Source organism: Podarcis raffonei, chromosome 5 (assembly GCF_027172205.1).
Source record: "Podarcis raffonei isolate rPodRaf1 chromosome 5, rPodRaf1.pri, whole genome shotgun sequence".
NCBI lineage: Eukaryota > Metazoa > Chordata > Lepidosauria > Squamata > Lacertidae > Podarcis > Podarcis raffonei.
The window spans coordinates 95,637,811-95,709,899 of record NC_070606.1 but is presented as its reverse complement, the minus strand read 5'-3'; the positions used below and the strand labels follow the sequence as shown (position 1 = coordinate 95,709,899).

The window sequence follows — 72,089 nt, the reverse complement described above, 5'->3', positions numbered from 1 at the left end:
TACTTTTATTGTTGTTAGCTGCTCTGAGCCCGGCTTCAGCTGGGTAGGGCGGGACATAAATAAAATTCTATTTATTTATTATTTATTTATTTTACTCTCTGCCGTCTATGTTGCCTTGGCCTAGGATCAGAGCAGCAGAGGCACTTCATAGTGATTAGCCTTCCTGTACCAGAATAGGGGTGGGACGCGGGTGGCGCTGTGGGTAAAAGCCTCAGCGCCTAGGGCTTGCCGATCGAAAGGTCGGCAGTTCGAATCCCCGCGGCGGGGTGCGCTCCCGTTGCTCGGTCCCAGCGCCTGCCAACCTAGCAGTTCGAAAGCACCCCCGGGTGCAAGTAGATAAATAGGGACCGCTTACTGGCGGGAAGGTAAACGGCATTTCCGTGTGCTGCGCTGGCTCGCCAGATGCAGCTTTGTCACGCTGGCCACGTGACCCGGAAGTGTCTCCGGACAGCGCTGGCCCCTGGCCTCTTAAGTGAGATGGGCGCACAACCCTAGAGTCTGTCAAGACTGGCCCGTATGGGCAGGGGTACCTTTACCTTTACCTTTTTACCAGAATAGGACCTTGTCACAATTATTTTGTGTGCAGGGATGTGGAAACTGTAGCCCACCAGATGCTTTTGAACTGCGACTCATCATTGTTGACTCTTGGCCATGGTCGTTCGGGCAGATGGGCATCATAGTTGAAAATATCTGGTGGGTACGAGGTTGCCATAGGCTGGGCTAGAGCACTGGGTCTGGTTTCAGGCAAAATGTCAGGTAGCACCCGGATGTATAGCAACACAATGGAAAAAGCTCAACAATTTTTGTGGTTTCCTAAAATATGGAAACCCTAGTTTACTGTGGAGAAACGTTAAGTATTTGGTATTTACGGTAAATTGTTTTTTTATAAGTGCTTCTAGTTGGAGTAAACAAGATGCAAATGTCCCCAGGCTTCAGAAATTGAATAGTAAATGCAGGTTAGTACCTGTTAAGAGGCTGCCATGAATGAATGCTGAGGACCTATGTTGTCAGTCTTTTTTTTTTGTAATAATATTTTATTCTTTTTTTCCATATAGAAAGTTACATTTGTTACTCAACAATAATATTCCAATTCAACAATACAAGTGACTTCCCACTCACCCAACATCATTGTTTATAACTTGAATTACATACAATTGCATTTTAAAGTTCCATCTTATCTAATTTCATCCTCTCTAACATGTTTCTTAATAGATTCTGCTGTTTTCTTACACTTCAAACCCCGCTGTGGTCTTTGCATATGGGAAATAACTTTTTATATAGGCTGCAAATGTTTTCCAATCTTCTTTAAAAGATTCTAAATTTGTATGTTTTATCAATTTTTGCCATCTTTGCATATTCCAAGATTTTTATAAACCATTCTTCCTTTGAGGGTGTTCTCTCCTTTCAACTTTTATATGATTTTGTGCTTTTCAGTATTAATAATAATATCCTTTATATTATTACCATTATTTGTATTGCTTACAGTTTCTGATAACAGAGGCTTATGGCATTTATCATTTTAACCCATGCTATTATTTAAGTTTAAATATCACAATTGTTGAGGGAAATAGATAATTGCTGACATCAGATTGAGTTATTACTAAACAGTAAGTACCTGAACGAGAGTATTTTCATGAATCTTCAGTCCAAACCTCCATATGGCTCCAACGAGAGGAAGCTGGAGAGGACCTGGAGGATAATGCCTGTTTGACCAGAGCAGTTTCAGGTAGTGCAGAATCAGAAGAGCCACCAGCAGAGCAATCAAAAGTGTCCGTATCTCCATCCTTCTCTTGTTGTCTCTTTCTACTTAATTCTTTCTAGGTTGCCTGGTCAGGTTCAACTCTCTTTCTCTAAGGGCTTTTTGCTTTCCTCAGAGACATCAGCAGTACTCTCTGTTTTTATATGCTCAGTTATTGAAAACAAATAAGCAAAAAGGGGTGTGACACCATTTGCAAGTAGCCTTGGAACGTGACTGCAAGTCATGTAATACAACTGAACACTATAATCAGTCTTATATGGGTCACACAAATGAGAGGGTGTTTGATCAATATAAATTGTCATTAGAATCCAAGCTATCTTAAGACTGATTTTGTGACACAAATATTTGGGAAAGAATTTTGTACCAAATGTTCATTAAATAAAAAATGAATATGAAACCCAGACCCTTAGGAAAAGCAAAGTGTGCATGTGGACATTCTCTCTTTCTGATTCCTTTTTGCTTCTCTCTCTCTCTCTTTCTCTCTCCCTCGGAGGGGGCTCATCTGGGAGAGTGGGGACCAACTCCAATGCATGGTCCTCACCACACTAAATTAACTAATTCATATATCCCCTCCTTATTCAAAATATTCAAAATATTAAAAAAAATAGAAGAGTATCTAAAAGAGAAAGGGGTGCAGAAGATTCTGACAAAAGAAAAATGTAAACTAAATAAGTTGATAGAATTAGAGGAACTAAGAACGGCAATTAAAGAATTAAAAAGTGGAAAGACACCAGGACCGGATGGATTTAGTGCAAGATTTTATAAAGAAATGAAGGTCATCCTACTTATACCATTGAAAGAAGTTATGAATAACATTTTGACAAAGAAAGAAATACCAGAAACTTGGAAAGAAGCATATATTACTTTGATACCCAAGCAGGATTCTGATTTAATGCAAGTTAAAAAAAATTAGGCCGATCTCGCTTTCGAACAATTATTATAAGTTATTTACAAATATATTAGCAAACAGGTTGAAAAAAGTTTTGAAGGAGATGTTACATAAAGATCAGGCGGGTTTTCTTCCAGGCAGACAAATGAAAGATAATATTAGGAATGTAACTGATGTTATGGAATAATATTTGACTGCCAGGAATGATAAACAAGCTATGTTAATATTTGTGGATGCAGAGAAGGCCTTTGATAATATCTCTTGGGATTTTATGTTAAAAATTTTTGAAATGATGGAGATGGGACAAATGTTTTTAAATGGTATTAAGGCAATATATATGGATCAAAAAGCTAAATTAATAGTTAATAATGTGACGACAGAAAACATAAAAATAACTAAGGGTACAAGACAAGGTTGTCCTCTATCACCATTCTTATTTATTGTGGTCCTGGAAGTCTTTTTAAGGGCAATTAGAAGTAATGATCAGATAAAAGGGGTAACGGTGGGTCGAAAAGAATATAAGGTTAAAGCTTTTGCGGATGATTTAGTATTAACCTTGGAAGACCCCATGAATATGGTAACAGAGGTGTTGAAGGAAATTGATCAGTTTGGTCAGTTGGCAGGATTTATTTTGAACAAGAAAAAAACTAAAGCAATCACCAAAAATATAGATCAGGAGGCAATTAATAGATTACAGCAACAAACAGAGATAGAAGTGGTTAAAAAGGTTAAATACTTAGGTGTATGGTTAACCCCCAGGAGTATTGATTTGTTTCAGAATAATTATGTTCCAACTTGGAATAAGATTAAAAGGGACCTAGAGGTGTGGGAAAGAATGAAATTGTCATTTTGGGGAAGGATTGCAACGATTAAAATGAATGTGCTACCGAAGATGTTATTCTTATTTCAAACGGTTCCAGTAATCAAGGGGGCAGCAATTTTTAAAAATTGGCAAAGAGAAATTTCAAAGTATATCTGGCAGGGTAAGAAGCCGAGGATAAAATTTAAGATATTGACAGATGTGAAAGCACGAGGAGGCTTCGCCCTGCCAGATTTGAAACTGTACTATGAAGCATCCTGCCTCTGTTGGTTGAAGGAATGGATGAAACTAGAAGATACTGATTTGTTAGAAGGTTTTGATAATAGATTTCATTTCCTAATAATAGATTTGGGTGGCATGTGTATTTGTGGTATGACAAGAAACGTGTACATAAAGGATTTGAAAACCACATCATAAGAAGGTCTCTGATTGAAGTGTGGGAAAGATATAAAAACCTGTTGGAACAAAAAACTCCATATTGGTTTTCATCATTGGAGGCCATGAGTGTGAAGAAAGTCAATATGACTGGGGGATGGGTGACATATGAGAAGCTAATAAGTAAAAGAGAAGGTAAATAGAAAATCAGACCATTTGAAGAAGTTAAGGAATATGTTAATGATTGGTTGCATTTTTTTCAAATTAATGAAATGTTTAAAAAAGATTTGAACAAGTTGAGGGAAGTCGAAGAAAGAGAAATAAGATGTAACTAAGATGTATGGAGTGTATAATGTTGTTTTGTATTTGAATATATATATATATATATATATATATATATATATATATATATGATAAAAGAGTGGAAGAAGGGAGAACTTTAGATAATCCCGAGGAAGTTAAAAAGTGCTTTATAAAATATTATAACAAGCTATATAAAGTAGGAACTGAGACGGAGGATGAAATAAAAGAGTATTTGGGACTTCCGGTGGAGCGTGAGCCCGTCGCAAGCGAGGGATTTCTCCGCGAGAGGAACCCTGGCTATTTCAGCCAGAAAGGGGGGGGGGTTAGGGCAAAATAACCCCCTACTAAACCTCTGGAGGGTGTCCAGAGGGTCAGGTTCCCGGCAGTGCCTAAAGCTACCCGTCCGGCTGTCAGGTAACCCCGGAAAAAGGGTGAAGAGTACGGCGGAACGGGATAGCGGGCTATCGGGAAGCCATTGCTACGGCTGAATAGCGAAGCCCCATGCTTGCAAGGAGCAGCACTCCGCTCTGAAATTTAAGAAATCCGGACCTATTACAACTATAATTTGGTCGATGTGGCATTGTGGAAGGTTCCGTGAATAGAAAGGAGAAATTATAGATTCAACTCATCTGGAATCAGTGTAGATGCAGCACTACAAGCAGAACTGGAAAATGAAAGTGAGTTGCTGCTAGCGGCTATTGTTTCCGTTTCTCCCTAAACTTTTAGAAACAAAGTTAAAAAGCATAAAAGTAACTTTAACAGAGGATTCAAAGAAACAGGAGAAGCAAAAAGGGGGAACAGAAAGTTATTATAGTGGCAAACAGAAGTCTTAGATGTAACGGAGGACGTATGATGATCAAAGTGTTTTCCCACTTTCACTTTTAAAGAAAAAGAACTGTGCCAGAGGGAGAGCTTCTGACTCCATTACTAATTGTTAACAGAAGGCTGCAGCAGCAGAGAAGAAAGAGCTAATACACTTTGCCACTTTCTTTCTTTCTTTGGTTGATATTGACTTTTAAGAGTCTTAAAAAATAAAAATTAATTAAATCTGGCATAATTTGAAATTGGGGGATTTTAAATTAAAAGTGGATTTTGGTTCCCTAGTGGATGGAATGAGATATTACAACTTTTTAAAATGATTTTTCCTTGTTAGAGGTGTATTTTGGAAGTGGAAGGAATATTTGACTTTTTGCTCCTTATATTATTGTGGAACGTTCTTTCTGGAATTATATAAGTTTATCCTCTCAGATACTTAATATCCTTTGGAATATCAAACTGACAATCTAGAACCAATTTTGGATTTGAAACTTGAGGATACAAATTGAAGTTATTTGAACTATAACTAGAAATTTTTGGGGGAAATTATTTTTGGAAAGTTATTTTTAGAAAATAATTACATTCAGACACTTTATTTGGATTACAACTCAAACTATTTGGATTACAATTTTATTTGGTTTATGAAGGGTGTAAGAGGATATTTAGAAAAAGAGTCTAACTGAGGATTAGCCCGATTGGGGGCAAGAAGATTGGTTTCTACTTTGGCTTTGGTTCAAGATTTGGTTTTCTTTTTATTTCCTGAAGTTACCATAGGGGGAAAATTGACAACCTCCCATAAAAGATACGGCCCTCTCCTTCCCTTTCTTCACTATCGTATTAATATTATTCAACAGTACTTTGCATTTTCGTCTTCTGGAAAGTGATAAACCAAAAACTGAACTGTGAAAATTATTTGAATAACTGTGAAAATTGTTTAAATTATACTAACTAAATTTGATACATAACAAATTGAATATCGGTTAAATTGTGAAAATTGTTTCTGTATTGGGTTGTATTTTTGTGAAGGAAAATGGCACACCAACAGAAGAAAGGGGCAGGGGGGGGGACGCCGACAGATAGGAGAGCATCAAAGCAAGAAGCAGATTTCAAAACAGAAATATTGAAAATGTTTGCAGAAATAAAACAAAGTGAAAAGAATTTGGAAACAAAACTAGAACAAGTAGACAGTAAAATTGAGAAAATGGACAAAAAAATTGATGAGACAGTTAATGAACTGAAAGGGCAAATAAAAGAGGTATCTAAAAGAACTCATTCATTGGAGGAGGGGATGAAGAGGACAAAATTGGAAATGAGGGAGGTGAAATGAGAGGAAGAGAGGATTAAGGTGGAGATGGTGGAAATAAATAAATCAAAGGAAGAAATTAAAGATGTGATTGCTATGAATGAGCTGAGACAGAGGGAAGTGAACCTGAGGCTGAGATCTGTGCCGGAAATACAGAATGAAAATATTAAAGAGAGATTCATAATGGAAATTGCGCAGTGGCTGGAGTTACCAGTAGAGGAAGTTGCAAAAACAGTACAAAATGCATTTAGAATGAGAGTAAGAACAAGTAAGGCAAGGAAATTTCCAGGAGACTGTTTAATTACCTTCAAGGATAGAGAGATGAGAAATTTGATATTACAGAAGAATAGGGAGAAAAGATTATGCATAGATGGAAATTATATAATCATCTTTAAAGATATACCAATAAGACTGTTGAAACGAAGAGACCCATACAAGCCACTAGTGCAGATTCTTAAGAAAAACAAGATTGATTTCAAATGGGAATTCCCAGAGGGAATTTCATTCTTTTATAAAAGCAAGAAGCGCAGACTGACAAGCCCAGAAGAAATAGGGAAATTCACGAGAAGGTACAAGGAACTAAAAGAGGAAGAAGAAGAAATCAAAGGTGCAGAAGGAGGAGCAGGATATAAGGAAGAATCAGAATCGGGGGAAGAAGAAGAAGAGAACAGAAAGAAGTCTGAAGAAGAAGAAGGAGAAGAGGTAGATAGGTTATAAGGAAACTAAACTAAATTTATTTAATTGGATTTAATTGGTCCATCCAGCTCAGTAGTGTCTACACCAGGGGTGCCCAAACTTTTTTCAAAGAGGGCCAGATTTGACAAAGTGAAAATGCATGAGGGGCGACCAAAGACGTTTAGGGGTTGCAGTTACTGAGCTTTTTTTAAAATTTTACCCCAAAGTTGTTGAGTTTTTTTTTTTTTTAGGATTGAATAACTCGAAACCTAAACTGCCCCGGGGGCTGGATAAAACCGGCCGGATTAGACTTTGGACATGCCTGGTCTACAGTGATCGGCAGCAGTTCTCCAAGGTTTTGAGTTAGAGCCCTTCCTAGCCATACTGGGAGATGTGGAAGACTGAATCTGGGACCTTCTGCATGCAAAGTTTGAGCTACAGCTCTTCCCCAAAGCTTGACCCCCTCACTCTTCCACAACACCAGGAGATGTTTTCTATCTAGTACATTTAGGTTTTTGTTTTTTGTTTTAAGTTATAGGGTGATTTAAATACAATCACAGCGAAGTAAGGTAAAATGCAGGCATCTTGTGAAGACAAATTGCTACAAAGTGCTAAGCATATAACAGACAATCATCCTGCCATTTTTTAATACGAGGATGTTAAGTTTAACTTCTTTCTAACTCCCACTCTTTCATTCGCGGCCCACACACCTCCCTTAAGGGCCCAGTACTGTTTTCTGCTGAATTGCCTGATTGTTCCAGGGAAGGAGCATCCTCCGAGCCACTAGGAAGTCAGAACAAATTAATTTCACTCGAACCTTGCGTGCCGCAATTGAAGCCAAGTTTGCAAAGGTGCAAATCAAGAGTGCACATCAGCCTTTTTTCGGCAACAAAGGACTTGTGCCTTCAAATTTGTGTTCCCATTAATTTTCATTATATTCTAAATACATTGATTTTTCTAAAATGCATGACAGAAAAGCAAGCAGGAGGGGGGAACAAAACAAGGCAGGGGAAGTAACAAGCTGTTATCAAGCTGGCAAGCATTCAGGTCTCCCAAGATATTTTCATGCTCACTGAAGGAAAAGCAGTAGGCACTGAAAGTGGATTTCTGCTCTTTTTACAGCAAATGTAACATGACTTGTATATCCAAAGGGCTACTGAACCAACGGGGGCAAAGAAATCTCATTCTCCTCTCTCTAAACACATGCACACCAGATTTCCTTCAGTAATTTTTTGCAGTAGCTCAGGGTGAAGCCTTATTCTTTTAAAAGTTGTTTACGACATTTAAGCTAGCTCACGGCAACTTGTTCTCTTGACATTTTTGTGCAAAAGCTTGATGCATAAACAGAGAAAGGGGATTGTTTGCACCCAGATGCAGATGTTTTAAGTTACAGCTTGTGCCTTCCAACACTCTACTCTCACTCGTAACTAATTTCAGAATTATTTTTTTGAATTTTTGCATCGGAAATACAGTTAGGCCTTCAAAAGGTCAAAGGCAGCACTTTGAATGGTGCCTGGAAATGAACTGGGAGCCAACCAAGAACTCTTCATTATCTAAATACAAATTTCTAATTCTAAGCAGGCATCGGCCAACAACCCAGCTGCCGTATATAGAATGGGTAATCAAGTCTAGGTGTTACCAAAGCATGAGAAAGAATGGCAGAGGAGAAGATTCAGATCCCACAATCTCCACCATGCACCTAAAGCACTTTGATGCTCCTGTAAACAGCCATGGCTTCTCATGAAAATCTTTGTTTAGGGTATTGTTCCCTATTCCCTTTGAAGCTATGACTCCCAGAGTGGTTTAGTAATCAATCCCTCTTCTTAGGGAACTCTGGGAATTGTAGCTCTTTGAGGGTCTCCTAATAGCTCTCAGCACCCTTATCATGCTGCAGCTCCCAGGATTCTTTGGGGGGAAGCCATGACTGTTTAAAGTGGCATGAAACTGCTTTAAATGTACAGTGAAGAGGTGGGCAAAAGGTGATTCAAGCTGTAGGTGGCACTTAAGCATCCAATGCTGGATCCAAGGGTACCTCCAAGCTGCAAACTTGTTATTTAAGAGGGAGTGTAACCCAACTCTACCACTGGTTAAATACTGCCTCCACAGTCAGGACAACAGTACCTCCACCTTAACTGTTTCAGCTTTGATTTATAACTTTCCCCCCATCCCATTACTGACACCACACATCTGTTCTGAGCACCATAAATATTTGCATAGTTGGCTGCTGCCCAATCCCTGTTACTTATTGCAGAATAAAGTCTGCTAAGGGGCTGGCTGAATGCAGAGGAATCAGGTCAGAGCCAAAGGTCACTTTCCCTAAAAAGGTAAAGGTAAAGGACCCCTGGCAGTTAAGTCCAGTCGCAGACGACTCTGGGGTTGCGGCACTCATCTCGCTTTACATGCCGAGGGAGCCGGCGTTTGTCCGCAGTTTTTCCGGGTCATGTGGCCAGCATGACCAAGCCGCTTCTGGCGCAACAGAACATCGAAACCAGAGCAGCGCACGGAAACGCCGTTTACCTTCCCGCCGGAGCAGTATCTATTTATCTACTTACACTTTTTTGGCATGCTTTCGAACTGCTAGGTTGGCAGGAGCTGGTACCAAGAAACGGGAGCTCACACCATCGCGGGATTTGAACCACCAATCTTCTGATTGGCAAGCCCAAGAGGCTCAGTGGACAGCACCACCCGCGTCCCCTCACTTTCTCTAGGGGTGCTTAAATCATTTTTTTGAAACTTTCCTAGCACCTCTCTAACATTGCACATCTCGTATTCTGCATGTTCACAGCCTGCCCATCTGGTTTCTTTTTTTAAAAAAAAAAAGATATGGAAGGTCACAGCTCCAGGAGGAGATTAGGTGCTCAATCAACAGATCAATGCACAGCCTTATTTAAGTCAATCTGTGTTTGCCTCCAGACCCTGTGAACATCCTGCTTACTCCTGTTTCAAATTTCTCCTTTCTCACTCTCCTCTAAACTTTTGGAAGGCTGGAATCAGGGCAGGGTTCAAATATAGCACCATGAGTCAGGCTAGGTAGATCTGGTGCATGGTAGAAACGAAGAAATTAGATTGTGTTGTGTGGCTAGATAAATTTAGAAATTTTACAACTGGCTCATGCTTTCCAACATTTTGGGAAGGCAAGTTCCAAATCACTAACTTTTAATTTTGAAATCTAATGGGTTTGTCATACTCTAGGTAAAATTCAGAAAAAACAGTAGGAAACCAAGCACGTAGTGATATGAAGTGTATTACAAACCAATCTAGGTGGCCAAAAGCAAAGACACAGATGCAGGGACATCCCTGTTTAGGGAACTCCTGACTCCAATCACTAAGGATAGGCAAAACACATGAGCCCCTACACACATGTGATCCTAAATTAAATTTGAAATTATATGCCAGGGTATAAAGATTAATGCCACTCATCAAATGCTCTAAGCGTACCTTTATGTACAATCTCTGTAAGTCTGGCTAGCAAATATTGCATGTCAACATTTACGGCATGCATCACTCTATAACAAGACACATAAATTACATGCAATGAATAAGGGCTTTCTGGCAGCTCTTTCTCTTGTTCCGTTTAATCTCCTTCATTAACTTCAGCCCTCTTATTCTCCCGACAGTGTTCTGCAGTCATGCCTTTCAGGATGCAAACTTCGATTGTGGCTGCAAATATTCCAAATTGTAGCTGACTGGAAATTAAACTGGAAGGGTTGCATCCTCAGAGAGTGCTCTCTAATGAAAATGAGGGTGGTCACTGATACCGCTGTGGACAGGATGCATTCTGAAGGAGCGCTAAAGGCCAAGGACCTGGGAGTCATCTGTGCCTGCCAACCTTTCAGTACAATTCTTTTTTCTTCTGGCTCACAAAAACTATCCGAACGTCTTGCACTCAAGCTTGAATACCAAACATGCAAGAGCACAGATCAAAGGGGCTGTAAGTGCTGCTGAAGATGAGCTCCCTCAACATTCGGTGGTGAGACAACAGGAGCAGGAAGGGGTACTAGGGAAATTCAGGGGGCAACCATTTTAAAGGTAAAGGTAAAGGGATCCCTGACCATTAGGTCCAGTCGTGACCGACTCTGGGGTTGCGGCGCTCATCTTGCTTTATTGGCCAAGGGAGCTGGTGTACAGCTTCCAGGTCTTGGGGCCAGCATGACTAAGCCGCTTCTGGCAAACCAGAGCATTGCATGGAAACGCCGTTTACCTTCCCTCTGGAGCGGTACCTATTTATCTACTTGCACTTTGTGCTTTCAAACTGCTAGGTTGGCAGGAGCAGGGACCGAGCAACGGGAGCTCACCCCGTCGTGGGGATTCGAACCGCTGACCTTCTGATGGGCAAGTCCTAGGCTCTGTGGTTTAACGCACAGTGCCACCCGTGTCCCTAGGGCAACCATTTTAGGTACATCCAATTGATGCACAACCACCAATGCACAGGTCATTTTGGATGTGGGAGAGGGAGGAATGGGGGCAGAATTGGGGGCGGAACTCTGCCATGGCATGCTTTGACCTGGAACACAACCCCCAAGGAAACAGGAAGTTGCCTGTACTATAGTTCTGTGTGGATTTCTGGTCACCTCATCTCAAAAGAGGATACTGTTGAGTTAGAAAAGTTTCAGAAAAGAGCAACCAAAATGATTAATAGGGTGGAGCAACCCTCCTATGAAGATAGGTTGCAGTGTTTAAGACTTTTCACTTTAGAGAAAAGGTGAGGAAGAGGCAACATGAGAGAAGTGTGTAAAATTATGCAAGGTCCCGCTGCCCACTCCTTTTATATGCGGACGACGCGGTAATTCTATCTTATACACGTGTTGGACTAAACAGAGCTCTGAAGATCTTTGCCACGTATTGTCAACTCAATCAATTAACCATCAACCATGCCAAGTCCAAGATCCTGATCTTCTCCAGAAGCCGGAGATTATACAAATGGAAGCTTGGTGGGGCAAAAATAGAGCAAGTCCTAAAATTTCAATACCTAGGAGTTATTTTTCAATACAATTTGGGGTGGAAAGCTCACATTCAACACCTACTTAATAAGGCCAAAACCTTGTCATATGCGCTCCTCCGATTCTTCTTTTCGGACGGAGCTTTGCATGTTCCCTCGGCCCTAAAGGTGTTCAAGGCAAAAGTGGTTGCCGTGGTTGCTTATGCTGCCCCGCTCTGGGCCGTGATGACAGATCTTGCTCCCCTTGAGACTCTGCAAAGCCAATTCCTACGTCGGCTCCTAATGCTCCCCCTGTGCGTAAGCAACGCAGCCATGCGACTAGAATTGAAGGTCGCATCCTTAGAAACTTGCCTGTGGAAGCAAGTCTTCAATTACTGGTTATCATTGTGGCATAGATTACCAAACCATTACCTTGCCCAATGCTTATGGTGAGATGAATTCTCTAGCCTTTGGACTAGTAGAATTCATGCCAAACTCCTGAGTTATGGAATCTCTCCCTCAGATTCCCTAAAACTAGACCAAATCACTGCTCAGAGACTGATCCGCCAAAGACTGGATGACATCGATTTACAGCGAAATTATACGCTGGGGGGAGGTGTTTGCTCGCCCCAGAACATTGGTATCACTTTAACTTACTGCGTTCCATCATACCTCTCCTCCCTTTCGACTGTTGCACATAGACTGGCCTTCACCAAAGCGAGGTTTAACGTTTTTCCCTCTAATGTCCTGAGACATAGGTTCTCAAAGGGCCAAGCCCCCGCCGTGTGCGAATGTGATAAGGTGACGCCGGAGTCGCTCCAGCACATTATGTTCACTTGCCCCTTGTTTAATGTGCCACGGGCAAATTTGTTGGGATCAATCATACAGAAACTAGAGGGTACCCCACCAAAATTCCACCTTGCCCAAATCTTGCAGGACAAGGATACCCACACGACCCTGAAGGTGGCTAGGTTCCTAGTTGCTGTCCTTTCCCAAAAGCGACGCCAAGGAGCTCTACAAGCTAATTAAGGCGTAGCATGCCTTTCCATTTTATAGCATTTTATTGTTATAGTGGTGTTTTAGCGATTGTTTTTTTTTCTCCTTACGGCACAAGCTGTTATTTATGTGTTGTTTTTACCTGTATGGGCCTATGGCCGTAATAAATGATATATATATTATGCAAGGTGAATAAAGTTTCCCTCCCTTTCTCGTAACATGAGAACTTGGCATCAAAATGAAGCTGAATGTTGGAACATTCAGGACAGACAAAAGAAAGCTCTTCACATGTTGTGTGCTCCCAAACTACACTCCCAAACTCCCAAACAACATACAATGTTGTTTTTGTTGTTTAGTTGTTTAGTCATGTCCGACTCTTCGTGACCCCATGGACCAGAGCATGCCAGGCACTCCTGTCTTCCACTGCCTCCCAAAGTTTGGTCAAACTCATTTTAGTAGCTTCGAGAACACTTTCCAGCCATCTCGTCCACTGTTGTCCCCTTCTCCTTGTGCCCTCAATCTTTCCCAACATCAGGGTCTTTTCCAGGGAGTCTTCTCTTCTCATGATGTGACCAAGCTGTCTCCAACATACCTAAAAGACCACCTTCTGCCACGGTCACTTGGAAGCCAAGGAATGCCCCCTGTCGTTTGCTACCTATGGATCATCAAGACTGCAGGAGTGTAAAGAGGCATTCTGGGTGGCAGACACCCCTCCCTGCCTCTCGGCAACATGCAAAATCCCAAAAATTTGAATTGTTTTTACCCATGTTGGTTTTGGGTTGCCACAAATAGGAAGAGATGAAGTTGGGTGACTATGTAATTGAGATTTTGTTTAGTTTACCAGGCTAGAACCCTTGGGATGGAGCAGGCTATAAATTAGCTATTTTCCGCAGTTCCCAGAATCCCTAGATGATGGGGCAAACATGCGTAGCAGTGCCTAGGGCCAAGCTCCTGCTGAAGCTCCTGTGTGTGTATGTGCATGGATGAGTAAGAGAGGCAGAATAAGTCACATGCTCTTTAGAATTAAAAACCAAGGTCGAGAGAGTGTTCCTCTTACAAAAAAAGCATCTGTGAAAACAAGAATAATTGCATGCCCTTTATACAGAAGCTTACAAAATGGGCATCACCATTCTACAAAAGAATGTCGATGAGAGGGAAAAATTCCTGAATGGAACAATTGCCTTCTAGAATGGAAGCCTTGCTAAGTGGGTTGATTTAAATTTTTCTGTTGCTGGACTGTACACAAAATCCATCATTGTTGCTTTAGGGTTCTCTTCTCTCCCGCTACCCACAACTCTTGTCTCCAGAGTTTAGAAAAGCAGAAGGAGGCTAGTCCTGCTTTTGGGAACAGTGATGCAGTTGTTCAATTATCTACATACCTACAACCTCTTCATCAAATTAGCAGATCTCTATTTATAGCTGATTATACTGTAGGGGTGATCTAATGAGAAACCCACAGAGTGATAAAGCACTGTCAGGGTCTTTCTACTTTCTTCCCTCTGAGGATTTGCTGCGCATTAAGCAGCTATGCACCTGGTACAAGGGGTGCATGCACAAAGCAGAAGTGTTCAGTTTAACAGGCTGTAAACAAGGAATTTTTAAGAAAGGCAAGCCATTCAGCATTGCAGCTGACAAATTTAACTACACTTCCCCTTCCAAGGGCTGTGTTGCGCATTTGCTTAAGTGATGAAGCAATACTGTAAATCTAATTAGGCACTGAGTAATTACTCCAGCGGAAAAGAAATAAATCAGGAGTTGATAAGCAGTGTCATGTAAAGGGCGTTGCTATAGTTGTGTGTTGATTTTATGCAAATGTAGGCAAAGAATTCAGGGTGCTTGGAAATATTTTTTGATGTAGGTTGGGAGGGTTTTTGTTTTTTAAAAGCACCTGCCAGGAACTGGCTTCATCTATCCTGGTTTTGCAATTGATGAACTGAGCGGCTTATAACGGCAAAATTCTGCTTCTCTGTGGCACCATAACCTCCCCCACAGTTCTGTAGGTTTGAATAATGCACACTTCCTTTCAAAGGCAGCTGCACGATAGCCATATTAAAGAGTTCTCATGAACATGTGCTTAGAAAAATATGCAATGTCGTTTAATACCCTTCCTGTTTTCAGTGCAAAGAAATAATAATTTACTAAGCAAAGTACATACTCCTGCCCCTGAAACTATTTACTTCAGTCCAGCCCGGCCCCTCATTTCCCCGAACAGCTACTGCAAGGAGGGAAATGCATCTTCAAGTAAGGAGGTTAAGGGGTGATATGATAGCCATGTTCAAATATATAAAAGGATGTCACATAGAGGAGGGAGAAAGGTTGTTTTCTGCTGCTCCAGAGAAGCGGACACGGAGCAATGGATCCAAACTGCAGGAAAGAAGATTCCACCTAAAGATTAGGAAGAACTTCCTGACAGTAAGAGCTGTTCGACAGTGGAATTTGCTGCCAAGGAGTGTGGTGGAGTCTCCTTCTTTGGAGGTCTTTAAGCAGAGGCTTGACAACCATATGTCAGGAGTGCTCTGATGCTGTTTCCTGCTTGGCAGGGGGTTGGACTCGATGGCCCTTGTGGTCTCTTCCAACTCTATGATTCTATGATTCTATGATAAGCCAAGATTCAGGTAATGAAAGATGAGAATGATTTGCCTAGGGGCTGGTTTAGGCAATTAACAGAGCATTCCTAAGCACATTCCTATTCCACACTCAGTTCAAGGAGCTGGGCTGGCAGAGAGCAAACAAGCCTTTAAAGTAGAGTTTGAGTTACTGCACCCTTTTTTGCTGACGTTCTATGACGGGGTTGCCAGGTCACATAACTGAGCTGCAAGAGGTTTTGGACTAGGTCCCCACAAACAATTTCCTCCAGAATGACTCTCTTATCAAGTGACTTTTCTAAATTTGAATGGCGAGGACACGAAACCTCATAGGTAAAGGTAAAGGGACCCCTGACCATTAGGTCCAGTCGTGACCGACTCTGGGGTTGCGGCGCTCATCTTGCTTTATTGGCCGAGGGAGCTGGCATTTGTCCGCAGACAGCTTCCGGGTCATGAGTCCAGCATGAATAAGCCGCTTCTGGCGAACCAGAGCAGCGCATGGAAACGCCATTTACCTTCCCGCCAGAGCGGTACCTACTTTATCTACTTGCACTTTGACGTGCTTTCAAACTGCTAGGTTGGCAGGAGCTGGGACCAAACAACAGGAGCTCACCCCATCGCGGGGATTTGAACTGCCGACCTTCTGATCGGCAAGTCCTAGGCTCTGTGGTTTAACCCACAGCGCCACCCACGTCCCCACGAAACCTCATACGAAGGTGTTAAACTAGCAGTGGCAGGTTTAGATGCCAGCAGAAGATCTCTGTGTTCCACTGGAGATCACGTGGAAAAGTCCCTCTTTTCAAAGAGTTGGAAGCCATTAACAGATCCTGGGGATATGTACCCAAATGCAGGTGTCACAGAGATGAGCAACACAGTGCCCTCCTGATGTCATTGGGCTTGAACTCCCATCACCCCTGACCTGACCATTAGCCAAACTGACCAGAGCTGATGGGAGTTGGGACCCCGAATAACATCTGGAGGCACCATGTTGACTTCTGCCATATTGCTTTCAATACAGCAAGCATTCAGAAGCCCAGCCCGGCTCAAGTAGGGCTGGATCAGGGCCAACACATGAAGTATGGCATTAAAAAATATTTTATTTTCTGGCAAACTTAATATACTTTGCTCTTCTGGAATTGGAATGTAGCCTAAAGCAACCATTTTTACCGGCACAACAGTGCGTCATATTGCATTTTTACTGATGGTGCTTTTCAGTTAAACTGTTCAAATAGTTTGGAACTTCTTATAAAGGCAGACAAGGCTTGCTGCAACATAGACTCTATTTAAGCATCCATTAAAAATAGATGATGTAAAAGGGCAGATTAGTTTTCCAGCAATCACAGTTAACACAGGAAACAGTCATCGGCTATGAAAAAGGAAAGCCCAGTCTTAACATCAAAACTGTTTCATGACTTAAAAGATGGAAATATTTTATCAGCTAATAGATTTTTTAAAAAAGAAAAAACAGGCCCCACGGGGAAGGGAAGCATTTATGAAATTAGCATGTCATTATCTCACTGGTTATACCATCTATATAATTTTATATGCATACTGAGAAAAGAGCTGACCCACATAAAACTATAACTAACAGCATATTTATCTGAAAAAGCTATCTTTTTAAGAGTGTTTTAACATTTCAAAACGCGGGTGGCGCTGTGGGTTAAACCACAGGGCCTAGGACTTGTGGATCAGAAGGTTGATGGTTCGAATCCCCGCGACGGGGGTGAGCTCCCGTTGCTCGGTCCCTGCTCCTGCCAACCTAGCAGTTTGAAAGCCCGTCAAAGTGCAAATAGATAAATTGGTACCGCTTCCGCGGGAAGGTAAACAGTGTTTCATTGAGCTGCTCTGGTTCACCAGAAGCGGCTTAGTTATGCTGGCCACATGACCCGGAAGCTGTACGCCGGCTCCCTTGGCCAATAAAGCAAGATGAGCACCGCAACCCCAGAGTCAGTCACGACTGGACCTAATGGTCAGGGGTCCCTTTACCCTTTACCTAACATTCCAAAACAGTTTTCTGTTCGTGAAAGACACCTATCTGTGTTCCCAAGCTAACAAGCGAAGCTCATCTAGGAACTTCTCAATTTGTTATGTGAGGGGTAGCCAATGTGATCTCTCCAAATGTTGTTGGCTTGCAGCTCTCACCACCCCTCATCATTGCCCAAGCAATGTTGCAGACTGGCTGAGAGGAACATAGACATTACAGTGGTACCTCGGGTTAAGAACTTAATTCATTCTGGAGGCCTGTTCTTAACCTGAAACTGTTCTTAACCTGAAGCACCACTTTAGCTAATGGGGCCTCCTGCTGCCGCTGTGCCACCGCCGCACGATTTCTGTTCTCATCCTGAAGCAAAGTTCTTAACCCGAGGTAATATTTCTGGGTTAGCGGAGTCTGTAACCTGAAGCGTATGTGTCAGGGCTGCCCTAGGTCCCAGCTCACAAAGGACCAACGCTGCTTCGTTGTTAAGTATAAAAGTCTTTATTGAAGTTCAGTTTCACTTCCAGAGCCGCAGCGCGCAGCCCCACGTCTAAAGTGTCAGACCACTGATGCTCCGTCTGAGTCTCCTCCCCCCTGACACCAATTTAAGATCCTAGCCTTGCTCCACCTTCTCCGCTGCTCCTTCCTCCTCTGGGCCCGCCTGCCCGCCGGGGTTCCGCCCTTTCTAGCCTCATCTCCCGCTGATTCCCCTGAGCCTTCTCCCTCCCTCCGGCGGGCTTTAGGAGCTGGTTCCCCATCCGGGTCTCCTGCTGTTCCGCGCGCCTGCACATTTGAACTTGGCGCGCGCGCCCAGCCAGCAGCTTTCCTCCTGACCGTTTCACTGCTGCTGCCACTGCTTCCCCCTTCGGGGGGGCTAGCTGCAACTGACCTCCCTTCCGTTCCCCCACTCTCCGATGGAGGCGTGGTCAGCCCTGACTCCCTCTCTGGAGGAGACGCTGGCCCTGACACATGTGACTCCTCCCCCCCACTATGCTCTGGTGGGGAAACTGGTCCCGATCCTCCACTGCTGCTTTGGGGTTCCCCTCTGGCTCCTTGTTTCTGGTGCGTCCCCCCTGGGACCCCCCTTGCCCTGACCATCGGCGCCCCCTTCTGGGAATCTTCTGATTCGCTGGAGAAGCTCATGGAATCTCTCGGGCCACTGTCATACTCCCCTACGCTGCCCTCAGATTCTTCCCCTTCGCTCTCCCAATCCTCTCTCCCCAGTGCTCCTGCTCCTGATTCCCTGACATCCATCCCCCCCTCGAAGCCCCCCCTTCCCCCCTCCCCCTCTTCGGGTGTGGGTTCCGGGTGCTCCAGTCCTGTGGGTGTGAGTGCGGGATACCATTCTTCCCCCCTGGTGTGTAGCCGGTCCACTGGATCCGGCCCAACCGCAACGGGCTCGTCGACGTCGATTTCCTCTGCTTCCATCTCTCTGCTGATGTGCTCGAATCCAGGATCCTCCCCCAACACGTCCATGTCCTCCCCTCCCCCGGGTACCTCTGGTGAGACTGCTTGCAAAGGTCCCCGCAGCAGCTCCCTGTGCCACCCCACCTCCGGTTGAGTGTCCCACCAATAGGAGCGGTCTGTGGCAAACCCCGAGAGAGACCCCTCCGAGGAGCTAGTGTCCGGCGTCATCTCTTCAGCTGATGAAAAACCCTGGAACGTACTGGCTGACAGTGTGGGTGTGAAGAGCCAGTCGTCGAAAAACTCTGCCGGCATAGGTCTGTGTGGGAAGAGTGCATGGAACTCGTCTTTAAGATAGTGCTCCTCCACGGCATAGCACGGTACCCACCTGTTGGCACTGGCTGGGGTACCTTCCCTGGCGAGGAGGTATTCCACCCCCTCTTCCCCCCACCTCGAGTCCAAAATCTCCGTGACCTCGTTGAGTGGCGTCGCCCTCCGTGACCCCTCCCTCTTCGGAGATTCACTAAGTGTGTCTGGCGCGTTCCCTGTCGCCTGAAACCTGTGGGGTTCCCTGTAGGGTGTGAGCACTGACCTATGAAAGACTGGGTGCATTCTGGAGCCCTCCGGGAGTGTCAACCGGAAGGCCACTGGATTGATTTGTGCCGCGACCTGGTAAGGTCCCAGCTGCTTGTGCTTGAGCTTCCTCTTAGCTAGCGTCCTGGCCGGCACTGCCTGGGCTGCTAACCAGACCCAGTCCCCCACCTGGATGTCCTCCCCGACCCTCCTGTGCTTGTCTGCCTGCATTTTGTAGGCGTGTTTCGCCAGTTCCAATTGCCTTCGGAGTTGCTCGTGGACCTCCTGTAACTCTGCTGCTAAGTGCTCTGCTCCCCTTGGCTCCCCCTCCCCCTTCGTCTCTAACCCCGGGAAAGTTCTGGGATGCCGCCCATTATTGGCGAAGAACGGTGTCACTCCCGTAGACCCGTGCTTCGTGTTGTTGTAGGCAAACTCGGCCAGCGGTAGGTAGTCCACCCAGGTCGAGGGTTGTTGATTGGCGTAGCATCGCAGGTACTGCTGCATGATGGCGTTGACCCTCTCCGCTTGTCCGTTGGTCTGCGGGTGTCGTGCCGACGCTAAGTTGATCTTGACGTTCAGGATGCCCAGCAGCTTCTGCCAGAAGCTCGAGACGAATTGGCGACCCCGGTCAGACAGGATGGACCGCGGCAAGCCGTGAGCTTTGAACACGTGGTCTATGAACAGCTTGGCGGTCTGTTCCGCTGTGGCCACCTTCGCGCACGGAATAAAGTGCGCCATCTTGGTGAACATGTCTACGACCACGAGCACCTCTGTTTTGCCTCGCGAGCTGGGCAGATCTGTGACAAAGTCCAGGGCCACTCTCTCCCACGGTTCGAGCGGCGTCTGTAGGGGTTCTAGTAGACCCGCCGGCTTCCTGTGTACTGGCTTGGCCCTTTGGCAGGTGTCACACCTGGAGACGTAATCCGCGACTTCCCCCCTCACCTTGGGCCACCAAAAGTCTCTGGTTACTAATTCCGCCGTTTTGTCCTTGCCGAAGTGCCCAGCGCTGGGCGCGTCGTGTAGCTTCTGCAAGACTTTCGCGCGGAGGTCGTCTCCGGGCACGTAGAGAGCCCCTTTGCGGATGAGCAGTCCGTCTCGTATCTGGAACTCGTCGTCCTTCGCTGTGCCTTTTCGCACCTCCTCCATCTTGGATTGTGCGAACGAATCCGTCTGCAGCGCTCGACGCACCGCGTCCAGGTCCACGGCAGCTGAAGCGCACGCCCACGCTTTCGGTGCGAAAATGTGCTTGGCCGCCACCGGCGCCGCTTCCTCGAGATACTGCGGCTTCCTGGATAGTGCATCCGCCATGACGTTGTTGTCTCCCGGGATGTATTCTATCCGGAAATCGAAATCCGCAAAGAACTCCGCCCAGCGGATGTGTCTCTGGTTCAGGAACCGCGCCGTGCGCCAGTACTCCAGGTTCTTATGGTCCGTGCGGACTTGCACTGTGTGTCTGGCTCCAACGAGGAAGTGCCGCCACGCCTTGAAAGCTGCATGAATGGCCAGCAACTCCCTGTCCCAGATGGTGTAGTTCTGTTCCGCCTTGCTGAGTTTCCTGGAGTAGAATGCGCACGGCCTCCATTCCCCTTGCGGATCTGGCTGCAACAGGACGGCCCCCACCGCTCTGTCTGAGGCGTCCGTCTCAACCCTCATTGGTCTGCTGGGGTTTACATGTAGCAGCTGTTCTTCGGACGCGAAGAGACGCTTGAGTCTCCGAAAGGACTGCTCCGCCTGGTCCGTCCAGGTGAACTTCTTCTTCTTGGAGCTGAGGGTGTCCGTGATGGCCGCCGTCTCCTTCGCGAACCCTTTGATGAACTTGCGATAAAAGTTGGCGAAGCCGACGAACTTCTGGACCTCCTTCCGATTGCGCGGGCTCTTCCAGTCCAACACCGCGCGGACCTTGGCGCTGTCCATGGCGAGTCCCTTGTCGGACAGCTTGTAGCCCAGAAAATCCACCTCCGTCATGTCGAACTGGCACTTCTCTAATTTGGCGTAAAGTCTGTGCTCCCGTAGCCTCTGCAGGACCTCCTTGACGTCCCTCTCGTGAGCCTCCTGCGATTCCGAGAAGATCAGGATGTCGTCCAGGAAGCAGACGCACTTCTTGTAGAGGAGTCCCGCTAACACGTGATGCATGAAAGCTTGGAAGGTATGGGAGCCATTTTGCAGACCAAAAGGCATTACGCGATATTCATAGGTGCCTAAAGGTGTAAACATGGCTGTCTTCCACTCATCGCCCTCCCGCATGCGTATAAGGTTGTACGCCCCTCGTAGATCCAACTTGGTGAAGATCCGTCCCTTCCTCACCGTCGCGAGCAGGTCGTCGATCTTGGGCATGGGGAATGCTGCGGGCTTTGTTTTGGAATTTATGGTCCTATAATCAACTATGAGTCTCCGTTGGGGCGTGTCCTTCTTCTTCACGAAAAACACGGGACTGCCCCCCACTGCTTTAGATTCTTGGATGAACCCCCGCTTCAAGTTGTGATCTATGAACTCCCTGAGTTCTTGCAGTTCATCTTCAGACATGGAATACAGTTTCCCAGTCGGCAGCATCGCTCCCGGCAGGAGGTCAATCTTGCAGTCGTAAGGCCTGTGGGGAGGCAGCTTATCCGCTTCCCTCTCGCAGAAGACCTCCAAAAACTCCTTGTACTTGTTGGGTACCGCTTGCACCATGCCTAGGTGTAGCTGCGGTTCATCCTCTTGCCCCTCCTCCTCCTGGCGGGTCTGGATGCAGTGTTCTGCGCAGTAGGAGGAGCAGAAGGTCAACTGCCGCTGGTACCATGCTAATGCCGGGCTGTGCCTATCCAGCCAACTCATACCCAACACTATGGGCGTGTCCGACAGGTGGGTGACGTTGAAGCTGATGACTTCGCGGTGGTTTCCAATTTGCATCACCATTGGTGGTGTTTGCTGTACCACCTCTCCTCCCAGTAGCTTCCTGCCATCGACCGTGACGACGTTTAGGGGCATCGTGGCTGGCATGAGTGCTATGCGATGTTGCTTGATAAAGTCCACTCCAATAAAGTCTGCGTTGCTCCCAGAGTCAATGGTTATTGGTACTTGCATGGTGTGCCCATTGGGCAACTGGAGCGATGCGGTGAGTTGCACCACTGGTTTGGGTGGGAGGGGGTCTGTGGGCTGTAAAATCTCTGGGGACTGCTTCACTGACTTGCCTGGTTGGGCCCCAGTGGCTCTGTTTCCAACCAGGCTTCTTCTTCCCCCTGCAGCTGTTTCGGCTGCTCACCTGTTCCCTTTACTGTTGCTGAGGCTGCAGTGTGCTTCTGGAGCCTCTGGGGACACTCTTTGGCCATGTGCTGTGCACTGTCGCAGATGTAACACTTCCTGGTCCCTCTAGGAGCCTTCCCCTTGACTGCTCCCGGTGTTTGGGCTCTGCTGGCAGTCTGAGCCCTGGCACCACCAATCTCCATCGGCTCTTCTCCCCTTCCCAAAGGAGGCATGGACAGCGCCCGCCCCGCCTCTCTGGGAAAGAAAGGGGTTGTCCTGGCTGGGGTGCTTGCCTTACGTCCTTCCTCCCTGCTCCCAGGGCGTCCTTCCAGGCGCACACCAATTGCCAACGCTCTTTGGGCAACTTCTTGGGTACTTTGGGGTCGTTCCCCTCTTGCCAGCTCATCTTTCACCTCTCCACTTAGCCCCTCCCAGAACAGGTCTCTGACAGCAATAGAGTCCTTCTCCCAGCCCAGCACGTTCAGTAAGGCAAAAAAGCGCGAGTGATATTGCCTCACCGTCGCTTTCCCTTGCTGTAGTCCATGCATTTCCCTCCGAGCAATATCTACATCTACCGTAGATTTAAAGCAAGCGTCCATAGCTTTGATAAATGCATCGGAATCTTTGAGGGCGGGGTCTTTTTCGCGCCACAAATTCCGCAGCCACGCTTTTGCTTCCCCATGCAAATGAGTGATTATGAAGCCCACCTTCTCTTCCTCATCTCTAAAGTCTTTCCGAAGCAAATTGAGCGCGTAAACCACGTCAGCTCTGAAGTTAGGGTATTGCTGCAGGTTCCCATCAAAGTGGGCTACTAGGCTGCCCCCCCTCTTCCCGAGGCCAACTCCCTCCGGTTTGGGTCCTGGCAGCCCCTCTTTCCCCCAACGGTCCCACCTGGCCTGCAGATCCCGGCAGAGCGCTACTGCTTCTTCTTCTCTTTTCCTGGATGCTGCTACTTCTGCGTAAAGCGTCGTGACTGCTTCTTGCAGTTCTTTCACCTGGCTCTCTGTAGTCATCTTTGCCTATCTTCGTGAGCTCGCAAAACACCAAGTCTTGCCCCTCGCTGCACCAACTCACGCTGCGAGGTTTTTATTGGAGACGGAGCATACTGTCAGGGCTGCCCTAGGTCCCAGCTCACAAAGGACCAACGCTGCTTCGTTGTTAAGTATAAAAGTCTTTATTGAAGTTCAGTTTCACTTCCAGAGCCGCAGCGCGCAGCCCCACGTCTAAAGTGTCAGACCACTGATGCTCCGTCTGAGTCTCCTCCCCCCTGACACCAATTTAAGATCCTAGCCTTGCTCCACCTTCTCCGCTGCTCCTTCCTCCTCTGGGCCCGCCTGCCCGCCGGGGTTCCGCCCTTTCTAGCCTCATCTCCCGCTGATTCCCCTGAGCCTTCTCCCTCCCTCCGGCGGGCTTTAGGAGCTGGTTCCCCATCCGGGTCTCCTGCTGTTCCGCGCGCCTGCACATTTGAACTTGGCGCGCGCGCCCAGCCAGCAGCTTTCCTCCTGACCGTTTCACTGCTGCTGCCACTGCTTCCCCCTTCGGGGGGGCTAGCTGCAACTGACCTCCCTTCCGTTCCCCCACTCTCCGATGGAGGCGTGGTCAGCCCTGACTCCCTCTCTGGAGGAGACGCTGGCCCTGACACATGTGACTCCTCCCCCCCACTATGCTCTGGTGGGGAAACTGGTCCCGATCCTCCACTGCTGCTTTGGGGTTCCCCTCTGGCTCCTTGTTTCTGGTGCGTCCCCCCTGGGACCCCCCTTGCCCTGACCATCGGCGCCCCCTTCTGGGAATCTTCTGATTCGCTGGAGAAGCTCATGGAATCTCTCGGGCCACTGTCATACTCCCCTACGCTGCCCTCAGATTCTTCCCCTTCGCTCTCCCAATCCTCTCTCCCCAGTGCTCCTGCTCCTGATTCCCTGACAGTATGTAACCTGAAGCATATGAAACCCTAGGTACCACTGTATAGATGTAAAATTTGGGTCTCTGGACAAAATAAAAGGCAAGTAGCTGCAGCCTCACTGACACTGTATTGCCTCTCAATGGCAGTAGCAGGGATTCACAAGTGGGAAGTGTAGTCTGCAGTCTGCAGGCTTCCCATGAGCATCTGATTGGCCACTGTGAGAACAGAAAGCTGGGCTTTGGCCAATCCAGCATTGTTTTTCTAAGTTTTTATGCAGCATGACTGAAGTTTTGCAAATGGGGGAAAAGGAGCAGATCTGATATTGAGAGAGCATATCAGGGGTTCAGACACCCTTAACAACATCCCTGGCCCAATTTATGCATCTTTAAACTCAATGGAAAGACATTCTTTTCTCCACCCAAAATGTTGCAGTCCATTGACCCAAGACTCACTGGCAACTGTTCATGCCCAGTGAAGGACAAATATTTATTTTCTCTTGCTTAAATTAATCATTGATTTGCTAGGAGTGGCTGCAACCTTATTGAATCTGGAAGTCTGCTGCCTGACCATAGCAGCTTGCCGATTCAGTATACAAACTGCATGGTAACATTTTAATTTTATTTTAAAAAGGTTTTTAAAGACACCACTAGGCAACAAAATGTTATGTGGTCCTCCCAGGCTGTGTGTTCCAAGGAGGAAGCTGAAAGCAGCATATTAATTATGCCATCTGTTCATTCACTTAGAAGATTCTTAACTTGTCAAGATTACGTCTCAGAGCTATTTAAACGGCCTTCAAGCCTTAACTCCCTCTCTCTCTCTTAAAAGTGCAGCACCATTTTAAAGCTGAAACGAATTTGTTTCCAATCCATAAGTTTTTAAAATTAAATTGTCAGGTTCGATGACATGACTTTGCTTATCTCCCTGCCTAGATTTCTGTGAGGGTAGGCTCGACTCATCCATGCATTTAATATAAAATGAACCCTGCTTGACTGGACCAAAAAAAATACCCCAGGTACATCTAGTAGGGAACTTTTTTCAGCCTGAGAGGCCAGAGGCTGACATGGATGGGATACTATGCTTGCCTCTTGCCCTTGTACAGCGAAAGTCAGAGGTTTCTACACACAGCACAATCCTCTTGCCACACATCTCTTGATTCTGGATAGCTCAGATGGTTAGAGCAAGGTGCTGACAATGCCACGGTTGCAGGTTTGATACCCATATGGGACAACTGCAAATTCCTGCATTTCAAGGGGTTGGACCAGATGATCCTCAGGGTCCCTTCCAAATCTACAGTTCTACGATCTCCATCCAGGGCAAGCAAGAGGCCTTATTGCAGTTCAAGGACACATTCCAGCCAGGCAAAAAATTCCTGGAGAAGGTGCAGAGGAGGGTCATTGAAGGGTAAAGCCTGGGAAAGAGGGTGTGAATTGCAAAGTCCAAAGGGCCATGTTGGCAGCGGTCCCTGGCCTGAGATTTCCCAGTATGATATTCTGTTTCCCTCCCCCCAGTAGCCAAGCAGGTATCTCAAAGAAGACCCCAAGCAGGGATTTAATCATGACTTGGAATAAGCGCTGTAGCAAATGTGCACTGCCACTGTCCTACTTTATCTCCTATTTAGGTATCATCACACATAATGCAGGAGAGGGGCCTCTGAGATGCTGAGCCATATTGCTCTGCATCAGCATTTGAACCCAGTCCCATGATTTCACCTCCATGGCGTTTTGTCAGTTTTGATTTACTGGGTACCAATTAAATGGATGGACCAATTAAATCTACCATGGTGCTAAAATTATGGAATTGAAATATTAATGGGATGAACGACAAGAAAAAATGAAATAAAATTGAACAATTTTTGAAAAAGAAAAACTTGGACATTATATGCTTACAAGAAACACACGTGGCAAGGAAACATAGAAAATTTTTGATTAATAAAAGATTAGGAAATGAATTTGTATCTTCGGATAAAGATAAAAAAGAGGGGTAGTTCTATACATAAAAAAATAAAATTGAATCTCAACAATTTTTTAAAGATAAAGAAGGAAGAATCATAGCAGTCCAGATCAAATGGCAAGGTGAAAATTTGATAATTGTCGGGATCTATGCACCTAATGGAAACAAAACTGATTTTTATAAAACTTTGGAAGAAAAACTTTTTGACTACATGGATCAGAAAATTATAATAATGGGAGACATGAATGGAGTGGTTTCATTGGAAATGGACAGATTAAGAAATGGAATAAATAAAGAAGAAAAACTACCTAAGACCTTTTTTACAATGACTAGGAATTGCGGTTTGATTGATATTTGGAGACTTAGACACCCATTGGAGAAGCAATTTACTTATTATTCAGAACCAAATCTGTCAATGTCAAGAATAGACCAAATATGGGTTTCGAACGAACTGATGCCAAGAATCCAGCAAATTGAAATACAACCTAAAGTTATTTCAGATCATAACCCGATAAAAATGGAATTAAAAGGTTTTGAGGAAAGGACTTTCAGATGGAGAATTAATGACTATTTGCTAGATGACCAGAAGATTGTAGAAAAAGCACAAAAGAAATTAACTGAATATTTTATGGACAACATCAATAAAGGTACAAAGATGAACACTGTTTGGGACGCAAGCAAAGCAGTTATGAGAGGCTTCTTTATTCAGCAGAATTCATTGAGGAACAAAAATCGAGAAAAAGGGAAAAAAGAAATCCTAAAGCAGATTATGGACAATGAGCAAAAATTAATTAAAAAACCAAATAATTTAAAAATCAAACAAGAAATTAAGGTTTTACAAACTCAATTTGCAATGATAATAAACAAAGAAGTGGAATGGAATATTAAAAGGTTAAGACAGAAAAACTTTGAATTCGCTAACAAATCAGGCAAATGGCTTGCGTGGCAAATTAAAAAGAGAAAGGAGCAGAACACAATTAATAAAATTATTGTGAATGATGAAGAGACAGCTAATCCAAAAGAAATTAGAAAAGGGTTCTTGGACTTTTATAGACAACTATATAAAAACAGAGAGGAACAATATGAAGAAAATAGAAAGATTCTTAAAAGGGAAAAAGGTGCAGAAGATCCTGACAGAACAAAAAGACCAGCTGAATGCCCCAATAGAAGTGGAGGAAGTAAAAGAGGTCATAAAAGAATTGAAGAGAGGAAAGGCCCCGGGACCAGGCGGATTTACATCTTGCTATTATAAAGAAATGAGAAATGTTTTGATGACACCATTGAAAAAAGTGATGAATAATATTTTAAAAGAAAGAGACATCCCAGAAACGTGGAAAGAAGCATATATTACTTTGATTCCAAAACAACACTCGGATTTAACACAAGTCAAAAACTACAGGCCTATTTCATTATTGAATACGGATTATAAGATATTTGTGGGGATTCTAGCGAAGAGAATGAAAAAGATATTGATAAGAATTATCCATAAAGATCAAGCAGATATATATTATCGTCAGTATTTCCTCTTGTTTCCATTTCTGGGCCAGTAAAATTCTTGCTGCCGTAACTGCATATTGGAAAAGTTTACAATCCTTTCTTCTTATTTCCTTTCCTGTAATCCCTAAAAGAAAGGCTTCTGGTTTCTTTACAAAAGTATATTTTAACATTTTTTTCAGTTCATTATAAATCATTTCCCAGAAACTTTTCAGTTTTTTACATTCCCACCACACATGATAAAACGTTCCTTCTTTTTCTTTACATTTCCAACACTTATTACACATCTTATACATCTTTGGCCCATTGTATCATTACCGATTTAACCTCTTCACCTTTTGTATTCCATTCCAACAGTATTTTATACATTTTTGGCAAAATTTTATATTCGTGATTTATTATATCTGTTTGAAACTTTGAATCTTTTTCACCATAACCACTTTCTTTTAAATCTTTTTTAAACATTTCATTAACCTGGAAATAGTGCAGCCAGTCATATACATATTCTTTAACTTGTTCATATGGTTTTAACTTCCATTTTCCCCCTTCTTTGATTACCAATTCAACATATGTAATCCAATTACCTCTCATATTGATTTTCTTCACACTCATCACTTCCAACGGAGATAGCCAATGTGGAACTCTTGGTTCCAATAGATTTTTATACCTGTCCCATATTTCTATTAACAAATTCCTGAAGATGTGGTTCCCAAAACCTTTATGAATTTTCTTCTTATCACACCATAAGTATGCGTGCCATCCAAATCTGTTATCAAAACCTTCAAGATCTAATAATTCCTTATTTTCTAATTTTATCCATTCCTTTAACCAACATAGGCATGCTGCTTCGTAGTATAATTTCATATCTGGCAGGGCGAAGCATCCTCTTTCTTTCGCATCCGTTAATAGTTTGTATTTTATTCTTGGCTTCTTACCCTGCCAAATATACCTTGAAATCACTCTTTGCCACTCTTTAAAAATCTCTACCCCCTTTACAACGGGGATAGTTTGAAATAAAAATAACATCTTTGGAAGCACGCTCATCTTTATCATAGATATTCTGCCCCAAAAGGACAATTTCATTCTACCCCACACCTCCAGATCATTCCTTATTTCCTTCCAAACCGGTATATAATTATTCTGAAACAAATCAATATTTTTAGGAGTTAACCAAATTCCCAGATATTTTACCTTTTTCACCACCTCTAACTCTGTCTGTTGCTGCATTATTTCAATCCTACTTTGCTCCATGTTTTTAGCAATTATTTTAGTCTTTTTCTTATTCAATCTAAATCCAGCCACCATTCCAAATTGTTCAATCTCCTCCAATACTTCTTTTACACTTTCTATTGGTTCTTCAATTGTTATTACCAGATCATCAGCAAAGGCTTTAACTTTGTACTCATTCTGACCTACTGTCACCCCTTTTATTAGTTTATTTTGTCTAATCGCATTTTAAAAAACCTCCAGAACCGTTATAAATAACAAGTGAAAGCGGACAACCCTGTCTTGTTCCTTTAGATATTTTTATATCTTCTGTAATTACATTGTTGACTATCAGTTTTGCTCTCTATTCTGTATATATTGCCTTGATTCCGTTGAAAAACTCTTTCCCCACATCCATGTATTCTAAATTTTTCAACATAAAATCCCATACTATATTATCAAAGGCCTTTTCTGCATCAACAAACATTAATATCGCTTGTTTCTCATTCCTGGCAGTCAGATATTCCAGAATATTAATTATATTTCTTATATTATCTTTCATTTGACTGCCTGGCAGGAAACCTGCTTGATCTTTATGGATAATTCTTATCAATATCTTTTTCATTCTCTTCTCTAGAATCCCCACAAACATCTTATAATCCGTATTCAATAATGAAATAGGCCTGTAGTTTTTGACTTGTGTTAAATCCGAGTCTTGTTTTGGAATCAAAGTAATATATGCTTCTTTCCACATTTCTGGGATGTCTCTTTCTTTTCTCCACTTCTATTGGGGCATTCAGCTGGTCTTTTTGTTCTGTCAGGATCTTCTGCACCTTTTTCCCTTTTAAGAATCTTTCTATTTTCTTCATATTGTTCCTCTCTGTTTTTATATAGTTGTCTATAAAAGTCCAAGAACCCTTTTCTAATTTCTTTTGGATTAGCTGTCTCTTCATCATTCACAATAATTTTATTAATTGTGTTCTGCTCCTTTCTCTTTTTAATTTGCCACGCAAGCCATTTGCCTGATTTGTTAGCGAATTCAAAGTTTTTCTGTCTTAACCTTTTAATATTCCATTCCACTTCTTTGTTTATTATCATTGCAAATTGAGTTTGTAAAACCTTAATTTCTTGTTTGATTTTTAAATTATTTGGTTTTTTAATTAATTTTTGCTCATTGTCCATAATCTGCTTTAGGATTTCTTTTTTCCCTTTTTCTCGATTTTTGTTCCTCAATGAATTCTGCTGAATAAAGAAGCCTCTCATAACTGCTTTGCTTGCGTCCCAAACAGTGTTCATCTTTGTACCTTTATTGATGTTGTCCATAAAGTATTCAGTTAATTTCTTTTGTGCTTTTTCTACAATCTTCTGGTCATCTAGCAAATAGTCATTAATTCTCCATCTGAAAGTCCTTTCCTCAAAACCTTTTAATTCCATTTTTATCGGGTTATGATCTGAAATAACTTTAGGTTGTATTTCAATTTGCTGGATTCTTGGCATCAGAAATATCAACAACCTCAGATATGCAGATGACACAACCTTGATGGCAGAAAGTAAAGCTCAACATCAAAAAAATGAAGATCATGGCCACTGCACCCATCACCTCCTCGCAAATAGTGGGGGAAGAAATGGAGGCAGCGAGAGATTTTACATTCTTGGGCTCCATGATCACTGCAGATGGTGACAGCAGTCACAAAATTAAAAGACGCCTGCTTCTTGGGAGAAAAGCAATGACAAACCTAGACAGCATCTTAAAAAGCAATGACATCACCTTGTCAACAAAGGCAGTATACTTAAAGCTATGTGTAATGGGAATTGGGGTTGCTTATGCGTAAAACTCCAAACTGCTCCAAGCGGGTTGTATAGCTAAAACCTTTCCCTGGTTTGACAGCCCCTTACAACGCGACTGTCTCAATCACTGGCAGAATCCGTCAGTGGGCGTTTCCTGAACTTCTTCCAACATAAAATTTCCTTGACAGCCAGTCTCCGCCTAGCTTCTCTGCGCGGAAGCCTTCTGCGCAGAGTAGGCGTGCCAAGCGGAGGTCCTGCGCTCTCCCCACTGATCTCACTGGAAGAGTCTTGGAGCCTTCCCTCCGAAGTACTCTCAGCCTCCCCTTTCTTCCTGGTGTCACCTTGGTTCCCTTCCCCAGCGGAAGCTCTCTCTCTCTCCTTGCTAGTTCCCTCCCCTGCATCATTGGAGCGACTTCCCTCTCCGCTAATCTCTGATGTCAGTTCCCTGACATCAACCTCCCTCCCAGGCCCCTCCCCCTCCCCCGTCCGTCCCGGGGACGGTGAAGCGGGAAAACCCCGGAAGGAGCTATCCTCCTCCTCAGATGATTCCAACACCGCTCTCCACCTGCTGTTCTCTCTTTCCTCTGCCCAATCTCCCCAGTCGGATTCCTCTTCCTCGGATCTCTCCCCTTCCTCCTCTTCGGAGGCGGGAAATCCCACAAACTCTTCTTCATCCTCCATGTTGCCAAATTGCTCCTCCCAGAACCTCCCTAATGGCTTGGGCTTCCTTGGGAACCTGCGATGAAACTCCTCCTGCAGATACTCATCCCTGATCTCTTCTGCAGGAGCCCAAGTGTTTTCCGATTCGGGCTCCCCCTCCCACGCCACCAAATATTCCACCCTCCTCCCTCTCCACCTTGAATCGAGAATTTCAGCTGCATGACCACTGAGTTCCCTTTCCTCCACCCGGGGATGCCTGGGTGTTTATCTTTCTTGTCCCAGAAATCCCCCCCCTTCCCTGTATGGTGAGAGTAAGGACCGGTGGAACACCGGGTGCAGTTTCATGTTGGTGGGCAATTTGAGTCTAAAGGTCACAGGATTAACCTGTTGTGTTACCTCGAAAGGTCCCAATCGCCTTGGCCGTAGTTTCTTACACCCCCCTTTGAACGGTAACCCTTGGGTAGACAACCACACCTGGTCCCCCACTCTTATAGTTTCCCCTTCTCTGCGGTGCTTGTCTGCCTGCCTCTTGTACGCTTCCTTCGCCCTCTCCAGGTTAACCTTAAGTTGTTGGTGTAAAGCCTCCATTTCTTCCACAAATTGTTCGGCTGCCGGTACACTCCACCTCCCCCCCTCCTCCCCTGGGAAGGCCCTGGGATGACACCCGTAATTGGCCATGAATGGACTCATCCCCGTGGACACATGTTCCGCGTTATTGTATGCAAATTCAGCCAGCGCTAGTTTGTCCACCCAATCGTTCTCCCTTTCGTTGACATAGCAGCGTAGATACTGTTGAAGTATGCTATTAGCTCTTTCTGCTTGTCCGTTGGTCTCTGGGTGTCTGGCCGTCGAGAAGCTAACTTCAACTTCCAGCAGTCTCATGAGCTTCCTCCAGAATCTGGAAGTAAATTGCTGGCCTCTGTCGGATAAAACCCTCAAGGGGGCGCCATGCAACCTGAAGACATGGTCTACAAACAGCCTAGCTGTTTCCTCTGCAGTCACTGCATGCGAGCAAGCAATAAAATGGCACATTTTAGTCATCAAGTCAACTACCACCATGACTGCTGTTTTCCCCCTGGACTTGGGTAAATCAGGCATAAAATCAATTGATACCCCTTCCCATGGTCTTTCTGGTGTGGGTAAAGGTTCCAGTAACCCCGCGGGTGCTGCCCTCTCTCCTTTAGCTCGCTGGCAGCACTCGCACCCCCGCAAGTATTCCCGCACATCCTCCCTCACCCTTGGCCACCAGAACTGCCTGGTGACAAGCAACATGGTCTTGTGTTGACCGAAATGTCCCGCCGTGGGGTTGTCATGCAGTTGTTTGAGTATTCTTCTCCTCAAGTCCCCTTCCGGTATGTACAACGCACCCTTATAGTACAAAGCCCCCTCCTTAACCTCAAAACCCCCCTGATTTTCGGCATCTCGAATCTCCCTGATTTTGGTTTGGGCGTACTGGTCATCCCTCGTTAAACCGGCTAGTTCTTGTCTCCCTACCAACACTCCCACACACACCCATCGGTCCTCGGGTATGACATGACGTATTTCTGATACTTCCTCTCCTTCCAAGTACTCCGGTTTGCGAGAGAGAGCATCTGCTCTGACGTTTTCCTTCCCCGGCACGTACCTAATCTCAAAAAAAAACTTGGAGAACTCCTGTGCCCATCGCACCTGTCTTTGGTCCAGGACTCGCGCAGTCCTCCAATATTCCAGGTTCTTATGGTCCGTGCACACCTGGATCTTGTGCTGTGCCCCTATTAGAAAATGTCTCCAGTGGCGAAAAGCCTCATGAATTGCCAGCAGTTCCCTGTCATTCACCGTGTAGTTTTGTTCTGACTTGTTCAGCTTCCTTGAGAAAAAGGCGCACGGCTTCCACTCTCCCCGATTTCCCGGCTGGAGCAATACGGCTCCCACCGCTCTGTCTGACGCGTCTGTCTCCAGCCTCATCGGCTTCTGCAGATCCACGTGTAAGAGTTGCTCTTCCGAAGCGAACGCCCTCTTTAGCTTTTCAAAGGACTGCTGAGCCTCTTCCGTCCATTCAAACTTCTTCTTGCTGCTGAGGCAATCGGTTATGGGTGCCGTTAAGTGGGCGAAGTTTTTGATGAACTTCCTATAGAAGTTCCCAAACCCCAGGAACCTCTGCACGTCCTTCCGGTTCTTGGGAGTCCTCCATTCTAGCACCGCTTGTACCTTGCCTGGGTCCATGGCTAAGCCTTTGTCCGACAACCTGTAACCCAGGAACTCCACCTCTCGGGCGTGGAATTGGCATTTCTCCAGTTTGACCCACAGCTGGTGCTCCTGCAGCCTTTTCAGCACTTCCCTGATGTCCTTTACATGCTGCTTTTCGTTCTCCGAGTAGATTAGCACGTCGTCCAAGAAAGCCACGCAATTCTTGTACAGCAGGGACCCCAGCACATGGTGCATGAAGGCTTGAAATGTGCTTGAGCCTGATTGTAATCCGAAGGGCATAACTAAGTACTCAAAGGCCCCCAGAGGGGTGAACATGGTGGTTTTCCATTCATCCCCCTACCTCATCCTTATCAAATTGTACACCCCCCGAAGGTCCAACTTGGTAAAGACCTTCCCTTTCCTTACCCTGGCCAAAATGTCGTCAATTCTGGGCATTGGAAATGTCACTGGTTCCGACACCAGGTTCAAAGTCCGGTAATCTACGACCAATCTGGGCTCTTTAGAGTCTTTCTTGTCCACAAAGAACACTGGACTGCCCCCCACCGCCCTTGATTCTCGTATGAAACCCCTCTTCAGGTTCTTGTCAATAAACTTCCGCAACTCCTGCATCTCCCTGTCTGACATGGCGTACAGCTTACCCACGGGCAGCTGAGCCCCTGGGAGTAGGTTGATCTGACAGTCAAAGGGCCTGTGAGGGGGTAGTCTATCAGCCTCCTTCTCACTGAAGACTTCTTCCAGGTCTGCGTACTGAGATGGTATTCTCCCCTTTTCTCCTACCGCCATCCCTGCCACCCTTGCTACTGCCATCCTCTGGGTCTCCCCTCCATGGCAGTGCTCTACGCAGTGAGCAGACCCAAAGGTGACTGTCCGCTGGTGCCATCCCACCACTGGATCGTGCAGTGCCAGCCAACTCATTCCCAGTATGATTGGTGGTCCTGCTAGTGTAGCTACGTGAAAGGCAATAGTCTCAGTGTGTCTGGCGACCCTCATTTTCATGGGGGGGGGGTCTGGTGGGTAACTTCCCCCGCCCAGGAGTTCTCTCCCATCAATGGTCGTTACTTGCAAGGGGTGTTCTAGAGGCACTACTTGGAGCTGGTGCTCTAGTGCAAAATCCCTGCTAAAAAAGTTACAAGAGCTGCCTGAATCCAGCAACACCTTCACCTTAATTGGGTGTCCGTTAGGGAGTTCTAGTATCACCTCTATGGCTATGGCCGCTCGGGGAGGGTCTGGTTTGGGCACCTTTACTGGTTGCTCGCCTGGCTGCTGTGCCCACTCTCCGGCAGCCAAGCATTCCCGTTTCCCTGCTCTTTATTTCTTTCCTCCTCCCCCCCAACTGCCCCCACCATTCCTTGCCACGCCTTTTTCTGAGGGCAGACTCTGGCAAAATGTCCCGGCTGCTGGCAGAGAAAGCACTTCTTAGTCGTTTTCCCCTCCTTCTTGCGAACCTCGCTGGAGTTTGAAACCCAGCGCGCGCGCGCTCCTCCAATCTCCATTGGTTCCGCGGGCGGCGCGGGTTGCTCAGGCACGTCCGGAATGCGGTTGTCATACCAACGCTCTGCTCTCCCTTCCCGCCTTTCTAGAGCACGCGCCTCTTGGCGTATTCCCACAGCCAGCGCCATTTTGGTCAGCTGGTCCATCGATTCCAGACGGGGCGCGCGGGAGAGTTCATCTTTTACCCAAGGGGATAAGCCTTCCTCAAATAACATTTGCACTGGTGCAGAACCCAGTTCCCACCCAAGTCTATGGATCAGCATCGCAAATCGCGACCAGTACTCTCTCACTGATTGGTTCCCTTGTTTGCACCCCATCAGTTCTTTGCGGGTCACGCTCTGCTCCACATCACTCGAGAACATATGGTCCATGGCGCTAAAAAATTTTCTCAAATCCTTCAAGGCAGCATTCTCCGACGCCATCAAGGGTCGGATCCAATCTCTGGCGCGCCCTTCCAGATGCCCTACCACGAAGGCTACCCTCCCTGCATCGTCTACAAAGTCCTCGTACTGCAGGTCCAGCACATACTGCACTTCTGTCTTAAATGCATTATAGTCTCTGGGATTGCCCCCAAACTTCTGCACTAGTCCCGGTACCTTCCTTGCGATGGGGGTGGGCTTCCCCTGGGCATCCTGAGTCCGCCTTTCATCCAGCCGCGCCGCTAGAAGGGCCAGTTGGTGCTCCAACTCTCTGTTTCTCTCCTCCAGAGTAGGTCCTCCTCTGCCCCCCTCTCCGGTGCCGGCTCCTCCAGTTTGACTCATGATGCTGCCCCTGTTTCTCTGCGCACAAGCAACTTAGAAGACTGACGGATTGCTGTAATGGGAATTGGGGTTGCTTATGCGTAAAACTCCAAACTGCTCCAAGCGGGTTGTATAGCTAAAACCTTTCCCTGGTTTGACAGCCCCTTACAACGCGACTGTCTCAATCACTGGCAGAATCTGTCAGTGGGCGTTTCCTGAACTTCTTCCAACATAAAAATTCCTTGACAGCCAGTCTCCGCCTAGCTTCTCTGCGCGGAAGCCTTCTGCGCAGAGTAGGCGTGCCAAGCGGAGGTCCTGCGCTCTCCCCACTGATCTCACTGGAAGAGTCTCGGAGCCTTCCCTCCGAAGTACTCTCAGCCTCCCCTTTCTTCCTGGTGTCACCTTGGTTCCCTTCCCCAGCGGAAGCTCTCTCTCTCTCTCTCCTTGCTAGTTCCCTCCCCTGCATCATTGGAGCGACTTCCCTCTCCGCTAATCTCTGATGTCAGTTCCCTGACACTATGGTTTTCCCAGTAGTGATGTATGGAAGTGAGAGCTGCACCATCAAGAAAGCTGATCGCTGAAGAATTGATGCTTTTGAATTATGGTGCTGGAGGAGGCTCTTGAGAGTCCCATGGACTGCAAGAAGATCGAATCGATCCATTCTTAAGGAAATCAGGCCTGAATGCTCACTGGAAGGACAGATCCTGAAGCTGAGGCTTAAATACTTTGGCCACCTCCTGAGAAGAAAAGACTCCCTGGAAAAGACCCTGATGTTGGGAAAGACGGAGGGCACAAGGAGGGGGGGCTGACAGAGGGCAAGATGGTTGGACAGTGTTCTCAAAGGTACCAGCATGAGTTTGTCCAAACTGCGGGAGGCAGTGGAAGACAGGAGTGCCTGGCGTGCTCTAGTCCATGAGGTCACGAAGAGTTGGACACGACCAAACGACTAAACAACAACAAGAAGAAGATAACTCTTATTACAATAATTAGAATATTAGAAGAGAGCAAGGCCTGCTCACAGGTGCCAGGCCACAGCAACTCTTTTCAGTAAGTCTTGCCCCCATGAGGCAGTTGTGGAGGGTGAACATCCCCTCCTTCCCACAGCTGTTTACCTCTCCTCCTTCCACAGGTCCTTTCCATGCTATCTAAGACTCCACTGATGCACCCTTCTCTGCTCCTCCCTTTTCATCCCTCTTCTGGTCCTGGGAGACACCGGGAGAGGGGAGCTTGTTGTAGTAGGAGGGGGAGACACCCTGGCTCCTTCACTAGCCTGACTCATCTCTACCTCTTGGCCTGTCCTATCTCCTACTTCTGCCTCTGCTTCTGGACTTTTCTCTGCCACACACTGTCCCTGTCTGATCATCAATTCCCGGGCTCTCAGTCTTCATCCCTTGGGAATTCCCCAGGTCGTACCTCCCACCATTCCTTGGTATTCAGCCAGTGCATGCCATCATGCCTCAAAACCCTCAATGATCCCTGGCATATGGACTTGTGGCCATAACATATGTGCTTGACTCATGGTTCATTAGGTTCCAATGAGAAACAGAGATTGTACTAATTACAACTATGGTTACTACTTCATTGTGGGGCGGGACATCCGCGTTTGAAAGATATTTTGATTATTATTATTGCACCTTCTCCATTTTGGCCTTGCATCTTATAGATCAGATTCTACTGTAATTTGCCATGTTGATTTGGTAGTGTGAGCCAGCTACAGGCCTTCTTGAATGGCACAGGTCTTCTTAATCCTTGTAAATCTGGTTCTTGGGATGGGTTGTGGGTGGAAAGTGCCTCTGACTCCACGTTAGAATACCATCAGTGGAGAAGGACAAGGACAGTGCTTCTTACAAACCGACTTAGAGCAGAAATATTAGTACTGTAATCACTCTCTGAAAGCAATGCATGATCCGAATTGCCTACATGCTGTGCTTACCCCAGTGGGTGTCTACATTTGGTTCTAGGTCATGGCATTCCCCCGGGTCCCAGTGAATTGTAGTGTGGGAAGGGACTCTGAGGGCCATCTAGTCCAACTCCCTCCAATGCTGGAATCTCAGCTAAAGACATCCACGACACATGGCCATCCAACTTCTGCTTAAATACCTCCAAGGAGGAGAGTCCACAATCTCCCAAGGGAGACCATTCCACTGTCAAACAGCTCTTACTGTCAGTAATTTTTTCCATATGTTTATTTCTGAATCTTCTTTTTTGTAACATGACACCATTGATTTGAGTCCTACCCTCCACAGCAGGGCTGGATCAATACATATCACAGAAGCGATTCAGTTAAACACATTGTATTTTTAAAATTAGTGTTCAATTTTACAACATTCACATTCAAATAAAAGTCATAATCATAAACATATACGATTCTCTGAATCCTTGGACTTCCCTGAGCTGAGATTCCATGGATTCCATTCAACTGCATCATATAATGTTCTCCATTTTTCCCTAAAATTCCATTCTTACCAAAGTTCTTGTTACATTACAAGTGTTGTTACAATGCTGCCACTGTTTTTAATTGTGTACAGTGTTCTCCAAGGGAACTTACAAATTTCACCCATTCCTTATTAAAGTTATTCGTCTTGGTTTCTAATCTTTCCAGTCATTTTTGCCATTTTGGCGTAGTCCATCATTTTTATCAACCATTCCTCTCTGGTAAGGACTTTATCTTTTTTCCTTCTCAGAGCCAAAAGTATCGGCACTGCTGTCGTCGCATACATAGTCGTTTCTGCTCCTTTGGTATTTCTGCACCTTAGATTCCTAGTAAAAATGCTTCTGGGTTTTTTCACAGAGGTTATTTAAAAAAAAAATTCAACTCATTATATATCATTTCCCAAAATGCTTTTGTTATCTTGCAGGTCATCATGTATGGTGGAGGGTGCCTTCTTTATCTTTACATATCCAACTAATATTTGTAGCAGTTCTATACATTTTTGCTAATTTAGTAGGTGTTAGATACCACGATGGGGAGAAGGGTGGCACTGTGGGTAAAACCTCAGCGCCTAGGACTTGCTGATCGCATGGTCGGCGGTTCAAATCCCTGCGGCGGGGTGCGCTCCTGTCGTTCGGTCCCAGCGCCTGCCAACCTAGCAGTTCGAAAGCACCCCCGGGTGCAAGTAGATAAATAGGGACCGCTTACCAGCGGGAAGGTAAACGGCGTTCCGTGTGCTGCGCTGGCTCGCCCGATGCAGCTTGTCACGCTGGCCACGTGACCCGGAAGTGTCTGCGGACAGCGCTGGCTCCTGGCCTATAGAGTGAGATGAGCGCACAACCCTAGAGTCTGGCAAGACTGGCCCGTACGGACAGGGGTACCTTTACCTTTACCTAGATACCACGATACATCATTCTCACAAAGTTTTCCATGCACAGCATGCTGTGAATTTTAAATCTTCCCTCCATAACTTTTCCCAAGATGAGAATGGTATATTATGCCCAATATCTCCTGTCTATTGTATCATCACTGATTTAACCTATTCATCTTTAGCATACCATTCTAGCAACAGTTTATACATTCTGGAAAGCAACTTCACATTCATTTTTATTACTGATATCCTTCCCCACTTAAATGCATTGTAAACTTCATACAGGGAAGTTCCTTTGGCAAAAAATGGGACTCCACTGCGCCATCTGGTGTCATAGTGTTATAATGCATAGAAAGAGCTTTATCTTTACAAATGTAGCCTAGTCCCAGGAGAAAACTATTACTTCCCTTAATCTGGACACTATATATCTGCTGATGCAGCCTAGAACAGCATTAGCTTTTTTGTAATTGCATCACACTGCTGACTCATATTAAGCTTGTTGTCCACAGAAGACCTCAAGTGAAGGAGACAGTGTTGTTGCAGAGAGTTTCAGAAAAGCAAACTGTTTTACACCTTTATATTTTTTCCCCAGCCCCAAAATTGTGAAACAGGAGACATGACAATGTCTTGCCAGCTTTCTGTACATGATAATGTGTTCAGGAGGAAGTTGCTTTGCAAATGTGCTTTGCAAACTGCAAGCAGCAAGTTTCAATCAGCCCAGGGCAAATTCATTTGCTCCATATCTTCACCGTTCCCTGGTCAAGAATCCAAGGAGTTTTCTTGGAACACCCCCAACCTTGAAATTTCTATCCCAGAGATTGAACAGGTAGTAATCACCAGTGATATGAGCTGAAAGAATAGCATTCTGGTAAAAGTTAAATGATCCACTTTTGCTGGAACACTTATCCAGATTGTGGACTCTTGTTTATTGAAGGCTTTCAGCTGAGATTGTTTGAGGAAGAAATGGGAATTTGCCTTCAATTATTATACTACTACCATTATACTGCTACTACTATGCTTTGGTTGGCATTCCCTGCATTACAGAGGGATGGCTTGGGCGACCCTTGGGTCTCTTTCTGCTCTGCAGTTTTTTTTTAATTGTAGGGTGACAAGCAGAAGAAAGAAATTTGTCTGGATAAAAATCCAGTGTGAAAACAGTTGTGTGAGGTTTTTTGGAAGCATCAAAGTGGTGGAGGGAGGGGGGTAGGTTTCTGAGCCCAGAAACTTGTTTAGAAAAGCTCATAAGATGCCCTAAGCAAGCAGTCAGAACTCCCCGTCCCCGGGAGACATTTGAACTGTAACCGTGTATGTGCAAACAGAAGGGGAAACGACAGGCCGCCAGAGTTCCGGAGTACTGACCCAGAAACTGAATAGCTAGAGGAGGCCAACAACCTACCTCTTGAAAGACTGACTCCTGTGACTAAAGGATTAAAAGAGCAGCAGTTACTGCTCTCCTTGCGAAAAGCACTGAGACACCACTTAGTGTGCTTTGGCATGCAGTTTTTTGACTTCACTGTCTTCAAGAGCAGGGAATGTTTGGCTTACTAACAAAAGGCTTATCAAGTGAAGGTGTTGTAAGTGAAAATTCACAGGTGTAAAGTGGAAACAAGCCACATATTCAGAATTTTGAATTGGAAAATATCACCAATGAAAGTCCTTTGGGGGGGTGGAGTAAACATTTAATGAACTGTAAAAAAAAAAAAGAGTAAAATTTAATGAACTAAACTTTGAGACTAAGTTGTGCCAGGAAGTTCAACAGACATGGATCAAGGGGTAACTCTGCAAAAAATATCCTTTACTGTGCTGAGTTGCTGGTTTCTGGGATTGACTTCAAAATCTTCTTGCCATTCTCTATCACCACCTGCTGGCAATGACTGAGCCCATAACCCTTTTTTGCTATTTGTGATTTTAAAAAATGTCTTACACAAATAGGTGAAGATAAATCTTTACTTGTCAGGCTGGCAACAGTTAAACAACAAGCATTATTTACATATAAATTCATGAGTGTAATATGTTTCTCTCCCTTGAGCCCAAGAGAGGGTTCTGACATGACAGTTTATACTCTAAATTCACTCTTCCCTCCCACCCACCCAACTGAATACCTTCAAAATGATAGACTGATTCTGAGCAGGGCATGAAGAAAGATGCAAAGAGTCTTTGCATGCTTAAAATTCCAGGGTCGATTTCTAGCATTTTTGCTTAAAGGGTTGCAGGCCAAGATAGAAATATCTGCCCATCCTTATCCTGGAGAAGAGGAGACTGAGAGGAGATATGAGAGCCATCTTCAAATATCTCCAGGGCTGTCACTTGGAAGAGGGAGCAAGCTTGATTTCTCCTGCTCTGAAGGACACAACCTAAACCCGTTGTGTTTGCTGTGAATTTCCATCTTGGTTGTGAAAAAAATAGCCCTTCCATTTGCACTTGTTCCATTCTTTTTCCAAGAAAAATTCCAGAGGTTTGATAGCTTTCCTCTCTAAATTCACTCCAAGTTGTGTGCAGACTCCTTTCTCTCCCAACTCTAACTCTGCCAGCTTAGGATAATAATAATAATAATAATAATAATAATAATAATAATAATAAATTTTATTTATATCCTGCCCTCCCCAGCCAAAGCCGGGCTCAGAGCGGCTAACAACAGTAAAATGAAAAACATTCTAAATTCATTTCATTATAAAATTAATTCAAATTAGATTAATGGCAACCATTGGGCTAGAGTTCTGTGAGGATTGCCAAAGGAGGGAGTCAGGCTGTGCCCTGGCCAAAGGCCTGGTGGAACAGCTCTGTCTTGCAGGCCCTGCGGAAAGATGTCAAGTCCCGCAGGGCCCTAGTCTCTTGTGACAGAGCGTTCCACCAGATCGGAGCCACAGCCGAAAAAGCCCTGGCTCTGGTTGAGGCCAGCCTAACCTCTCTGTGGCCTGGGACCTTCAAGATATTTTTGTTTGTAAGTTCTTCTGTGGGACATACCAGGAGAGGCGGTCCCGTAGGTACAAGGGTCCTAGGCCGTATAGGGCTTTGAAGGTTAAAACCAGCACCTTAAACCTAATCCTGTACTCCGCTGGGAGCCAGTGCAGCTGGTATAGCACCGGGTGAATGTGATCTCGCAGCGAGGATCCTGTAAGGAGTCTCGCCGCTGCATTCTGCACTCACTGGAGTTTCTGGGTCAGTCTCAAGGGCAGCTCCACATAGAGTGAGTTACAATAATCCAGTCTGGAGGTGACCGTCGTGTGGATCACAGTGGCTAGGTCAGGGCGAGAGAGGTAAGGAGCCAACTGCTTAGCTTGGCGGAGATGAAAAACTGCTGCCTTTGTTATAGCTGCAATCTGCACCTCCATGGAAAGGGAGGTGTCGAAGATTACACCCAAACTCTTAACGGACGGTGCTGGCACTAATTGCGTCCCTGCAAGAGATGGTAGTTGCCCCCCAATCCCATATCGTCCCGACCCAGCCAAAGGACCTCTGTCTTTGAAGGATTGTGTCCCCGCAAGAGAGTTATTCTGTTTATAGTATCAACCACTCAATAACTCTAATTAGTCAAGTAGAACAAACCAGCTAAACATCAGCTACCTCTCTGATTGTATGAAACTATTATATTCTTTGTCAGCCTACTATTCTAATATTAAAGAAACCAATTAATTAAATTAAAAAATAAACCCCCAAACATTCCACAGCTAAACAGAACTGCCATATAACGTACATTAAGGGAAGAAAAAACACCTAAATAGCAGGAGAACAAAAATCAAACATCTAACAGTAAGCAAGCAAAACTTAAATATTATCATGGAACAATGAACTATAAAAAACTAAAGCAAATGGCAAAGGAAGGGGGGAGGGGGAAAAGGAAAGAAAAAAGGTTCTTGTAGCAGACGAAGTTCTTGTAGCATCACGCGCCAGCTCGAGTCTACTAGAATGACCTCTGAATGATCTCTGAATCTGCCAACCTGAACAACCAGGCGACCTCAGGGGATCGGCAAAGGAAGGCGGGGCAGGCTCAGTAAATGCCCTGTTTGATGTCAATGCCATGCCCGATGGTCTCAGGGGGCCGTCCTCTTGCTGTTGCGCTAGCACTTGTAGTGGCAGAGAAAGTGTTCCTCTTGGCATCAGCTGGTGTTCTCAGGGCCACAGGATGATACCTCTCCTCTGCTACAACCAGCTGCCAGCCCTGTGGCTTAAGAGTCTCTGGCGTCTTGAGGGTGGAACCCCCCTCTCTGGCTTCCCTAGATGCCTTTCAATTGAGTCCTCTGCAGAGTAATATATCTTGACCCAGGCTCCATGTCGAGCACTCAACCAGTCTGTCTCAGTCCAGGAGCACCGCTGGCATGCATTCTTCTGTTTTCTTAGCTTTTGGGTGGTTGCTTCCGTACCCATCTCTGCTGTTTCTCCTTGTTAAAATGTTATATATACAAACACACATACACATACAAACACACCAATTGCTCAGTGTTCCTCCATACCACCATTATTCCTAAAGCCACAGTTATCTCAGTTTTCCACCATCTCCATTTTACTCAAACTTCTGCCATTGAAGGAAAGGCCAGTGGAAGTCAGGGGAACGTCTGTTTCAAACTTCTCCCCCTTCCATTCCTTAACTGTGATAAAGGATGTGAAGCCTTCAAATATTGCATAGTGCCTCCACACAACCTATTTCACTCCTGATACCTTGTGTGGTCCGGGTTCCGGGTTCCGGATTCAATGTAGTGATTTAGAAGAGATATTTTATTAACAAGGACACATGTACAGTATCATCAAAGAAACTTAACATTCTTCAACTGGAGAAGCTGATAGCCTTGCTCTTAGGAGTCTACTCATCTTCAAGATACAATAACATAGCATGGGGGTGTTAGAAGGGGGCTGCAGAAGAGGGAGAGAGGAGGAGGTGTGTGAATGTGTGTGTAAGGGAGATTTGAGGAAAGTAGAGGGGAGGGGGAAAGGGTGTGAGAGTAAGAATGGGGATGCAAAGGAAGTTGTCAAAAAGGAGGGAGTAAGGAGGCATGGGGATAGGGATGAAGATGAGAACAGGGGAATGAAAGGGCCTGAAGAAAAGGAGGAGATGGGGTGAAGGGGAAAACAGATGCAAAGCAGAGCTGCAGAAGATAAGAGAGAAGTGGCTTCAGAAATGGAGCTGTGAAGGTGAAAAGAGACCTCAGTAGTTGCATGGGATGAGATGGGAAGGGAAGGGGAAATGCTAGGGGGTTCATGTGTCAGGAGTGGCCAAGGGGTCACCGAGTGCAGGAAGCAGGGGTGCAGCCCCTAATATTTTCCTATTTTTTTATGTGTTGCAGCAGGGAACTGCACAGAGTTTATACGGATGGGGATGTGCTATAAGCCCTAGTATAGCCTCTTGATTGAGCTCTTTGACTCCTTCTGGCAGCTGAAAACTGAATGCCCTCAGCAGGCTGGTCAGGAAGATGAATATTTCGATCTTTGCCATCTTCATTCCCAAACAAATGCGAGCCCCTGAAGAGGAGACAAGAAGAAGGCAGCAAGTGAGCAATAATTTACTTTCCCATCTTCATTGCTTTGTAGCTATAAGCATTCTGCATAACACTTTGGCAAAATAGACATAGTTAGGATAGGGAAAACATCAAGGCTGCTGTCACTTTCTAGCCTGGTCAGTGCTAACCTTCCTTTCTTCTTGTTATACTTATGTTTTGTTCTGTAATTTGAAGTTCCCTATCTCATATCAAGGAAGATACATTCAGGAAGAGGGTGGATTGAAGATGAAGGGTCCTGTGGGAGGGGCAGGGCAGAGTGCATCTCCCAGGGCTAGAAGCCAGTGTAAGAGGGTCTAGCTCCCAGTGAGAACTGGGAGGGCTCACTTTTCTGTGTGCAGAATAAGGGTGAAGATTTAATTTTGACAGAGGACTCTGTAATTTCCTTTATTTCTTTTCTATTTTTTCTTTCCTAATCTTTTTTCTATTTTCCCTTTTAGATTAGTATGATTTTTATTGTGTCTTATGTATAAAGCTTTTTAATAAAACTTGATTTTAAAAAATGAAAGGAAAACTTTGGTCAACTGCCCAAATCAGCAATGCAGAAAGGGGTTAAGACCATGGAGCAAACTCTCCTGCCAGGTTTACTTCACCTTGGTAGGAACTAGCATTGCTGCCTGAAGAGAAGTTGGGTGCCTTGCAGTGGTGATGTGTGACAGGGAACAGCACTATCCTGGTGCTGGCCGTGCTGCCTCTCTCAGGGACAGGGCAGGGGTGGCAAATGTTGGGAGGTGCAGATGGAGACCACATAAGTGTATGTGCATGTGTGGGTCCCAAGCCACCAACCTAGAGATCCCCTTAACTTGCCTGTGCCTTGCCCCATTCTGCTGACCAGCAGTGCCCCTCCAGCCAGAAGGATGCTGCTTCTGCTCCGGCCCACTCCCTCATGTGCTGCTGCTGCTGATGTCATTTCCTGGAAGCAGACCAGTAAGCACATCTACAGATCACAACGTAGCTTGGTCTTCTGCATTTACCTGCACCAAATGGGAGATATTCTTCTCTGTTCACGAATTGTCCATCCTTGTCCAAAAAATGATTTGGGTTGAACTCTGCAGGTGTCTCCCATCGTGTTGGATCAAGAAGAACAGAGCGTAGATCGGGAACAATAATAGTCCCCTGCACATAAGAAACAAGTGACTTGGAATGCATTCAGATCAATACATTTTTTTTAATTGTCCCATACTATCCCAAGACTAATCGGAATTATTATTATTATTATTATTATTATTATTATTATTATTATTATTATTATTTTGGTGGGTGGCTTTGTATTCATCACTGTAAAAACTTTCTGTACAGGCAGGAACACAAGAGGGCTTTCCGCCACCTCTTTTAAAATGAAAGTTCACAACCCAGGTGAGACCTCTGGATACTTCAGGCTCCTCCCCTGCCTCAATTGCCCCATGGAATGGCACTTGCCAGTGGTGAAACATGTCTGCAGATGGAGCTCCTGCTCTTGCCCTTCAGATTTTTGACTAGACAGGAAGTTCCTGTACGGCTGGCTGCATCTCTCAATATGAAACCTTCTGCTGCTCTTTGCTCTTGGGCTACAGGAGTGCAGCTATATCACACTGTTATACCTTGGGAATGAGAAAACCACGCAGCTTGAAATCCTTTGCACATTGCCTAGGGAACCCCCAAAAACTGGCAAATTTAAAGCGCTGTATTTCATGAATCACAGCATTCGTGTAGGGCAGTTTCTTCTTGTCTTGATAGCAGATTGAGTGAGCAGAACCTATGACATCTTCTATTTCCTTGTGCATTTTATCTGAAGAGAATGATGGAAACAGAAGTTTTATTGTGAATACTGCATTTTATTTCAGATGGACATTTAATTCCCTTGAACATATTCCATAAATCTCTGTGAATGAGTCCCAGTTTCTTGCATTTTTAGGTCACCTGGTCCTCGAAAGAGCTCATCTGTGTACATGATTCTTCCCCACTCTAGATCCCAGGTGTGAAAAGTGAAGCTCATCGCAGTTGTTTCTGGTTGCCAGAGCTGGCTGGATTTGCTGAAGGGCTGGGATCAAAGGCTGTCATATATTCATTCTCCACCCCCAGCCCTCAATATTTCCTACTTAGTTTCACTAATACTCATTTCCTCATCTGATCTTTGGCTAGCATCACTCATATAAAGGTAAAGGTAAAGGACCCCTAGACGGTTAAGTCCAATCAAAGGAGACTATGGGGTGCTTTGCTCATCTCGCTTTCAGGCCTAGGGAGCTGGCGTTTATCCACAGACAGCATTCAGGGTCATGTGGCCAGCATGACTAAACCACTTCTGGCACAACTGGACACCATGATGAGTGCCAGAGCACACAGAAATACTGATTACCTTCCCACCACAGCACTACCTGTTTACTTACACTGGCATGCTTTCGAACTGCTACGTTGGCAGAAGCTGGGACAGAGCAACAGGAGCTGTCCTGTCTTATGGATTCAAACTGCCAACCTTCTAATCAGCAATCCCTAGAGGCTCAGTGCTTTAGACCACAGTGCCACCCGCATCCCTCATGTAATGGAGCACGGAGAGGCAGGAATGAGGCTCAGTCACCTATCTCACAGCAGGGGCATTCTTGTACATTTGCTGCATAAAGAAACTGCTAGCAGATTTGCAAAAGAAAACAGGTTGTGGTATGGTATCAAACTGGAGGGGGGAATGCGTTGATTCCTGCATTGCAGGGGGTTGTATTAGAAGACCCTTGGGGTCCCTTCCAACCCTACTATTGTAGGCTTCCTTATGAAACCTTTAAAGAACTATGCTCCACCCTAGTGGTCAAGAGAAGCCCTGGCTCTCCTCTCTCACCTTGGATATCTGGATGACTTGCCAGGAGGAGAAGTGCCCATTGCAGAGAAGCCGTGGTTGTTTCAAACCCTCCTACAAAGAGGTCAATAATGCACTGGGCCAAGTTTTCTTCATCATAGGTGGACTCTGGGTCATTCCTGCTCTGGTGTTGAAAATGGGGGAAGTGACATGTCATTTACATACATTACATTCTGTCCTTCAGCACTTTATCTTCCTTCCCCCACTTATTACCATACCAGGGTGGCCACACATGCTTCATGAGAGGTGGGGTGTCCTCTTATAGTGCCTAAAGTGAAATGGGAAGCTGCTGCCACCCCCCCCCTTACTGTTGCTGCCCTCACTCGCTGGATCATCACCATTTTTGTGGTGAGTGGGCTTGCACATTCCTATGACCCTTGTGAGTGAAGCCATTGGGAATCTCGTACTCCCAGCAGGGTCACCCAAGGCGGTAAGGTCAAAGGGGAGGAGCTAGACAAAGAATGATCCAAGAAGTCATCAACGGCAGAACAGGTGGGTGATAACAAGCGGTATGTTACAACGGCTGTAAAGGTGGATGAAGGAGCAGGAAAGGGACAACTGAAGGAAGAAAAAGGAGGCTACACGTTCTTGTAAAGCTCCTGTCAGAAGTCCCTACCAGACTTCTGGTAAACTCAGCAAAAACCAACAGGCTACTGTTACCAACACACTCCTCAGTTTAGTTTAAGAATATTTTGTTTTGGATTTTCTGTTTTCTCAGTCCACATTTGAATGTCAGATAAACATCAATCCAAAAAATGCTCCAAAGCAAGACCCCATAATACACTTTTCCTAGACATTTCTATATTTGCTTATGGATGGATGTCAACCCACTTGAGCAACTAAATTGACTATGAGAAATATTTGGAGGGAACTCAATGCGATTTTCAACTGAGATTCAGAAAAAAAGACACAGTGGTACCTCAGTTTTCGAACAACTTACTTCCCGAACAACTTGGAACTTGAATGCTGCAAACCTGGAAGTCAATGTTTCGGTTTACTAACTTTGCTTCGGAAGCTGAATGTGCTCCTGAGCTTCCATTTTCCCTGTTGCGCTGCTAATTTGTGCCCTCATTTGAGCCTTCCATTTCCGATTGAAGTGTCATGAGGTGATATTTGGAGCTTATATTTGGTGCTTTTGTTTTTGCTATTTTTTTACGTTTTTGTTTGTGCGGCTTTTTCATTTTTGTGACTGTAGCTTGTTCTTCATTTTATGATTGACTGACTGATTGATTGATTGGATTGTGTGACTACGGAAATGGAGGTAAGTGCAGGTAAGAAAGAATTTTAATTTTAATTTTAATTTTAATTTTAATCATCCACAATACTGTTTTTTTATTTTATAGTACAGTACAGTGATTACAGCTTTCATTTTATGGATCAATGGCCTCATTAGATAGAAAAATTCACGTTAAATTGCTGTTTTAGAGGTTGTTTATAAAAGTCTGGAATGGATTAATTCGTTTTCCATTACTTTCTATGGGAAAGCATGCCTCAGTTTTGGAACACTTTGATTTTGGAACAGACTTCTGGAACGGATTAAGTTTGAGAACCAAGGTACCACTGTACTGGTTTCCAGGCAAGGGATTAGTATTCACATATACCAGGGAATAGAATGATTCCTTGAATGAGCTGCCTACAGTTTTGAAGCAGATACTCATTTGCATTCACATTTGTACATGAAAATATCTATCCTTTCCTAGCTATTTTAGTAGATGCCTATGGAAGGATGTCAACTCACTTTAGCAATTAAAATGACTATGAGGGAATTGGGGGGGGGCAGAGAGAGATATTGGTGTCCTGGCAAGAGATTAGGTAAAGGTAAAGGTACCCCTGCCCGTACAGGCCAGTCTTGCCAGACTCTAGGGTTGTGCACCCATCTCACTCTATAGGCCGGGGGGCCAGCGCTGTCCGCAGACACTTCCGGGTCACGTGGCCAGCGTGACAAGCTGCATCTGGCGAGCCAGCGCAGCACACGGAACGCCGTTTACCTTCCCGCTAGTAAGCGGTCCCTATTTATCTACTTGCACCCGGGGGTGCTTTCGAACTGCTAGGTTGGCAAGCGCTGGGACCGAGCAACGGGAGCGCACCCCGCCGCGGGGATTCAAACCGCCAACCTTTCGATCGGCAAGTCCTAGGCGCTGAGGCTTTAACCCACAGCGCCACCCGCGCCCCTTGGCAAGAGATTAGTATTCACTTATATATATATATTATTTTTTATTAAAGATTTCAACATAACAATTAATCAAAAACATATCATCCTCATTCCTCCCCTATTTTCCCCTCCCCGAAAAGAAAACCAGCCCTCCCACCCCCCAGACTTCCCTCAGCTCCTCTCTCTCTTCACTCATAACATGGAATATAATGATTCCTTGGATGAGCAGCATTCGGTTTCAAGCAGATACTTACTTTCTTCATCTGAAGTAGATAGAACTCAATGAGATCCTGTGGCTCATGCAGAGACTGATTCTCCTTATGCTTCTCTATCTCCTCCTTTGCAAATGAACGCACCAGATCCATGCAGGAGAAAACCTTCTTGTGGGGCCCTGGGAGATGTTTCATGAGCCATGGGAGCATTTCATAAAGCTAAAGGAAAGATAGCAGAAATGCTGCCATTACCATGAGGAAGCTTGTTCAAACCATTTGTGCTTTGGAATTGCACTTTAAAAACATGATCTGCATTATTCTTCAGGGCTAGCATATTAGTTTGAGTCTCACTAAGAAGAAGGAAGGTGTCTATAGCTTCTCTGGAATCCCACAATGATTGGATTCTGTGAATTATCCCTAGCTGAAAATTGTAGGAATCAAGCCTAGTCAGAGGAATTGGCCACTCCCGGCTTGAGTTCCTTGTTGACCTCCCCGTCTGCGACTCCCGGCAAGATCAGGCGAGATCTCAATCGGCGATCCTCCTCTAACGTGAGAAGAACACACCACTCCTCCCCTGCCATCCCCAGGGAGGGGAAGGAGACAGACAGAAATGTATTTACATGCCTTTATTTCTGTCTTTCCAGCAGTACAGAGAAACGTGTCTGCACTCTCTTAACACCAACAGCAGAGAGATAAAACTCCTCCCCTGTACTTCCAGTACAGGTCAGATGACACTCTGAGCTAACATCCGGTGCTCAGTACAATGAATAGACTGTCCCTTTGTTCCCACGGTACAGTCCCAGGCATCAACATCCTGTTTGGCTTTCCAGCCATCTGGAGCTCGCTGCTGCATTGCTCCTTTTTCGTAACAAAAATGTGAAAGAAAACTATGGCTCAAAATATTTTTCCAGCTCCCCGGCATAATTCCAAAACTGGGCACAATCGCAGGACCTCTCCTGGAACAAGTTAGTGCCCATTTGTGGTAGTTGGAGGTGGGTGGAGAATAGGGATGGGGGGGGATTCAAGTAAGTTTCATGAGTACTTTTTTTTTTTTTTTACAGATTAGGAATGGATGTAGAAATGTGGAGAACTGAACTTAAATTTGAGGAAAGGGTTTAGTTGATCATCCAGAAGGGGGCTGCTTTCCTCAGCAATAGCGATAGTGCTTGAGTTGCTGGTCTCTCTTTCATTAAAAAAAATATCCAGCCAAGTCGTGGCTGCAGGGGCCTCACCATGGACGCCATCATGATTGCCACTGCTAGGTGGGTATAGAGTAGACATATTTAGTTTTCCATGATGGCAACAAAACTATGTAATTCCCTTCTTGAGAAGATTATTTTGTTCACCTCTGTTCCCTTTGGTGGTCTCTAGATGACCTGTTCTCAAGGTCATTTTTCCATTTTTGTCCCATCTTCCCTCTAAAGAGTCTCCTGTGGTGGACAAAGTCTTCCTTTGTTGTTTTTTTATGGGGGGTTTTGGTGTGTTTTTTATCTCAGTGATAATCATGAGCAATTGATCAGGCTGTGAGATAGTAAGTGGCCCTTATCTCAGATCAATTTAAACCTGATCTCACTTCTCCAACCCTCTATCAGAATATTGAATATTTGTGGTATTAAAGCCCTTGGGAGGTATTAAAGCTCTTTGGCAGGAATGGAAATGACTACTCACAGCATAACCAAAGCTACATACAAATTGTAGGATAAATTCTATGGCTTCTATCAGCTTCTGGAGCCGTTCATCTTCATGAGCAAACTGATGCCCAAAAGCCACAGCACATGTCACGTTGGAGACTGAAGTAGCGATGGGCATGGAGGGGTCAAGTGGCTGTCCTGCAAAATAAAGTTATACTAATGTTAGCTCAGCTGGTCCAGTTCATACTGAGAGTGGGGTTTCATGGTGGCCAAGAGAAACTGCTGGGATCTCCATTAGGAACCAAGAAAAGCATATCACAATCCTTTCTAAAATGGACAGAGGTAGGACACAAATATACGGTATCTCCATATGCCAGCTCCGCACCATAACTTAGCATCACATACCCTTTGAACGTGCAAAAGCCTCCACGAGCTGATGGGTCTCCTCTGCTATTTGGTGCTCCATGCTTTTCTTTTCCCGCCACAGCTTCCGCAGAGTAACTACAACAAAGCGTCTCTGTTGCCTCCAGGTGTGACCATTTGATAATCCAATACCTATGGAAAATCAGTGAGAAATAACAATAATCATACCTCGGGTTAAAGTCGCTTCGGGTTAAATCTTAAATCTTTTCAGGTTGCCTCCCACGGCGACCCGGAAGTAACGGAACAGGTTACTTCAGGGTTTTGCTGCTCGCACATGCGCAGACGCTCAGAATGACGTCACAGGCATGCTCACTTTACAATATCAGCAAAAAGTGAGATTTCTCAACAGCTCTACCGTTTTGATTTTTGAAAAGAAAACTGGTATCTGATACAGTGTGATGTCAACAAGTTTAGATCTTTCCATGGAAGGCCATCACGATCAAATTTCACTTCTATCTATCAAGCTTCTGGTGATGCTATTGGGAAAAGAATGGCTGTGGTGTAAATGGAAGGAGCTTTTTTCTTTCTCTCTTGCTAAATTAGGATGGAAAATCACTGCCTACAGGAAATGGGATCACAAGATATAAAACTGGGTGTAAAATAATGAATATACAACAAGTAAATAACTATGGGTTATTTTTTAATATTGTACAGTGGTACCTCAGGTTACATACACTTCAGGTTCCATACGCTTCAGGTTACAGACTCTGCTAACCCAAAAATAGTGCTTCAGGTTAAGAACTTTGCTTCAGGATGAGAACAGAAATCGGGCTCTGGCGGCGCGGCAGCAGCAGGAGGCCCCATTAGCTAAAGTGGTGCTTCAGGTTAAGAACAGTTTCAGGTTAAGTACGGACCTCCAGAACAAATTAAATACTTAACCTGACGTACCACTGTATATGACTACAGTGCAGAGATTCCTGTTTAAATAGAAATGAAGAATTTGTTTTTTATTAAAAAAACATGGAGGAATGGTTGGAATTTTTTGGGAGATAAAGTCACCATACTGGAATGGAGGAAGACTATTGGATACACACTTGAAGGTGATATCTGGCTGGTGAAAGACCCTGTGTGAGAGGCAGAGAAGGAAAGATCTCCCAGGGTGGGAGACTGGGGGAAGAAAGGGAAGCACCCAGGTGAGAGCTGGGAGGGTCCACTCCCTTCTGTGTGAGACAAGAGTTAAGACCTACTTTTGAGAGAGGGCTTGGTGTTTCTTTCTCTCTTTTACTTTTTTGTTTGTTTGTTTAGTTAGTGTTTCTGAAAAGTTTCAATAAAAAGTATGGAAAACCAAACAAACCCAATTCAGCCAATTTTTCGACACTGTTTTTAAGGATATAATGTGTGGTGTCAACCAGTTACTACTTCTACTGGTCCAGCTAGACAGGTTTGGGTTTTTTTACTGAGGGTGAATTCTGCACCATATTGTTGACAAGACGTAATGCATCAATGGTGGATATATTCTGCTTTGTTAATTCTTCTGCAACGGTGCCTGAACACTACTGCATTATTTCTGTCTGGGGAAACTATATTGCAACGAAAGTGGGACAAAAATAAGTTTGTGCGTTTGTAGTTTTCAGCAGAAAGTTAAAGGATGTGACAGAATGGAAATGAAACTGTATGATCACCTCAAAATCTTTGCAGGCATAAATAGTATTGACAATGGAGTTGGATATAACCACCTTGAAAGTATTATGAGCACAAATCATTATGAATGTGCAATTAAAAAAGCATTTTCTCGAGGAGCCCTTAGCACCAGTAATAAACTGTGGCGTTAGTGATGGGAATTATTGGGCAGGCCAGCCCCACAGTAATTCACATTGTGTCTTTCAGAGTGAATGTCCCTGTTCTTTGGAACTGCATTCAGAATATGACTCTGTACTTTCCCCAAAAAAAGGAAGACATTTTTCCCCCAACAAGCTTTCCCAGTCATGTACAAAGGTCACTTCAATAGGTGTATACCTTTTATTGTTTTAACCCATATTTAGTTGTTGTTGGTTTTTGTACTGTTTTAATACCTTTTATAATAAATAATAATAATTTTTTTTTTATACCCCACCTTTCCCAGTTCAGAAAACTGGGCTCAGGGCGGCTAACAACAAATTTAAAACACTTAATTGATGCAACAAAAAACAGCATAACATACAGTATAAAACGTGAATAACAATAAATTCAGAATTCAAAAATCAATTTGGGGGGAAATCCAGCCAATAAACATTAGATGATCACCAGGGCTAGCTGGCTAAATTAGTCCTATCTGGGCCAGAGAGGAGACCAGGGGAGAATTAGCTGTGGGATCCCAGAGCGGGTAATCTTCATAAAAAGGGGAGGGGAGGGGAGGAAGGGGAATAAAAGACCAGGCTAAATTCAAATTGAAAGCCAGGCAGAATAACTCTGTCTTACAGGCCCTGCGGAAGGAAGTTAAATCCTGCAGGGCCCTGGTCTCATGGGACAGAGCATTCCACCAGGTCAGAGCCATGACTGAGACGGCCCTGGATGTTGTATGCAACAACAGCAGCAAGAATACTCATTGCAAAGTATTGGAAGACGCAAGATTTACCCACTCTGGAAGAATAGCAGATGAAGATGATCGACTGTATGGGATTGGCAGAAATGACTGGCAGAATCCGCGACCAGGGAGAAGAGTCGGCGGAAGAAGACTGGAAGAAATTTAAGGACTATTTACAGAAATATTGTAAAATTAAAGAATGTTGAAGGATGTTGGATTGAAATTAAGGGGTTTCCAGCTGTAATGTTTTGAGGTAAGGATTTGCTGAGTAAAGAATTTGAATTGGAATACAAGAAGGGGAGGTATGAGGAGGTCAGGGAAATATGTCATTGAAAATTAAGTATGGAGAACTGTATGTGTGTGTTTTTTTGCTTTTTGCTTTTTGTTTGTATAAAATTGGAAACTTCATAAATATCTTTATAAAAAAAAGAGAGAGAAGGCCCTGGCCCTGGTGGAGGATAATCTGACTTACTTTGGGCCCGGGACCTCTAAACTATGATTATTCATAGTTGAAACTGTTTTTATATCTCTGTAAGTTGCCTTGAGACATACATGCAAGAAGCAATTCATAATGTATAATGATGATAGTAACTATGTGATTTCAAAGTTCACATGTTATATTTGCCACATGAGTCCATGCCCAAAACATGTTGGAAGAGCTTGTTGAGAGAAGCAGTGTGTTGTGTTTCTTAGAGATGTCATAATCAATCAAATCTTCACATGTGCTGAAGCCAGGTTTTCATGGACCCAAACGAATGTGTCATTTGATAGCATGAGGACTAGCCACTCTGAATGACCTCAGCCCCTAGGTGTTGGCTCCTAGGTAATGCATTTCCCGTTGTGAGCAGCAGTAATAGAGAACCTTTGTTCTGTTTTTCTGGACAGCCCTTTTAATGTTTCATCTTCAGAAAATACCAGTAGAAATTCTTATTCTTCACTACTTACCCTTTCCTTTTATCAGAGTCCTAAATAAAGGAGTCTCTGGTCGCTCGTCTAATTCTTCAGAGTGGTCAATGAGTGCTTCTTTCACTGCTTGGAATCCAGACAGTACTACAATGGGTAGATGTCCTAACCATATGGTGTAAATGTTTCCATGTTGCTTTCCCAGCTACCATTTGGTTCAAAAGAGAAGAGAGAAATGATGTGTTCAAAAAACTCAGTTGGATATTTCAACTTAATACGAGAACGTCATCCTCCCTCACCTCTGCAGTTTCTCACTATGTGCAGTTCTCTTGCTATGATCTTTTCCCCTCCTCCTCCTCCTCCCTCCCTCCCTCCCTCCCTCCCTGCCTCCCATAATTCCAACCCATTTGTTTTACTCCCTCCTAGCCATGTTGCCTCTGCCTAGGATCAGAGCAGCAGAGACACTTCATAGGAACCAGCCCTCCTGCGACAGACAAGAAGATGCACAAGTCACTGCCAGAAAATGATCTTGCCACAATCTTTGTGTGTGCAGGGATGTGGAACCTGTAGCCCACCAGATGCTTTTGAACTAGCACTCCCACCATCCCTGACTATTGTCCCTGGTGGTTGGGGCAGATGGGCATTGTAGTCCAAAACATCTGGAGGGTATCAGGTTGGCATAGGCTGGGCTAGAGTCCTGGGTCAGCTTTCAGACCCACGGTGGGTCACAGCAGGAGCATCACCACCATAAAAATATATGGGAAGGAATTCAGATGATACATGTCTGGGCTAGAGATTATTACCAATTCCAATGTTTTAAAAGTTAATATGTCCATACCCGATGGTTGAGTAATTTTGTATTTTTTGAAGAGTTTTCGCTGAAAAAAGGCTCATAATTGTATTTAAGAAACAAAAAAATAAAATAAACTATGGTCTGACAAAGAGTTAATGCTTGTGGAGGAGACAATGGAAAGGTGCCTGTTCTGTTTGTCTCTTGTCTTCTCTGGTTACACGTGAGCTGCTGCTGAGAAAGGCTGCTGTGCTCCTACTTCATTGTCAATTGAACTTGTTCCCCTTCCGTCTGTTGGAAGGGGAGAAGTACACAGCATTCTAGGCCAGGGATGTCCAACAGGTAGATCGTGATCTACTGGTAGATCGTGCTGTGTCTGTGGTAGATCTTGGGGGCCCCCCGAACCCCCCCCCCGAAAGCTCAATAACTTTGGCTACCTAAAAAAGCTCAACTGGCTCTCACCGCCAGTTTTTTTTATAGTGGGAGTAGATCTCAGTCTCTTGAAAGTTGGACATACCTGTTCAAGGCCATGTCGCAAAATACAATAGAACAAAAGGAAGATAAGATCAAGAACATTTGTAATAAGCTGTTTTATTAATTCAGATTCTTGTGTTACACAATGTGTTTTGGAGATAAGTGCCCTTCAACCAGCAGCTATGAATGACACACATAATGAACTTCCTGACAGTAAGAGCTGTTCGACAGTGGAATTTGCTGCCAAGGAGTGTGGTGGAGTCTCCCTCTTTGGAGGTCTTTAAGCAGAGGCTTGACAACCATATGTCAGGAGTGCTCTGATGGTGTTTCCTGCTTGGCAGGGGGTTGGACTCGATGGCCCTTGTGGTCTCTTCCAACTCTATGATTCTATGATTCTATGACATTAAAACTAGTATAAAGGGGCAAGATTCTGATTAATACTGAAAAGCACAAAACCAGACAAAGTAGGATAATGGCAGCATGAGTAGCTATGTGAAATCAGGGGGAAACACAAGGCAACATAAAACGTTGTATTGTCTATGGGTCAATTTGTAAGTGGTAGCAAGACTTCATTTCCAAGTGAAATTAGTTTCACAGCTTTCTAAATGACTCTCTGAAGCTGATTTCACAGCCCTGGCCTTGTAATCTTGGAGAGAGAATCACCTGGAGATTAGCACTTACTGTAGGCTTGCTATACTTCAGGAAAATTCCTGACATGTCCTGACAGGAATCGGCAAAATGTCAGGAACACCCAGATGTATGGCAACCCAATGGAAAAGCTCAACAATTTCCTAAAAAATGGCAACCCTAGTTTACCGCAGAGATCCTTTAAGATGATTTTGGTATTTTAGTTTGTTATTTGTTTTTTATAAGTGCTTCTGGTTTGAGTGAGAAAGATTGAATAGGGCATGGAGGTTAGTGGCTGTTGAGAGGCTGCTGTGAATGAATGCTGTGGTCTGTCTTTTTTCTGTAATAATATTGTATTCTTTTTTCATATAGAATGTTACATTTGTTAATCTTGGTAACCTCAAGGTAAGATTACTTGCAATGTGTTATACATAGGGCTGCCTCTGAAGACAGTTTGGAAACTTCAGCTAGTGCAGAATTCAGCGGCCAGGTTGCTCACCGGAACAAGAGCATATTACATCGCTCCTGGTCCGGCTGCACCAGCTACCAATTAGTTTCTGGACCCATTTCAAAGTGCTGGTTTTGACCTAGAAAGCTTTATATGGCTCAGGACCACAATACCTCAAGGACCACCTCTTTCAATATGATCTTTCCCAGACCCTGAAATCATCTTCTGAGGCCCTTCCTTGTGTTCCTCCTCCATAAGAGGTCCAGAGGGTGGCAACACAAGAATGGACCTGCTCTGCAGTGACTCCCCATCTGTGGAATTCTCTCGCCAGGGAAGTTCACCTGGCAAAACCTTCCTTTTTAACTAGGCCTTTGTTTGATTTCATTGACATCCTATGCCCTTTTAAAATCTGATTTTTTTCTGTGGGCGCGTCTTATTGGGTGGTTAATAATAATAATAATAATAATAATGTTCCAATTAACAAAACAATTGGAATATAGAAATTTTCCATATACAAAGTTACATTTGTTACTCAACAATTATACAGTGGTACCTCGGGTTGCACACGCTTCAGGTTACATACGCTTCAGGTAACAGACTCTGCTAACCTAGAAATAGTACCTCGGGTTAAGAACTTTGCTTCAGGATGAGAACAGAAATCATGCTCTGGCGGTGCGGCAGCAGCAGGAGGCCCCATTAGCTAAAGTGGTGCTTCAGGTTAAGAACAGTTTCAGGGTAAGAACGGACAGGTTAAGAGGCTAATGATGGGAGTAAATTAGCCTCCCGAGTTTTCCCAGGGGATGGGGAAATGCTGCCTAGTCTGCAGTTGCCAATAAATCACCCCCGAGTTCGAAAGAAGGAGGGGGTGGGGGCACTGGACGGAAAGCCCTCGAGTGAGTTTTTGGATCTCCTGGACGCTACTTCTGATTGCGATCCTAGTTGCATTGCTCAAGATAAATAATTGGAGAAGAGTAAATGCACATGTTTCGAGCGAAGGAAAGGGTGTACTGATTGCTAATTAAATCGACCACTGAGAAGCTGAGTGACGGGTTGGACTGAACAGAAGACTACATCAAAGAATCACAACTATGTCTGTATGTTCAAACGGATCGGAAAGGGGGGGAATTCTCACTTTTTCAATATGATTTACCTAACAACCCCTCCCCAAGAAGAACTGCCACGTGACTGATAGCAAGTGAGATGGGAAAATAAACTGTGTGGAAATAAAATTATCAACTAAAGGCTCTGTTTTGCGGAAGATCTGGAAAGGTAACAAAAGGCTTTTGGATGACGCAGTTCTAATTGGGAACCGCCAATATGAGACTGACTTTGTTGCAAGATTTACAGTCAAAGGGGGAGGAGCCACTGTTCTGTTATCATATCTGATTTCTACGTTTGATTTGGCAAGAATTCCCCTGGAAAGGCTGATTTATGGGGCAACTGGTCTGAGAAAGTTAATGAGCAGACGCTTAGACTGTATTTTATGGGAACTGCTGAAATGGCGCCTGCCGTTTGAATAGGACTTTTGGATCAGTGTGAAAATCCACACAGGACTATAATAATGTTTGCTTCAACTCGCTTGTGGAGATAACTCAGAGGTTATTAAGAAGAAAAATGATAACAGCAAGAAGATTGGAAGACGGGATTTGTAAAGGATAACAACAAAGAGATGGAAAGATGGGACTTGTGAACATCAAAGCAGCAGAAATATAAGATGATAAGACCCTTTCTGAACTCGAAGCATGGGTACCCCCCCAAAAAATTTAAAATTCAGCTAAATATTTGGAGTTTATTATGTATTGGTATAATTTGGAATTAATGTGATATGATTGGTTTGTTAACTGGAAATTTAATTAAAAAAAAAATTTTTTTTTAAAAAGAACGGACCTCCGGAACAAATTAAGTACTTAACCCAAGGTACCACTATATTCCAATTCAACAAAACAAGTGATTTCCCACTCACCCAATATCAATGTTTATAACTCGAATTACATACGATTGCATTTTAAAGTTCCATCTTATCTAATTTCATCCTCTCTAACATGTTTCTTAATATATTCTGCTGTTTTCTTACTGTTTAAACCCCGCTGTGGTCTTTGCATATGGGAGATAACTTTTTATATAGACCGGAAAGGTTTTCTAATCTTCTTTAAAAGATTCTAAATTTGTATCTTTTATCAATTTTTGCCATCTCTGCATATTCCAAGATTTTCATAAAGCATTCTTCCTTTGAGGGTGTTCTCTCCTCCTTCCTCAGTTTAACAGTATACAATAAATATTTTTGATCTGTAGTTTTTAATGCGTATTTTCAACTTTTATATGGTTTTGTGCTTTGCAATATTAATAATAATACTATTTACATTATTACTATTATTTGTATTGCTTACAGCTTCTGACAACGGAGGCTTATGGCATTGACCATTTTAACCCATGCCATCGTTGAAGCTGAAATATCACAATTGTTGGGGGAAATAGATAAAACAATTGCTGGCATCAGACTGAGTTATTACTAAGCAATAAGTACCTGAATGAGAGTATTTTCATCAATCTTGAATCCAAACCTCCATGTGGCTCCAATGAGAGGAAGCTGGAGAAGTCCTGGAGGATAATGCCTGCGTGACCAGAGCTGTTTCAGGTAGTGCAGAATCAGAAGAGCCACCAGCAGAGCAATCAAAAGTGCCCGTATCTCCATCCTTCTCTTGTTGTCTCTTTCTACTTAATTCTTTCTAGGTTGCCTGGTCAGGTTCAACTCTCTTTCTCTAAGGAGTTTTTGCTTTCATCAAAGACATCAGCAGTATTGTCTGTTTTTATAAGCTCAGTTATTAAAAACAAATAAGCAAAAAGGGGTGTGACACTATTTGTAAGTAGCCTTGGAATGTGATACAATCTAACACTAATACAATCAAATGCTATAATCATTTTAATATGTGTCATGCAGATGTGACGAAGTGTGCTTTATATCAGGCACATTGAACTCCCAAGAGACTGTGATCTACTTCCAGTACCCCGAGAGTCATCTGTATTTAATATGGATATCTTTCCCTCTTATGGAATTGCTACTCCTTGTAACCTGTGCCTTGGGAAGGTTTCAATCTGATGTAGCCGTCAAAGCCTTCAGAGAGAACTCTGAGTTCAAGCTCTTATTAATCCAGCAATGAGGGCCAGGATAGTAAATGCATTACAATTGCAAAAGCCAACAAACTTCTACCTGCAGTTGAATCGAACCACAGTGCAGTACAATTGCTACTTCCACAGAGCACTTGCTAGTTGCAATCCATCAGGGGTGCCAACTTGAATATTGTGGCAGTCCAGCTGTCCCAGGTGGCGTAGTTTAGCATAAAATAAAGACGCAGAGAGCTAGCAATATTTCCATGGACGGAGGGCAGCTCATTTCAGACATCTTCTCCCTCTCCGTTCCGTTTTATTATCCTTTGTTCTCTCCAGCCGCATGGCTGCATTCCAATGTCTCATGTTACCTCATCTGGTCATGGCTTAAACCCACCCACACCATATAGGGTCATCACTGCCCAGAGGAAACACAACTCCTTTTAAGGTCAATACAATTCTAATACATTGTAAGGCACGGACATGCTGGTCACCGAGGTCAGCAAGGCACCAGGTGGCGCTACAAGCCTTTGCTAGGGCTTTATGACTCCCACATGCCCTCTTTCTTTATATTTTAAGCATGAATGTCAGTCCCAAGGGTTATGTCGAGCGCGAGAAGCGACTCTTGTGAGACTGGAGAACCATGCAGTACATACAGAAATTAAAGAAGGAATACATTGTATATAGCAACACAAAATAATGCAAATAACTACTATAATAATCACTATAATCAATAATGTCAAAGCCAACTTCCATCCGGAAGCCAAGAATATAAGAATTCTGATTCCAAGCTGCATGGTAGGCTTCCTTTCTTAGTTTTTAGCCATGCACTGGTATCGCTTCTATAGCACTGAGATTGGTCACTGTATGTTCCTGTAAGAGAACAAGAGCTATTAAACATGAATTTCAATGTATATTGACAGTTTGGATATATGCCCCATGATTCTTTCCCCTCTTTAATTTGAAAACAAATGGGGGCAGGCATACACACCCAACATTTAGAAGCATGCAATAAACTGGTAAACATAATCATATCTTGTACAAAAATATTATTCCTCCATATCTTATGATAATTTTCACCCCTAAAAGTCTTATTCAACAACGCTGTTCTTATAGTTCGAGAGTGGCTGAGCCGTGGATACTGCCAGCCAGAGTAGGATTCAGGCGACAGCTGCTTGCCAGCCGATAAGGTGAAATATGGTGGTTTCAACTGGACTGTGTCGTCTGCTTCTCTTCCTTGTATAACGGTGCAGCAAAAGATGGCAAGGCAAATGGTTAGGAAGGCACTTCCGCAGTTGAAGGGACTCGCCATGGCCGCACGCATCGAGCTGGAACCCATAAAGGCTTGTCCTCGACGTCCACTGCCGCGTACCCTCGTCCCCACGTGATCAGCGGGACAGGTCCATGCCACGCGGGATCAGGCAAGCGTCGGTACACCACCAAGGGGCGGGGGAGTGCCTCCTCCTTCCTAAAATGCAATTCCGCGGGAGTATGGGTCCTAGTATGTGGATATAAAGATGGTTAAGTACAAAAAGAACTTGGTGAACTGCTGAAGGAATATCTGCTGTTGGTATGCTTCGGCCGCCAAGCTGTTTAAGCAATAGTGTTTTGAACGTCAGGTGCGCCCTTTCCACTATCGCTTGCCCTGTGGAGTTAAAGGGTATACCATGAGTTAATTTCACATTCCACAACATACAAAATGTGCCTGCCCCCGGGGGGTCCACACGCTTCCTCTGGGCGGCTCTGTTTTCCTGGGGGTCCTCCGATTTCAGCAGAACGTAAACAAAGCGGAACAGAAGCAGGGTTGCCGTGTGTGTGTAATAAATCAGGCTGCACGCAGGCTTTCCTCTTATCTTACTTTAAGTCTTTATTCCCGTAGCAAAAACAACAGTTATAAATCTCCTGGTGACAATGCGCTCATTTTCGCTCCTCTCACGCAACGGAGCAAAAACACACACTGAGAGAAACACAGTAAAACACTCCCCTCAGTATTCTAAACCACGCCTCAGAATGTGAGACGTCACTCAGAACTTCTTAACCCTGTGAGTTCTGATCCTCTCTCCACACCCCCTCTCGAATCACGTTCTGAGAGGAGTTGTGAACACACATTTACAGACCTCTGAGTGTTCAACACTTTCCCCACTGCCTTCCGCCCCTTCCTGGCATCGTTGTTAGGCACCTGTTGAACCTCCTCACAAATCTCAGGTTCGCACTGTGCGAAACCAACCCACGCATTTGTGACCTGAAACCTCTCAGGTGGAATTCCCTTTGTTGCCCGAGATGACCGCCTGGGCACAAACTGGGGTGCTCCTTCTGACCCACTGGGGCCAGCAAGTGCGTCTTCTTCATCAGAAGATTCCCCCTCTGACTTGACACGTCTGTGAGCTTTCTCCATTATGCGAACAGGAGATGAGGGCTCACTCTTGGACACTCTTTTAACAACCTGTGGAGACGCCTTACTCTGTTCAGGGACCTGGTCTCCACCAGCAGGTTCAGGCTCTGGCTCTCCCTCCTCCTCAGAGTCAGACAGACAATCTGAGTGAACGTCAGGGCTCGCTTTGCGCCTTGCCCAACCATCCTGCTCATAGAACTCAGCATGTTTACTGATCAGAAGCTTGGTCTGATCACCTTCTGGATATGCAAATCTCCACCCCTTTGTCGCAGGTTCATACCCACAGAAGATCATTTCCTGGTACCTTGGGCCACCCTCCTGCTGCTGAAACTTTGGTACAGGCACCATGGCTCTGCTACCGAACGCACGAAAGAAATGCAGCTGCGGCTTCCTTTCGTGTAGCAGGAAATACGGGGTGTCACCTACCACTGAATTGTAGCACCTGTTCATCGTGAAATTGGTCGTCTTTACCGCCTCCCCCCAAAAACTTTGAGGCAAACCAGAGTCATACAGTAGAATCTCTGATGCTTGAACCAGAGCTTTACTCCTAAGCTCTGCCACGCCACTCTCCTGAGGAGAAGTCACCTTGTGACGTATCCCTCTCTGGCGAAAGAAACCCTTTAGAGCAGACCCAGTGACCTCTGAACCTCGGTCACACTTGAACCCCTGCACCTTGGTGGAGAACCTTAGTTCCACCTCTGCCACCCAATCTTTGAGCAGTTGTGTTGCCTCATCCTTCGTTCTCAGCGTGTACGCCCATGAGTTCTGCGTAAAATCATCTGTCAGCACCATCAGCCACTTGGCTTTGCCCAGACTTGGCTGTGGCATACCAAAAAGGTCTGCATGTACTAGCTCAAAAGGCTTTGTGGTTACTCTCTCCACCCTGGGATAATTATATCCCTTGTTCTTGGCTTTCCTGCAAGCTCTGCAATTCAAAGGTTTACCACATTCTCTTACCTGGCACCCTTTGGTGCACTCTGATAACATCTGAATGTCTTCACAGGAACCATGTGACATTCTCTTGTGCCACACGCAAGCACACGAAACATGAGTGTGATCAGTGGCTTTCCCAGCATTCCCCTCACCCTCCAGAGGTGTTTCCAGAACAAAGAGGTTGTTCTGATTCCTCTCAACACGTGCTAGCTGTTTTCCCCCCCTGGAAATTGTACAAACATTTTTCTCAAAACAAACCACATATCCCTCCTGTAAAAGGCATGGTACAGATAAAAGACAATGTTTTATCTCCGGCGACACGTAGACTTCCAGCTGTGCCTGTAAGAAAGAGACAAATAAGTTTCCCACGTTAGTCACACGTCTCTGTGAATCAGCAAAACACAGTGTTTTCCCAGCTGAAACAGCTCTGCAGTTCCTTATCTTGACACCAGGTGTCTCTGTCACCAAATGAGCATTAGTGGCAGAGTCCACAATCCAACGCAGCACTCTCTCCTCACTGGAGTTGTCCTTCTTTGTTGCCTTAGCAACGGACTTCCCACTGCCCCCGACCTTGGGGCTTTTGCTGCAGGTGTTCTCCAAGACTGCCATCGAAGCAGTCAGCTGATAAGCGTTTCCTTCCCCCTCTGGAGCACGCTGCGTTCTTTGCGCTTTCCCACGCCTGCCTCCTCTACTGGACTGGTTGCCATAGAAACCCGGCTGGTTCCCATGGGAAGCGACCTTGGACACATCCTGCCCTGTCTCCCTTGCTCTCTGTGGGCAGCCGCGACGCAGATGTTCAGAGGAATCGCAAATAAAGCAACGCCGAGTGGAAAACTTTGCAAACTTGCCTTTGGTCTTCTCTGCCCCCCCAACCTTGCCAACAGCGCTTCTGGGGACGTGGCTTTTGGCTTCTGCTGTGGTTCCTCTGCAAACCCTCTCCAGCTCCTGCCAAACAGCCTGGGCACTCTCAAGACCCTTGTAATGGCCTGCACCCCCACTCCCAGGTGCAAAGTTCCCAGTGGAACAGACTGCCACTGCATCTCTCTTCTCTTCTCTCAGCCGCTCTCCAGCACACAGCCCATCAGACAGACGTGTTGAAGCATTCCAACAGCCTTCCAACACAGTCCCAGGCCCCTCTGGGCTTTCTGGGCGTCCCTCAGCCCCTGCTGGGCTTGGTGCTTCCTCTAAGCAGCTCTCAGCCCCCTCTGGCCTGGCTCCCACTGCCTTCTTCAGTGCCTGCCACGCGGCCCAGGGCTTCTTCCCGTCCACCTTATCAAAAGGGACTGACGATTCATGGCTGTCTGCCATCTTCTCCTCCCCCGGGGCCCAGCTTACTTACAGTAGCAGCAGTGGCACCTCCCGGTCCGGCAGATCAGATCTTCCCAGCGAGCCCTCTCTGCCTCAAACGTTAGGCACAGCTCCAACTGGCTCCAGCTTCTCCTCAGCTGGCTTTGACTGCAGTCTTCTTTCCCAGCGTCTCGTTAGCTGGCCGCACACACACCGGCACGAACATTGCTTATCTCTGCTTCAGGCGTTTGCTGATGACCCATAACCTGAGCCTGCCCCCGGGGGGTCCACACGCTTCCTCTGGGCGGCTCTGTTTTCCCGGGGGTCCTCCGATTTCAGCAGAACGTAAACACAGCGGAACAGAAGCAGGGTTGCCGTGTGTGTGTAATAAATCAGGCTGCACGCAGGCTTTCCTCTTATCTTACTTTAAGTCTTTATTCCCGTAGCAAAAACAACAGTTATAAATCTCCTGGTGACAATGCGCTCATTTTCGCTCCTCTCACGCAACGGAGCAAAAACACACACTGAGAGAAACACAGTGAAACACTCCCCTCAGTATTCTAAACCACGCCTCAGAATGTGAGACGTCACTCAGAACTTCTTAACCCTGTGAGTTCTGATCCTCTCTCCACACAAAATTCCGAAAATGTTTTAGAAATATATGCTGGACCATTATCAGTTTTGATGCGCGCAGGTTTACCCATGACTGAGAAACAGCGGATAGTGTGCTGAATGACATGCCGAGCTGTTTCCCCCCTCATGGGCGTAGCCCATATGAATCCAGAGTGGGTGTCCACCGTGAGGTGAACCTTGGAGAGTGGAGCCAACACAGGTGTGTGTGTGACATCCATCTGCCAACACGCCAATGCAGACGTGCCCCTAGGATTGACAGCATCAAAAGGAATGGCCAGCTGATATTTAGAACAGGAAGCACATTGGGACACAATATCCCTAGCTTGGGCCAAAGGAATAGAAAACTGCTTAGCCAATGCTTTCGCAGGGAGATGAAAGGTGTTATGACATAGTATAGGATCAGAAAAGAGAGAAAAGGCAGAAATGTTCTTCAGAGCTGAATCTGCTCTTGAATTTCCCTCTGCGAAATACCCTGGGTGTGATGTGTGGGAGCGAAGATGTGCAACATAATAAGGGAACTCTCTGTGCTGAAGTAAGGCCTTGGCCATAAGATCCTGAGTCTGCAGGGCAAGAAACAAGGAAAACAAGTCAGAATCCAAGGAAGGAGTTATATAAGATATTGGTAAAATAGCAAAAAGGCGATATACATACTGAGTATCCACAATAAGATTGAAAGGTTGAGTAGGAAAGGATTGAAAGGCAAGAATCACAGCCGCTAGCTCAGCTCGCTGGGCAGAAGACTGTGGAGGGGTAAATAAACATTTCCATTTTCCTCCCTTCTCCCACGTCACTACTCCCCTACTTCTTGTTCCATCCGTGAAGAGGGTTAGTGCAGAGGGGAGAGGTGTGAGAGACAAGGGGTTAGTCAAAACATAGGTGACCTGTGTCAGAAATGTCAAACGGTCATCCTTTGGAGGATTAAAAATGATGACACCTATAAAATCAGCCAAAGCAATTTGCACGGCAGCATTTGTGATCAATAAATGCTGCTGTTCAGTCTGTGACAAAGGCAAATAAATTGATGCAACATCAAAACTGCTCAAGTTTATAGCACGTGAACGTCCTTTGATAACAATGTCTGATGTGGATTCAATTACTGAATAAATGTTCTTTGGAGGGGTATGAGGTAAATGTAACCATTCTATAATGCAGATAGTCTTCTTCTTGTCCGTCTGAGCATATAAAATTCCTGTTGACAACAATGGTGTAGCAAATATGGCCAGATGCAGCTCGTGTGCAGAGGCCTCTGTGATCCTGTCTACGAGAACAGATCGCAGGTGCTGATTAACAGTTTGTAATGCAGTGATCATTGCCGAAGTGACCTGGATTACATCTGCTGGATCCTTGTGTCCTGCGAGCGCTGAAAACAATGGTGATAATGTGCTGGTAGGTAATGCAAGGAAAGAGCGAGCCCAATTCAAATGCCCAAGAAGTTGTTGTAATTGCACAAGCTTCATGTTTGAAGGGATAGTCAGTTGGGGAACAATAGGCAGCGCTGCTTGTGCAGAGACTTTATGTCCCAGGTAGGTGGCGGGCAATGTCAATTGAATTTTTTCAGGCGCTACGTAGAGTCCCGCTTCTGCTAACGTGGCAGAAAGTTCTTGAAAAATGCCAGGCGGGAGTTCCTTAGCAGCGATTAAAATGTCATCCATGAAATGATAACATATGACCTCTAGGTGGCGCCTGCGGAAAGGTTTCAATGCTTCATCCACAAAATGTTGGCAAAGTGTAGGGGAGTTCCGCATGCCTTGTGGCAGAACAACCCACTGATATCGCTGGGTGGGCTGCGAATTGTTATATACTGGCAATGTAAAAGCAAACTGTTCCTGACTGCTGGAGCCAGTGGGATGAAGATGGTTCAATGTGGCCGAAAGTCAATTGTTCAGAAATAAGCTGTTCAGAAACGAGATGGTGCCATTGCTGCGGTTTTTTCTTTTGGTGGAGGCCACTGTTCTACCCACACTGAGGTATCAGTGATCTTGGTTTGCCACGCTGGAAACGTTGTATCGATGGCTACAGGCTGGTTTTTATTTAGCGCTGCTGCCAGCAAATGAGCCTTGTGGGTGGCTGTACCAACAGACTGACAAATGCGTAGCATCGTAGCTGTGTCAGTGGCAGGAAGGAGTATAATTGGTTGTAACGCAACCTTACATTCCTCATTTGCATTTTCAAAGGCCAATTGTTTGATAATTATTTGTTTGGCTTCAGGATTTTCAATTTGGCGACTCACTGCTGTAATCAGCCTGTCCATAAAGGAAGAATATGATTCTCTAGGTTCTTGTCTGATTGAACCCCACCTAGACTGGATACTGGTGGGTTCCGGGATTTTTCTCATTGCTTGTTGAGCAGCAAGAGCAGTATTCCTCAATAAGATCTGCAGCAGTGTGGCTTGTACTGAAGCCTGAGCAAAGGGGCCATGCCCCATCATGGCATCTATGACATCTGCGAGGGTAAGATTAGGATTATTCCCTCTTGCTTGGTTCAGTAAAGCAGGAGCATAAGCACCACAGGCAATTTCCCATTCGTGGGATGATGGGGGTAAAACTGTACGTGCCAAAAGCTTGATGTCATCTGGAACCAACAGCTGGGCTTGAGTTCCTGCTGGAGCACCAGCAGGGGGCACAATAACAGGGAATGCCATAGTATCCTGAGATAAGGAACAGGCAAGGACTGCACGTTGAAAAGAGGTAGCTGGTTTTGCTGCTGCTGAAAGAGCAGGGTCATTTCCAGCCAGACCACGGTATTTTTGCAGGATTGGGTCCTCTGGTGAGGAACTGTAGTCTGGAGGTTTGGGTTCTGGGGCTGCAGGCAAAGCAAGGGCTGGAACACATGGCAGGACAGCAGGCTGAATTAAAGAAGCTGAAGCTTGTGTTGGCAATGCAGCCATGGAGATATTTTTTGGTGATAAAGAACCCATAGCATATCGAACCTTGCACCATGCACTTAAAATCCGAACACCAATGCTGGGATGCCCATGAAAATGTGTTCCAATCTTATCCCAATGTTTTAATTCCCAAGTCCCATCTGCAGGAAACCAGGGGCAATGCTCATCAATTGCCAGAATGAGCTGTATCAAATCACCCTCAGGAACTTCCAATTTGTTGGAGGAGAGGAGAAATTTTAAGTCTTTTAAAAATTTCTGTTGGGGAAAAGACAGGGAGCTGCCCATTTTTCTAAAATCAATATTTAAGGGATCGACTCACCAGGGATCCGAAGATGATTAGCGCTTGCAACCCTTGCCCGGGCGTAGTGAGCCAATGATATCCACTGCTTGGATCAAAAATCCTCTTAGTCTGCCTCAGACTGTTTGCTTTAAGTTGCTTCTTAGCTCTCTTTTAAAAACCTCAGTCGTATTCTTTTATTCAGCCTCACACAGGGCACCACTTGTGGCAGTCCAGCTGTCCCAGGTGGCGTAGTTTAGCATAAAATAAAGACGCAGAGAGCTAACAATATTTCCATGGACGGAGGGCAGCTCATTTCAGACATCTTCTCCCTCTCCGGTCCGTTTTATTATCCTTTGTTCTCTCCAGCCACATGGCTCATGTTACCTCATCTGGTCATGGCTTAAACCCACCCACACCATATAGGGTCATCACTGCCCAGAGGAAACACAACTCCTTTTAAGGTCAATACAATTCTAATACATTGTAAGGCACGAACATGCTGGTCACCGAGGTCAGCAAGGCACCAGGTGGCGCTACAAGCCTTTGCTAGGGCTTTATGACTCCCACAGAATATAATATGAGGAAGGGGGCAAGTGAGCCCCACCTCGCATAATCAATCACATAATGTGGCTCACGTCCACCATTAGAATGGCAATTGCCATGCACTTTGGCGGAGCCAGGCCCCTTCACATATTTTATAGGGGCACTGAAGGGACCTCAGCCCCTAGTTCTTCGCTCCTAGGTAACCTATTTCCTGTTGAGTGCAACAATAATAGAGAACCTTTGTTCTGGACAGCCCTTTAAATGTTTTCTCATAGTCATGAGGAAAGGAGTCTGTGGTCGCTCGTCTAATTCTTCAGATGGCAAGGCAGCACACCCCCAGAGAGGCCTCCTGTTGGCATTCCACTGCCCAAGGCAGCTGTCACAGCCTGCCTTGTGGGTGGACCGGCCCTCTGCTTCATAGCTGGTTATGATAAGAAACCCCCACACACTTTCCTGTATTTACAGCGGTAGCTGCTGGTGCTAGATTTCAGGATCTGTGGGTTGGCATAATAACCCAATACTGGCATGAAGAGAGGGATCCAATGGAAACTCTGGCAGCAGATATTCAAAATGTGTGCTACCGTATTTCACTGCCTAATGGTCACCACCATATAATAGTCGAGCTCCTTTTTTCAAATCATTCCCAAAGCATTCACCACATAATGGTCACAGGGCATTGTAAACGTGCATGAGAATGCCTTGCCCCAATTCGGACTACCTATTATCCTTACTGTCCCTGTTCACACGCATTCTGTGTATCCTAATCACACCAAAAACTGTTAGTAACAAGTAATAAGCATTATAAACATAATTATGTTTCTTCATATACACTGTTTCCTCTTATTAAGGGTCATGCCTTTGTTTTTCACCAATAATCATCGCACACACCCCTTTTTTTTGAAAAGAATAATTATCATTAAAATGTGACAATTATGGTGAAATATGGTACTTAACACTAAACATATTTAACCATTCGTTTGTCATCATGATAAGCATTGTTCAAAGAGGGAAGGATGAAACTATATTTTGGCCTTTCTAGTATGTGAAGATGGATGAGATGGGGATTTGAAGTCATACTCTATTTTAAGAGCATTTTGTTTAGGATTTTCTGTTTTCTCAGTCCACATTTGAATGTCAGATGAACATCAATCCAAAATAATTTATGTACAGAAGGGATGCTCCAAAGCAAGACCCCTTAACACACTTAAGTTTCCAGTCCTTTAAGCTCACATTTCCTAGCCATTTCTATAGATGCTTATGGATGGATGACAACCCACTTTAGCAACTAAATTGACTATGAGAAATATTTGGGGGGAACTCAATGCCATTTTCAACTGAGAGTCAGGAAAAAAGATGCTGGTTTCCAGGCAAGAGATTAGTATTCACTTATAACAGGGAATGTAATGATTCCTTGGATGAGCAGTATTCAGCTTCAAAGCAGATACTTACTTTCTCCATCTGAAGTAGATAGAAATCAATGAGATCCTGTGGATCATGCAGAGACTGATTCTCCTTATGCTTCTCTATCTCCTCCTTTGCAAATGAAAGCACCATCTCTGAGCAGGACAAGGCCTTCTTGTGGGGCCCTGGGAGATGTTTCATGAGCCATGGGAGAATTTCACAAAGCTAAAGGAAAGATAGCAGAAATGCTGCCATTACCATGAGGAAGCTTGGTCACACCATTTGTGCTTTGGATTTAAAAACATGATCTGCATTCTTCTTCAGGGCTAGCATATCAGTTTCTCACTAAGAAGAAGGAAGGTGTCTATCGCTTTTCTGGAATCTCACAATGATTGGGTTCTGTGAATTATCCCTAGCTGAAAATGTGAAAGAAAACTATGGCTCAAAATATTTTCCCAGCTCCCAGGCATCATTCCGAAACTGGGCACCCCTCCTGGAACAAGTTAGTGGCCTTTTATGGTAGGTGGGTGTGGGGGGAATTCAAGTAAGTTCACATTTAAAAGCAAATTTGCCTAATACCATCATCATCAAACCTTTATTGCATTAGCATACAGCCATAGCAGGATAAGACAAAAATGCTAGAGAGAAGCAACCTAACAAAATTCAAACGATATTACTGGCATTGTGACATTTAAATTACCCTAAAACAATAATGTAAAAATTTAGTTGCCAGCGCCGGGAATCTAAAATGCAGATGTATATAAAACATATAATGGCCCCAAAATAGGCTTGGCACATTAGGTTAAAAAGGTAATACAAAGAAT

The 72,089-nt window shown here is 44.8% G+C and overlaps 1 protein-coding gene across 1 annotated transcript; it reads right to left on the bottom strand.

The window, feature by feature from the left end:
• Positions 1–44,026: 44,026 nt before the first annotated feature.
• Positions 44,027–60,580, bottom strand: LOC128414855 (cytochrome P450 2J5-like). The gene is made up of 9 exons (XM_053390761.1): positions 60,332–60,580; positions 55,511–55,673; positions 52,045–52,194; positions 51,677–51,837; positions 50,051–50,227; positions 47,627–47,768; positions 46,401–46,588; positions 45,795–45,936; positions 44,027–44,785 (listed from the first exon to the last, which is right to left on the bottom strand). The coding sequence occupies exons 1-9, from the start codon at positions 60,497–60,499 to the stop codon at positions 44,598–44,600; spliced, it is 1,479 nt and encodes a 492-aa protein (XP_053246736.1). The 5' UTR covers positions 60,500–60,580; the 3' UTR covers positions 44,027–44,597.
• Positions 60,581–72,089: the final 11,509 nt, after the last annotated feature.

Excerpts from the sequence above, each read along its gene's own strand:
- LOC128414855 (XM_053390761.1), bottom strand. The coding sequence starts at position 60,499 with ATGGAGATACGGGCACTTTTGATTGCTCTGCTGGTGGCTCTTCTGATT. Across the intron at positions 52,195-55,510 it reads GACTCTGATAAAAGGAAAGG|GTATTGGATTATCAAATGGT; the intron begins GTAAGTAGTGAA and ends GATTTTCCATAG. Across the intron at positions 44,786-45,794 it reads ATATCTCCCATTTGGTGCAG|GGGCTCGCATTTGTTTGGGA; the intron begins GTAAATGCAGAA and ends TCTCCTCTTCAG.